The following is a 72089-nucleotide window of genomic DNA, read 5'->3' as shown; positions in this document are numbered from 1 at the left end:
CTCTTCAAGGCTTCAGGATGCTTCTTGTTGGCACAAAGGGTCGTCGGGCCAAGGCAAAAATGTTCATTCTGAAGGACCACAATAGAAGGCACGACGAAAAACTTTTATCTTGTGCAGTCTTGACACATTGAATAGTGCAAACAATCTCTCCTCAAAGACATTCATACAAGGGACGTAATGATACGCAGAATCAGAATCAGTCATGGTTTATGGTGAGTTTGGCACAGCAGAAAGAAAAGCAACCCAAATGCATACGGATCTGTTTCTATTCATTTATTTTGAACAGAGTAGTGTGACTGTCAAAGACAGACACAATCCTCCTGCTGTGGACTGAAGGAGCATTTTGCTCGCTGGCAACTTTGGTAAACTTTTTTCCTGTTAAAAATAATGTTAACATGTGTGTATTACCCAGTGTGACACTGAAAAAACACCTTCCCAAAAGGCAACAGGTCACAACAAGCTAAAAAACTGAAAAGCACCTCTTATGATGCCGCTGTGTTTCCATTCACGTTTCCCGACAACGGTGGATCAACACCGACACGCCGTCCTCGTCTCGTACATAACGCTCTCTCCGTTGCTGTTGTAGCTGACCGGGAACTTCCAGTTCCGGCCATTTCATTTGTGCTCATCATAGTGTGACTCAGCTTGTGCTAACCTCAACGCATATCGCTAACAGTGTACCGCTAAAAGTTTTCTGGGGGGAACTCCTGCTTGGTTCCACATTACGTGCATCAAATACACAAACTGTTGCCACATTGTTGTGTGAAGACTGAAAAAAGTTAACATCTTCCATACTTTCAAAACTCTCAAACTGTTGCATGAGGGATTTCAGACAGCGCTAGACGATCTTAAAACTTTGATGATGGCATTAGATGGAATGTGTCTCTAAGTGGTTGAAGTTCATCCTGAGGGGAACATGAATGTGTGCACTAAACGTTGTGCCTCTCCATCAAGCAGTTGAGATATATATCAGGGAAAGTTAAATTGATGAATTTTTACCTGCTGGTGGCTCTAGAAAAAAGGCCAGGGGGTCATCAAACTCATTAATAGTCTTCCTCTGGGAACCATGAATGTTTGTACAGAATTTCATGGCAACACATTCAGTTGTTGTTGAGGTATTTCAGTCCGGGCCTAAGTAGTGGACCGACCGCCACACACACCACAACATGTCATTTGTCATTTCGGACATCAGGTCGAAACAAAGGAAAAGCCCGCTGAGGTTCAGGTGAAGCAGTCGAGAAATTCAAGGGAGGGAGAAAGGTGGGTGGAAGGAAGGAATGAGAAGTGACAGTGTGTGTGTGTGTGTGTGTGTGTGTGTGTGTGTGTGTGTGTGTGTGTGTGTGTGTGTGTGTGTGTGTGTTTAGGGGTTGCTGAGGTGGGGAGGTCACCTCTCACCAGGATGTAGGGGTCAAGTTTATTTTTCCTGCCAGGGCAGATGACGACAGAGCAGGAGGAGAGAGATGGAGGGATGAATGGAGGGGAAGAAGCAGAAAGGTTGAGCAAATGAGCAGCACACAAAATGAGGAAACAATTCTTAAAAGTTGTTAATTTTCCACCACTTTTTAATCATTCTATTATTCTTTTGGAAAATGCAAATAATGGAAAGAGAAATATGTTATTTTACTGCCAGGATTACATGAAGAAGAGTATAAACTCCAAACCAAAACGATTGGTTGAAACAATCAGTGACGTCTTTTTTGATTCCTTTCAACTAGCATGGTGTCCTGTACACACACACACACACACACACACACACACACACGCTCATGCTATCAGTCTGCTGAAGTACTTCCTTCCACTCGAGCACGAAGAATCACTTGTCCAGAGTTTCAACTGGATGTTCTTTATCAGGATACTTCAATGGTGCATGCAAAATCAGACAGACACACACACACACACACACACACACACATACCTACACACGCACACTCACACACAAGACAAACGGAGGCATCTTATTAGTATCAGGATGCACTGAAAAGCCTCCACACTCACCCCAGGTTCATCCTCCTCAGAGGTCACAGCATAACATCCTACAGGAAGCACACACACACACACACACACACACACACACACACACACACACACACACACACACACACACACACACACACACACACACCTTATCCCCCATGTCTTCCTCCTCTTCTTTCTCATATCATACTCAAATTTCACAGCATAACATCCTGTAGGAAGGAGTGTGTGTGTGTGCGTGTGTGTGTGTGGTTACTGGAGTTACTCATTCATCAGCTGGCTTATAGAAACGTATGGGGATGAAGTATCTCACAGTTTTAATGTGGTTTCTAGAATCAGAGGAATGATGGTCTCATCTCAAGAAATGTAAAATTGACTTGCAGGTGACTTCCTCCCCCCCCAAAATAATCATAAATGGTAATTTTGGGACAGTTCTGTATGTCGACCTCAGTCAACGTAGGATGAAAATCAATGGCAAGGACCTGAACTCTGTTGTTTACATGTGACATATTTCATCCTTCAAGGTGGAAGTAGAAAAACAGATAAGAATCAAGCAGCATGCTGATGATTGTAAAACATAATTGAACTATTAATACACTAAAACCGGGTATATGATAGTCAGATTTGAATATATTCCTTTTTTTAATGCACAATAGTTATTCAGCTGATAGAGCATCACGGTGTCAGGCACCGGTTGTAAATATTGGTCCACCACTGCACCCCCATGATGTTAACACATTTTATTTGAAGATAAATATCTCAACAACTTTTGGATTGATTGCCATGAAATCTGCTACATTTATTAAAGATCCCTTGAAGATAAACTAGACCGTCATCCTTTCATCAAGGGAGGAAAGGATCGTGCTGTCACATGAGGAGAGGAACAGGAACATGTCGAGCAGGTATACAAGAAGATATACAAGAGTCCATCATTTTGGCAGCAGTGTAAATTCCCTTTTTGATGACAATACATATGAATGTGCTTTTATTATGTTCACACTGTTCAGCACTGTTGCCATTGTTAGAAGAATTAACTTGAGTTTCAAATAATAGACATCTAATAAATACATTTATATCCAAAGAACTTCAACACAAACCATAAAGTATTAATTTCAGGACTTCGTAGAATCCATGCTGCTAATCATTTAAACTCCCTTAATATTTTATTATTATTTATTTAGTAATAATTCTGTTGTTTGCAAGTGACTGTAAGTAATAAAAAAGACAAAATAGGTGTTGACATATGACTTCCTGGATGTCTGGCACATTGCAAGTGATAAGGAGGAACTAAAAGATTCCTAAAGGGATTTAACAGATTCAGGTATTTGACTAACTTCATGTCCAGATAATCCGAATACTCTGACCTGGATAAAATGCTCACCGTTGTTTTTATTCAGTACATTATTTGGTCACATCATCTTCTCAATGAAACAAGAAATAAACTGTAGCTAAAGTGATCTAATAATTTATATAACATTAGTAATAATACTACTACTCCTTCTAATAATAAGATTATTGATATACAGCTTAAAAAGACATAAAACCAAGAAATAAGATTACAAATCTTTCATTCTATCTGACCTTAGTTTACTTACATGTGAATGCACAATATCATTTTGATACCGGGCAGCACCCCTTTTGGCCACAAAAAGTCATTAATATTAAAATATTTTCGACGCAGCAACTCGTGCAGACGCCAATTACACCTGAAAGGAAAGAAGATGAGGCTCGACTGATAAGGAATAAATTGTGAATTGTGTGTGTGTGTGTGTGTGTGTGTGAGGCTGAGTGGTCTGTAACACAAAACAAAACAACATCCCTGAAGCTGTTCCTGTAATCTTTCGCTCAGTTTCCCTCCCTCTCAATCACTCTTTTCTTTCTCAATCACTCTTTTTTCCCTCCAGGAGTCACATGAAAGACCAAAATGTTATCAGCGCTGTGAGCTGTGTGTGTGTGTGTGTGTGTGTGTTGGACATACCACATCTTATCTGTGTGAGTAACAGACCTCCTGGTTTATCTCTCACAAAGCTGGCAGAGGTTTATCAATAGGAACCAACAGTGGAACCAGCAATGGTGGAATGTAACTCAGTACATTTACTCAAGTACTGTATTTAAGTACAAATTTAAGGTACTTGTACTTTACCTGAACATTTCCGTTTTATGCAACTACGAAGTTCTACCCCACTACATTTGTCTGCAGCAATAGTTTGTTTACTGAGTACAGTTGTTCATCCCTTTCCTGTCCAGTGAGAACCACGTATCTCCAGATGTGCTGACGTTGAATGTTTATGATGAACTGAAGGATGAAGTGTCCTTTGTTCTTCTACTTCTGAAGCTAATAAACTATTTAAGAAGTCTCTTGGATAAGCTAAAAAACGCATTGTCACAAAGCTGAAAACAAGGTTGTTTTTCTGTTACAGCAGTAAAATGCACATTTATACAAATATCAATCCAGAAACATTAGACTTAATAATAAAACACTTGACAGGGAACATTCTCCTGCACAATTAACACGTTTACGTTGCAGTGTGATATTAGTACTTTCACTTCAGTGATGGATCTGAATACTTCTTCCACTACTGCAGAAAAGGTACAGAAATAAATATCTATACCCGCATTTGCAGGAAAATGACCACAATGCAAAGCAGCAATAGGCTTCGATGTATTTTAAACCAGTGGACTTGATATTTAACAATAAGCCGTTGTTCATATTGAGAATCATAAACTGAACTCTACAGCACTTCCTCATGACAAGTGTGTTTTAAAAGAACAAACCTCTTCTTATCCAGCTTGTTAACTGTTTGGTGTGTGAGGGAATAGAAGGGAAGTAATAAGTGTTTGTTCTTTCTTATGGGATGTTAGCCCTCAACATTTTCCCGTTACTGTATTACACAGAGGCTAAGGCTACATCAACAATACTACGTTTCCATTTTAAATTGCATATCTTTTGCGACGTTTACACTAATTGTCCACACTACTCCAGAGTTTTAGAGCACCGAAAACGCATTTTATAATTCTATTACTGCCGACATGCGGAGGAAGCCGCTGTTATTGGAGCAATAAGCCAGCGACGTGTCTGGCAGTGTTTGAAGTCACGGTTTGCAGCTTTAAGGAGGGTGATGGACACACAACGGAGGACTTTCAATTTTTTTAAATGAATGCTTATTTTATTCTGCACAACTGTTGTGAAGTCCACACAGAAACTGTAAACGAACAAAAGCATAAATGCTCTCCAGTACGACATGAACTTCAGCCACCCGGCAGAGCTACGAGTCTTTAAAACGTATTAGTGTGGATGGAGTGAGAGTAAAATCACAGTTTTACCATCTGGTTTTCTTGAACGACTGCTTCAGTCCGTGGCTTGTCATTTTCCATGTATCCAGATCTCGTAGGTGTTTGTCTGAGGGGATGAGTGTCCTCTTTCTTCAAACGGAGTGACTCTGATTCTGTTGTCACATCGTAACTCACAGCTGAGAGTACATTCTTCGGGCTCAGCATAAACATGTCTGCATTCCTACACGTGAAAGTGCTTTCCCTCCATGAAAGCTTCGTTAATGCTTTGGTGTATTGAAGTTTTGGCATGATTCAACAAAACTCCTGCTATAATCTTGTTTTATTGAGGAAACTAATTTCAGCACAAAGGCTCCTTGAAAAGCAACTCCAAACCCGACTTCCTCCCCTCCATCCACGCCTCCACACTCCCTGATAAAGCTGCCCACCTAAAGGGCGTCTTGGCTGGAGGCTGCATGGGGGTCGGCTCTCCTCCCCTGATAGCAGCCTGGAGGGCCACATCACAGGAACACATGCGCCCTTTTTGATAAGCCTGTTCCAGCCACTGCAGACCATCGCTGACCGCAGGCAGCGCTGATAGCAGCAAAATACTACACTGTTAAAATAACAGGACGGACAGAAGAGAGCACCTGAAACACAGACATGTCAACAGCGGACATCACTGACATCATAACGGAGGGCAAGAGTTAGGATTTGTCAACATGTAGCAACAAGTGAGAAAATATCTGAGGGGACATTTGAAGCATCAATGAATGTAGAAACTGTGGATTGTTTTCATATATAATGTAGGTGTTTCCACTGAGACACAACAGCTGAAATACGTAAATTGAATCAATAAATTACAGTTTTTTGTAATTGCTATTTTTTTCCTGAATTGTTTTATGGAAACTCCACACAAATAACACAAAACTATAAACAAAAAACAAAACATCGTACATCTCTCACAATAGCAAAGACTTGATTAAAAAACGTTATAGACTGTACTGTAAACACATTACAGTATATTGCATGTACAGTCCTCTCACTGTGTCTCCAAAATTGGCCAACATTGTTGTTCACACAAACGAGCAAAGAATCCTATTTATAGTGTTCAAGCACTGACTAATTGTCTACAGGTGTTTTCACAGGTGCATTCTGGGTACAGGTGATTGATAGTTTATAGTGGTATTTCAATGGCAGTGTTAAGAAAACAACACACTGGCTTAAAGTTTTGATTGCCTCATGTAAATAACCATGTGTAGGTTGTTTTTTGTTGGAAAAAATGTCAGACTAAGTGTAAAGCAGACCATGTGGTTTAGCATACCATGAAAAGATCAACTATATCTTTACATTGTCTTTTACCTTCTTATACCTTTTACTTACAGTTGTACTCCCTCTTTACATCTCTGTTTACATATTTATTACTTTTCATCATGCACATACATGCACATACATTGACTACATTCATGTTTACATTACGGTTCATTCACTTTGCAATTACTGTCTAGTATTTTGTATTTCATCCTTATATTTTAGCATGCACTGCTTTATGTGTTAGATTCTCATTTTTACTTGCATGTTTCTTTTCCTGTTATACACATTGAATGAGCATTGTTAGAGGAAGCTTTGACTGCTTCTCTGTCATTTTTGCGCTTATGACAATAAATAACTTTAAAGCTTGAAAACAATACCCACAACGGCTACCTGACTTCCCTGATTTACATGTTATTTCCTACTAAAGACTTAAATCTTTAATAAACTGTCTTATTTGTAAAATGGTTGAATCATTTCCTAAAACTGCTGGCCACAGTAGCTTTTAGTAAGACAAGCACTGACAATACTTGTTCGGAGAATCACGTCCTAGTTGGCTTCTCATAGATTTTTTTGACAATTAGAAAAATACAAAACATCAGAGGAATCCTCAAAGACGATTTATTTTGTTTACCTTGCAGTTCACTGATTTGCTTCCAGGGTGGAAGTGCTGTTCCAGGCTGTTGGAGACTGAGTACACCTGTGAGGCTTCATGCTCTGTTAGCTGTGTATAGAGTGAAGAGAGAGAGAGAGAGAGAGAGAGAGAGAGACGGGTGGAAGAGACAGACAGAAGGAGAAAGGCAGAGAAAGCTTGTGATAGTTACGTTTACAAAAGATTAGGGGTCGGCCTCATACTTTAAGCCAAAACCTCATGAAAGACAAACATGTTACTGCTCTTATTTTCTCAGCTCGTCTTTACAAACTCAAACCCACTACGGTGCCCGGAGCGTCACAATACAACGACATTTCACAAAACACAACATATCATTGTCTTAGACAGAGCCATGCTAGATGTTTCCAACCCGTTTTCAGGTTGGCAGTCGCTGTTGGCAGTCGCTTCATATTTAACGTAGGATCAAGAGAGTGGTATTGATCCTCGAATCTAACTCTTGGCAAGAAAGTGAACATTTCACAAAATGTCAAACTTTTCCTCTAAACTGTAATCTGCTGCCTCCAAAAACATTAACAAAAGCATTTTACCATTTGCATCATTATAAAGAAAGAAGTTGGAGCAAAGATTTATTGTCATCCTGAGACACCGTACTTTATAATCCCAGGGTTCAACTCTTGCCACTGTACAGATCCAGATGTTCGGGCCATAGGAAGCCAGGAGGAATCATGAAAGCAGATCTGGAACCCACAAGAATCCACAAAGCTGACATGTTTTATGGACCATGCAAGAAAAGCAACACATGTTTGTTTTGGAACTTCGGCTGCACACAGTTTGTTTTGGAACCCTGAAAATCATCTGAGCCTGCTGTCAGTTCATTACGCAGCAGATTTACTTTGGCAGAGACGGTGAGTGATGACATCACCTGTAACCTGTAGTGTTGTTCATCATGGCTGTTTATCATCCTCTATTTCAGGACCTCAGAGACTAAGACACACAGATAAACGTAATGAGGGTCCAGCGTTCTGGCTCCCTTAGAACGATGACAGAGAGCCAACTGAGCGGCCTGCAGGGAGACATAAAGAACCCAAACGTTTCCACCATGTTTTTGGGAGATTGACCTCTCGGTCGACTTCCTCATTAAGTCATCCGCTTGTTCGGTGCAAAACTGACTCCTCTAAACCCAGAAAACGTACGAGAAAACAAACCGATTTTACATGAACACATTTTCTCAGACATGTTAATCTCGATAGTTCTTGGGATGACGATATCTATTGGTCCACTACTTTGATGCGGACTGAAATATCCCAACCCATTTCTTCACCTTTATGTATTTAACACCTTTCTGTCCAGCCTGGTGACCTAAAAATTACGTTCCCACACTGGGAAACCGCTTTATCGATTAAGATTCAAGGGAAACACATTTTCTCCTGGATTACCTTTGTTTTTGACATATCACAGCTCACTTATCATAATTTAAATAACTTAACAAACATTTATTTTAAGCCAAACCACGATGTTTTGTTTCAAATCACAACTTTAATCACGTGTTTAAAATTGCAACCGTAATTTGGTCGAAAAAACATTTTGCCTCAAAACGTAATTGTGAATGCAGTTCACAGTTGTATATCAATGTGATTTTTTAGGAGACAGGGTTGTTCTGGCACACGGTTCAAACTGCTGTGAACGTACGACAAGTGTTGTTGTTTGCATGCTCATTACACAAAGCAACAATGGGCATCTGGGTTTTGAAAAGTCATTTACGACACGTTCCTTAACACGTTCCTTTTTTTTAAACGATTGCCAATTATCAGGAAAATCATTGAACAACAAAAAATGAGGTTATCATCTTTTTTTAAACTCCCATCAGTATTAAGTTTCTTTGCTTTTGAACATATAACAGTAGCTGTGACGTCCCATCGAAGACTAAGAAGTGAGAGAAGAAATCAGTCGCGTGCAACAGACGTCTTTATTCAGGAAACAGAGGGAAACATGGAGAGAGAGACAGAGAGACAGAGAGAGAGAGGACGCAGACGAGAATCAGCAGAGCGTGACAAATATCTTCATCCTGTCGAGAAGAGAGAAACTATGAGAGGGAGAGAAACGCTGAGATAAACAAGATGGACAGAGAAGCAAGTGAAACAGAGAGGCACAAACTTCTCAAGCTGAGAACAAAAAGCACATTGATGGGAGGTGTCAGTCAGAGGAGGTGAATGAAAGATGGAGGAGGGGGGAGAAAGTCCTGCCGTCTGGGCGACAGGGAGGGAAGCAGCAAGAGGAAACAGGATTCAATCAAACTCTGTCAAGGTCAGTTTGCAGTGAATGGGCCTCTCCACCTGGCTGCTCTTTCACTGAGAGCATGCATGCTGCCAGGGGGCCTCGCTGCACTGCATGCTGGGAGGGGCCCGTCCACTCCAAAGACAAAAGTATACTCCAGTATTATTATGTAAATTCAGGAGAGTGGATCATATCAAGAGAATTATGATGCCTTATCTACACAGGACTCACTTGATGGAAGGGATGTGATGTTATAGGCGGTGGTATCATATTACTTTACACAAACATATAGTTGAATAAATGAAAATAGTAATATTAAAATTCTTAAACCTGCCTAACTATGAAAAAATCCAGGGACTTTTGTGGTTAGTGGATCATTTTGAATGATACCATCTGTGTGTGTGTGTGTGTGTGTGTGTGTGTGGGTGTGTGTGTGTGTGTGTGTGTGTGTGTGTGTGTGTGTGTGTGTGTGTGTGTGTGTGTGTGTGTGCGCGCAACACAAGTAGCTCCGGCCTCAGTGTTGCTCCGTGTGTGGTCAGAGTATCACAGACATATTTGCTGTTGGCTACTGTGTATAAATACTGTAATTGCTTGCGGTCATCTTCAAGTGTGTTTGTGTGTGTGTGTGTGTGTTTGTTTGTTTGTTCATGACTGAGTCAATTAAAGTGGTTTCGTGGGTTTGTGTGTGGTACAACATATTTTAGTCCAGTATGCCTTGCATGTCGCCGAATGTTTTAAAAAGTATTGAAAAGATTACTTTAAATCGAAAAAAATGTTGCCCCCAATGGAGAGACGGTGGAAACGATTTGTCCAGCTCTGACTCGACTCTGCTCTCCTTTCATCGGAACAATGTTCAGAGAGACGCAAGTAAAACAGTCAACCTGAAACTGTACAAATAGGGAGTGGAGAAAAAGGAATTTGAAAAGTAGAAATCACGTCCTTTCCTCCAGAAAAAGAGGCGAGCGGTGAACTGTAAATGCTACGTGTAGTGTCACTACTGTTTGTTACTACATTTCCCAGTAGCAGTTGGGCAGCGTAGCTTCGATTTCATTTTCTCTTGAAGAAGAAAAGAAAAGCTCAAAACAGGTAGTTTGATGCACCTTCCAGCTTTCTGATTCAAAATGAGCAAGCAGGCTGGTTTGACACTATGGAGAACACTGAAACTTAAAGACAAAGTGGATAAAAAAAACATCGTACATTTTCCATCTTGTGATTCTGTGTCCCTGAATTAATTGTTCTGTTCTTGTATTTCTCAAATAGCTGTCGATTCCTCAAACTTTACCTCCAAATAAATAATTAATTTGGATAAACTGACTGAAAACTTATTGAGAATGACACTTAAATTATAATAAACCATAATTATTTTTTAAATGAGGTTTTGAGGTATAATCAGCAGCTCATCTCTTCTTTCTCTTCACTTTATATTACACAATGAAAATATGAGCTGAGCTGTCCTCTTGCAGCCACAATAAGTAAATGTGGGATGTGTGTTAATGGGCTGAAATATAAAATCTTAACGCGTATGCGAGCGTTGCCCTGGATATTTGGCCCGGTGGCTCGATGCCAACCCAAATCGCCTGCTGGCAGCCTGAAAGCAGCAGGCCTGCCTCTGCCTGAGAGCCATTTCACAGGTAATTAATAGACATAATGACTGCAATTCAAAGGGGAAAAGGGGAGCGTGGGTTTACTCTTATAAACGCACGGACATAGTGATCCACACACAAAGGCGATTAAGCAGTTAAAGGCTGCATACGTTTTAAATAATTCCTCCTCCTCACAGTGCAGAGTGTAGATGTGTTTACAGGTCTTAAAATGGGAAGAAATTAAGAAAACAACATTTTCATCTTTAAAAACATGCACACAAACAACTTAAAAATCTTAAAGATCCTCACTTGTACCCTCTGAAACACCTTCAGCTACAGTGCCTACAGATAGAGGTTTAATAACACACGTCTGTCTGAAGGGTTTTCTTTGCGTCACGTCGCTACCACACGGGTCTGGAATCACTTATGTCGCCACACATCCATAAACCAACACAGGAAAGACGTGTGGCACCACGAAACTACACGGTTCACCACTCAGGCCAAGAGCTCAAAGTGCTTCCATACCGAACTCTGAGTTTTTTTTACATGTCTGATTACGCTGCCTGTGGTTTGGAGTTACCCGAGTTTCATGTACAGTATGCGTGTGTAATGTGAGGTATTAATGTCACAGTTTTGTCCTTTTGTTTGATGTCAGCGTGGCTTCGCTGAGCACAGCAGTGCTCCTTTTTATTCTTTCATATATGAGGTGTGTTTGTTTGTGGTAAATGATAGATGACAACCCATCAAGCCAGCATTGTTAGAGATTTTATATGAAAAGAGTTTAATCAAGCAGTTTGCAAAGGCAGTCTGGGCTTTAAGCAACCCCATCTCCTAAAAATCACTTTCCTATACAACTAAACTGCATTCGCAGTTACATTTCAAAGAAAACCAATTTTCTCACATATTACGATAGTAGTTTTAAACACATGGTTAACGTTGTAAATTGACACAAGACAGAAACACAACAAAACTACTTAGTATCGTATGTTGAGTTATTTAAGTCATGGACTAACTTAAAATAAGTCAACGTTGACCTTCGGTTTCAAACAGGACACAAACAACAGTCTCCTGGATAAAAGTCTGAGAGTATTTGAGAGACGTCAATAACAACTGTAATCCGGGAGAAATTATATTTCCCTAGAAAACATAATTGACATTGAAGTTTTGTTGTATGGGAACCTAATTTTTAGGAGACAGGGCTCCTTTAAGTGCTATTTTCTGACATTTTCAATATCAAATGTTTAGTCCCATCATACCACACTGTATACATGCTTGTTTAAAGGGCTGTTAGTACTTATCAAAAACTAGAAGGACACTCTAGAACTCTGCCAAGGCCATTTTCATGAGCGAAAATTGATATTCGATCCGTGGTTCACTCCATTCAAAGGTTTCTTCATTGGCCCATGCTACACCCTCCCACCACAAGTTTCATGAACATATGTATTTTTTTCTGAGTTGACAAACCGACCAACGAACCAAACCAAACACAAACCTCCTTGGCAGATGTAATAATGTTAACCACTTATCATTGAGCATAATGATAGCAAGTTAGCTTTTAGTAGCCAAATTAAGAAATCCCTTTCTATTGCGAAGGCGTAAATGGTTTCTTTGATGACAGTTGAATTTTTCCAAGCCATAAAACCTGTTGCCTCCCGTCCCTGAAGGATGCCACTACTCATCTCCCAACTCTGCAAAGTTTTTTTTAAACCAAAAAATGAAGAGAGCAGTGAGTGAGTGAGCGCTATGTGTGACCGGACAAAAAGCCCCTCAGTTGTTCTCCCAAAGGACCAATCAGCCGCACTGCAGCTGTGGGTCCGTACACACTGATGACAGCATGTCAGTTACACAGACACACACACTCACATCTACCTACGCCTACCTACGGTCTACAATATGTGCACACACACATGTGCAAACACATGCACACTGACACACTTTCACCCCTCTGACCTGAGATCTCTCCCAGGAGGGCTCAGCTGGACGGCTCTGACCACCTGCCCCGCGTTAGTGGACCTGACTACACGCAAAACATGCACTTTCACACGAGAATGTGAGCAGAACCAGTTGAATTTGGAGAGAAATCCAGTAAACTCCAACTTGATCGATTTGTTTCACTGGCTCCTCATCGAGCACATTCACACATCAGTCGGTTAACAGGACCTGGGTAGTACTCCTGTATATGTGAACGAAGCCTTTTGTGGCTCAAAACTAATTATTTCACTGTAGGAAAATGATTTATCTCATTTGGTTTTACAGCTCTCCTGCAGAGGAAACCACAAAAACACAATCGACAGGTATTAACCTTACATCATGAACTTTAAAAGACCTGATATCTGTCTTTGCAGCAGTCAAGCAAGAAGGATCGTTTTCCTCTGAGGTGTTTTTTAACTCAGAGCACCTTTGGGTGACAGGTGTGTGAGCAGTGTCACCTGAGGGTGACAGGTCAGTTGAGGCAGGGTGAGGTGAGTTTAGATAAGCAGAGGTCAGGGGAGACAACCTTTGCTCTGGAAGCTGCATTTTCAACATACCCAAAGACCACAATTTTAGAAATGATGACGAACCCAAGCTAACTCTGTTTTTAGTTTGCTAACATGCTAACATAGCGTTCCGTGTCTGCAATAAGTTCTTAAATGTCTGGAAGTAAAATATTTCACAGGTTATGTTTTTAAACAGTTTGCAAACACAAACAAATCTTCAAATCTTCAAAACCAAACGAGAAAATTAAAAGATTCTCAGTCCATTTTTCTCAACAACCTTCCATCCGAACGTCTTCACACTTAGCAGATATATTGCTGTGTCGAGTGTGATGTTGTTTGGATGAACAGTTCTCCAGAATAACGGAGGACAAGCAATCGTCCCGTTCCGAGCGAGTGCTGCCCAAATGGTTTTACACACTGGATGCTACGTCTGATTGACAATACTGAGGGCGTTGACACTTGAAAAGAAACTCATGATGGTTTGGGGCCTTCTCGATTAGACTATTAATAGATTCAGTCGTTATATAAATAAATAAAACAGCATTGTGATAATTGGTTAATTGTTAGTTTTTTAAACATTAGCTTGCTCTACCTTTTGCAGTGTGAAGATTTAAACTTACCTGAGTCAGGCGAGGTGAAGCGAGGAAGCCGGCGGTCTGATGCAGCCAGTTGAAGTAGATGAGCTGCTGCGTGTAATCCTCACAATGACACGCGTCTAATTACTCAACAGACCCGCCTCCGGGGCCTCAGTGCACCCAGCTAAGCCCACCTGTAATTTAAGTGTTAAGGTGTTGGCCATACCGTTCATTGACACCGCGCTTTGTGTGTGTGTGGGGGAGAGTTAAGTGAGGAATACGTTCATGTTCATACATTAACAATGCCTCATAAATGGAAAGCTTCCTCATTCATTTCAATGGGACCATGCTGTCTGCACGGCAGGGTTCTGACCAAAAACTTTAACCAGCTGACGCTGAAACGTCATCCACCAGTGCACTGTGGTGGCCAATCAAACACATCACTCACCTTGAATTGTAACAACGCACCCACACCAAGTCCTGTGTCAAATGTCCTTGTTAGTTGTTATCATATTTAGTGCACGTCATCCTTTTATTTATTAAGGGTAGAACCAGGGTAATGAGAGGCAGCGCAGGGTCATGCCTTCACCATGGTAGGGAAAATGTGCTTCGGTTTGTTGTCCAAAGAGTCCATTTTACTCTCGTAGATGGCCGAAGTGACTTCTTGAATTCGGAGTGAAACCATCCCGTCTTGATGAACCGTACTGCCACTATGCAGATCACAATATGAGACTGGAGGTAAAGGGAGGCAGACCAGAAACAATATGAGTAAATAGGCTAAAACTCAGCACCACAAACCTCATAATGTCAAATCCTTGTGTTTTCTGCAGCTCAGACCATCCTCCCTCTGAGCAGCCAGCTAGCCTCTTACCATAAACCAGCGACAAAATAGCAGCTCCTAATTGTTGAGTTTAACACCTGGTGATTACAGGGCCTCATAAAACTCCCCTCTGACTGAGAATCCCCCCCCCCTCCAAGGCCACACAGGGCGCCTGTGCCAATCAGCAAGTCTCTTTTTCTGACACCATTCTTTCATTTTACAGCCCAAACAGGGGGGAGAAGTCTACTCTCATTTAGCTAACGGAGACCAATAAACGCTGCGAGATTTAGATTAATTGACCATTTACAACCAGGGGAGGAGGCAGGCTGGGTAAACTTTGGGCTGTCTGCTGTTTACATCCAAAATAACGTACATGTTGAAATACTTTATGTACGCCAAGACAGAAAGAAGTCAGAGGAATCGTGTCAAAAATTGTGTTTCTGTCTGAAACCACAAATATACACCAACCTCGATGGCTTTGACGCTGAATTTATTGAGACAAGATAAAACTGAAATTCACGAAAACCATGAAACATGAAGAGTCAGTGAGTGCTGTGTCCTTTCTCAAGAAGATTTCCACTAAATGTTTAAAATCAGTGATTATACCAGCTAATGTATCCTCTTTCTTGAAAGAAGAGCGGAGCAGCTCTAGAGAAACACAATCTGCTCCACATATGATCATGATGGAGAACTTTCAAGGGATAATACTTTAATAATCTGATGCTTGCCTCTTTTTTTAGTCTTTATGGTTTTCCTGCACACGTTCAGCACAGTTGCAGATTTCAGAGCTCATCTTCCTCCTCAGGAAGGTAATTCAAGTTCATCTTCAAAAACAACTTCAGAAACAGATGCTCTATCAAAGTGAAATTGTATCTTGTGAGCCACCATATACAAACGTGTCTGTCTATTCATTTAGGGCCATTTTAGTTTCAAGTTCAGGTTAATTTTAAGCTCCATGTGAAGTTTGTTTTGTGTTGAGTCACATTTTAAATAATCAAACTACAAAGAGCACACATTACAAAATGAAGGGGGTGAACTGTTAGAGCAGCTCAGAGTTTTAGTCTCTGCAGTATTTCATTTGCACTATGGAGTTACAAATTAAGTCATTTTCCAAATTTCTGTCAGTAGATTGTTGAAGATATTAAGGTAGCTGTAAAAGGAATTATATTAAGTAGATATTTTCTTGTGACTTTACTACACCTACACACACACACACACACACACACACACACACACACACACACACACACACACACACACACACACACACACACACACACACACACGTCAGTCACATTGTCAGGACTAGCCTTCCTTTTGGGGACAAAATGCAAGTCCCCATAACATAAACCATTGCATTTTAGGATGAAGACTTGTTTAAGGTTAAGATAAAGGTTTAAGTTAAGATTAAGGTTAGGGTAAGGTTTAGAATTAGTTAAGTAGGGGTTATGGTTAAGGTACGTCTCCATTAAATGAATGTAAGTCAATGTAATGTCCTGTAAAGTGATACACATTCGATTCTTGTGAAGCAGTTATTGACATTGACATTCCCTAGCTCCTAACCCTGACCTTAAGCACTGGGTTATGCTATAAAATAAGTAATTCCGTGTCTGGTTGTTCTCATTAAGTGACAGAAGTAATTAAATTTAGTAGAAGTAGGAAAAATGTGAGTCAATGTCAGATTTGTTAATTGAGGATTTTTTTGTAGTTCCGAGGCAATTCGCAGTTCTGGCGGAGTATACTGGCGCTTTAACATCACGACTAACTGCCTAACTTCCTCCGGCTGAAACTTAGCTCAGCCTAAAAACTAAGTCTCAAGCCTGAAACAGCCAAAAGTGTGGTCTGGCCAAAACGTCCTCACTTTTCAAAAAAGTCCTCACTCCCAAGTTCATTGGTCCTCTCAAAGATAGACGTACACACACGCACACGCACACACACACACACACACACACACACACACACACACACACACACACACACACACACACACACACACACACACACACACACAAAGGCTGTGGTGTAATGACAGAGCCATTGTCGTGCAGCTCTGACAGACAGCGTCAGTGAAACACAAGGAATTTAAACATACAGTATGCGTCTGTATATTTGTGCGCCTGAGTGCATCTCCTGTGTAATTTTCTGTTACATTTACACAAAAGGTTTCTCAGACTCCCGGGGAGGTGACCCGTAACAACAGGCTGCACACATGGGAAAGTTTTTTGCTAATTTGACTTTAGAAAAACAGAAAGCACCACAAGCTGCCGTTTAAAAGACAACATCGATGGTAGCCCATTGTTGAGCCAGGTTTCCCCTCTTATTTTGGCGGCGGGTGATGTGTTCATTTTGTTTTGTCCAGCCTCATTTCATTTTCCAGTTTGCATACTCGTGCAGGTTGGAGCTCAAAGAACCATTTTCTGGATATGAGAATCACTACTTGCCTTAAAGTTTGAGGATTTTTCTTTCTGATCAACTCTGTTGTGCAGGGGTGGCAGGATTCTGCCTAATGGATTTGGAGGAAAACACTTGTGTAGTGGTTGTATAGCGTCTTTGTCAGTGGGGTCCTCGAGCCCGGGCTAAAGATGCCTTCTCATTAAGTCGGGGGGGGGGGGGGGGGCTGGGCCTTATTGTTGTGCTAATCAGCCACAGATGTGGACACCCCGACTCCAGAAAATCATCCAAGCAGTCTTGACAGCAGACGCCTCACAGGAGGGAGAGGGGGGTTGAAATCCTGAGGGGACCGTTATAATTGTTTTTGACAGGGATCCAATACAAATATGTACATGCGTGAAAATGAATCAAGCTTGAGCTGTCAACCTCTGAACTGAGATATTTATGATGGTGGTGTGGAGGGAAGAGACGGGTTTCTTTTGTCAGCGAAGGAGAGAAGCATAAATGGGGGGGAGAGACGGATTGGACCCCCCCCCCCTCTTTAATACCGACCACTGAACTGCCCTTGAACAATGCCCTTTCACACAATTTCTGATAATTTGTATCTAATAAACACAATGCTGTCTATTCCTACAGTGGCCATCCATGTATGGGGGCGCACTCAGCCCCCTTGTGGTTTTCAAATTGTCTTTGGATGCAGTCTGGCTGTGCTCTGTTTAATTGTTGTGTCTTTATTGTCCCAGGCTGAATATTTTGTATATTATATAAATCCTTCCCCATTGGACAAAAAACCCCACTAACATTACAACCATAACTTTTGCCTTCAGTGGGAAAGGTTACAATCGGCATTCATTCCCTTTGACAAATGACTCTGCAGTAGTCACGACCGCTCCGATCGGCAGTGATGGAAAAATGAACACATTTTTGCCCTTTTTCCAGTGCGATGTTACGGCCTCCCTGTCTGCAACTTCTGTGACTCATTGTCGTCTCAGCCACGAATACTGTCCGTCTCTGTCCGGTTAGCGCTCGAACGTCATTCGCCACCAAGTTTGAAAAAGAGACTGAACAGATATAAATAAAAGAAGAAACCACCACGTAACATTTTCACTGGCCTTCACGCTGCTTTCTACTGTTTACTAACCCTGTTTTCCTGCACGTTCGTGGCGTCAAACGTGGCACTACAGTAATAGAACGGCACACAGTAGTCAATAGTATGTTTTAGCATGAAGGCGGCTGCATTTATGTGAGCACATGCATGTGTACAGTACTCTCCCACCCCCTACCCCTCAAAAACAGGGTTCCCTTAAATCTACGGTGTAATTCGAGCAGCGCTTATAAGATAGAGGTGAGCCTGATGGAGGCGCTGATACTCTCCCAGGTGTTTCCTCACTCTTGTGTTGTTGTTTTTTACCCTCGACTGAGCAGCAGAACCCAAACATCCACAGAAACCTCCTCTCCAGGTTCTACCACCACCGCTGTTTGTCCTCTTCATTCACACATTTAGAGAAAGGTGTATTTCCTCCTCTGTCACCAACTCTCTGTGTCCGTCTGTCACCGAGTGGGTGTCTTTAAAGAATTACATGGTAGTGATAGTGAGGTATGGACACACGGACACACACACACACACACACACACACACACACACACACACACACACACACACACACACACACACACACACACACACACACACACACACACACACACTCACAGGCTTTTAGTGTGAGATATAATGCTGAACCATTGTGTCTCTGTGTGTGTGTGTAAGCAGGCTTTTTGTGCGAGACACACCTGCTGACAATGCAGACACACACACTCAGAGTATAGAATGATATAGTCATTAAAATGCAGTTGAAGATAGTTTTAGATTGAACAGTTTTAATTGCAGCAGTGGCATGACGGGGAAACACTGATTGGACACCCATTAAAGGTGGAGAATTTTCCCTCTGAGAAAACATTTGACTTGTTTGTCTAAACGTAAGTGTTTCCGTTTTATGCTACTTTATACTTCTAGTCTACATCTCAGAGTAATAGACACCATAACCTTTGTTGATAGCTTTAGTTACAGTTTAGTTATTGCTCCTTTTACTTTGAGAGATCTGAATACTTCTTTTATCACATCACTTAAGTGATAGTTACATTCACCTCTGCAGGCTGTCATCTGATATTAAATAAAAGACCACTATGGACTGTCCTGATATTTATTCTTCAAACTCCACTGCTAAACTAAATCAACCCACAGGCTCTCATTAACATGCATGTACACACATTGTATGACTTTCCAGCCAAATCAAGTTGATTGACAACAACTCCTGAATTTCAGTGATCCCTTCATGCATTTATCTGAAGCACATGGGCCTTCCTACACATATTCTTGACGCCTGACCAATCAACAACCACGATACACCACACTCACATTCCAGCTTGACCAGCTTTAATTAACCCTTTGTGTGTCCGGTGATGGTGAAGAGGGCCTGCTTCATGTCAGGGAATGAATGGGCTGATGCCGAAGAGACTCTGGGATTAAGAATATCCCCCCGGAGGATGGTGGGACATGAAGGGAGCTGAGTCTGTCTGTTGAGATTAACACCTTGGTTTGCTTTTCCCACGTGGCATCTCAATCCCTCTGGAATGCTGCATCACTGTCCCTTCAAACTAACGTCTTTCTTTACATTCAAGGCTAATTAGAATATGAGTCGAGACCCAGGGTCACGGGTTTTGCTTCTGTTTTCATATGAAAACGAGGTGTTTTTTGACAAGCAAAGACCTGCTGCACTGGCAAATAAACACAAAATTATAATATTAACTGTATAGCTTTACACGGGGACTGTCAGGTTGTTAATTTAATAACTGTTGAGATTCCTGGCCTGCTCTTATTTCAAACAGCTAAAAAGAAAAGAAAAGGCACCCTTTTGTTTTTTATACCACGTAAAAATATTATGGTAGACGTAGAAATGCTCAAAGAGTTTAATAACAATGACAATAAATTAATACTATTAATATTGACTGCACCAAAGAAAAGTATATAAACCGACTGGAAATCCAAGCACTCACCTTCATTAAAACATTGGTGGAAGGAACTGCTGTCATGTTGCACCCTAGAAAAAAGTATGTACAATGTGAAACCAATGAAAGTTGACAGGATATGGGTCAAACTTTGTAACAATATTAAAAAATAGAGAAATTATATATATATATAAATAAAGTAATGCACTAGAATATGTATAAATCTCATCCAACCTATTCACATGAAATCCAGGACAGGTAACGTAGTATAAAGAGCATCAAAATCCATGAACGGATGAGGTCGGAGGGATGGATCTAAAATCACCAGACTTTTACCAAGGAGTGTTTGTGTTCCATTTTAAACCAGAAGCCATTGTTTACTTATTTGAAACCAAACCACAATCTTTTCCTCAACCTTACCATCTAATTCTGCCTAAAAACGTGCAGGGGCTTGCGCAGGCCAACCCGATCTCACAGAAATATGTGAAATGACAACGACCTCTTAGCAGCACATTACGTGGTGGAGGTATCGCCACTGAAACAATGACAACAGAAAGCCAACTAGGATTCTTTGTCGTGGTGAACACATCCATGTGAATATGCAACGTTCAGGGTTGTGGCTCAGGTATATCTGTGAGATCACGTTGGCGCAGGCACTGATTGCTCATGTTGATGTGCATTCGCAGCAGAATGCATAAAAAAAAAAAAAATAACTTTTCGTAAAATATCATATGAACCGTTTTGTATGGTATGATTGCATGGTGTACTTACTACGAGTGAATAATGTAGGGAAAGTAGTTTCAGCATGAACAGTTTGCGATTTTGCAGATATTGTATGTTTCCTCATTGTGTAGATCAAACAATGTGTTTGCTGTTTTAAATCTGTAGTATATCACCTAAATGTATATTTCAGGAGACAGAGTTGCTCCAATGGTTGTTTAGTGTTGTTACTGTTGTGCCTGCTGAAAAGAAGATCAATAAAATCAATAGATAATTTATCACATAGAAAATAAAGTGAAAAATCTTTCCTCTGATCCTTAACAGTCTGCCAATACTTTCAACAAACTTACTTATTCTTTTTTCTAAAATGAAAAGTGTTGGGCCCATTACAAAACCTTGTGGAACTCCCTATTAAGTAGAATCAAAGCTGTTTGATTCTTCGGGGAAGTTAGGGGAATAGTTGTGTTTTTCTGCTGCACTTTATTTATCCAAACATGACTAACATTTATTGGAAAGATACCAAGAGTGATTAAAAGAAAGAGAGGTAAGAATGATGAAAACGAGGGAGCATTAACTGGCCATATTTCCTGACAACAGTCCTGTCTGCAATTTTATCGTTTTGATTTGATCAATCCCTTCATATTGAGATGTTGCCTTCAATGTCACTTCCCATCAAACGATAGACTGGGACAACACCAAGTAGTGGACAAACGGACGGCCACAGGCCCTAAAAGTATGAGCTTAAGGTTTAAATCCCTCATCGTCTAACATTCCATTGTTCTCCAAAATCCAGCCTACCTTTAAAAGAAGCCTTCTCTGAGCCCTGCAACAATGTGGCCCATAAGACCCCCCCAGACAAAAAGAAAGAAAAGATCCTCTCCTCCTTACCCTCGGCTCCCTTCTCCTTCACTCCCTGATCCTCCGGTGTGAGAAGCTCTTAATCAGGGGCCAAACAATGAGACCCCAGATCCCTGCTTTTTGACAGAGGGCCTGATCTAATAAGCAGAGGAGGACTGGGATGAAGGGGGGGCGGGTGGCCTGATCCAAGGGATTACTGGGAGAGATCTACACTGGAGAGGAGGCCTCTTTAAGGGGGAGGAGGGGGAGGAGGAGGAGGGGAAGGAGGAGTAAAAAGCATAGGTACATGGGGATGGAAGGCAATGACGAGTTGAGTTGCAATATTACGAGTATCTAAGAATGTTGTAATCAGGTACAATTTTACTATTAACTTTAAAACTAAACACTAAAAATAATTGTGTGGAGACCATGGGTAGAATCATAACCAAACAAACCTAAGATAACTGTTTAACAGGTTTAAGGTAAAAGTTGAGTTTGTTGGGTCAAACAATATTTTAGTTTGGGTAAATACTTCATTAGTAATATAAAAAATAACACTGAAGGCCTTTACTCACTTACTTTTTGTGTGCAATTAATACACAGATCAAAATATTTTTTCGAAATGTTTTTGTCACGAGTACTGACACACGGAGCGCGAATAATAGGCAGCATAATTAATTTTCGTAGCATAATCTTCTGATATATAAAATTTCAGCTCATTGTTTAGCTCCAAAAAGCAGTAACAAGCCACTGTTAAGCCTGTTAAGCTGCACTCAGCAGACAGACACAGTTGGAGACTAGCTGGTGAACATTTAGTGGATCATTTAACTGCCAAAGAGTCAGATATTTCCCTCTGGAGTCATGGAGACCAAAAAACACGGCAATCACTTTTGAGATAGGGTTAATGTCATTCAACAATGTCCATACTGATTATCTTAATGTCCATGTTCTATGGATTGGGATATTAGATATAGAGACCAAAACCGTTTTCTTTACCAGGCTGTACAATGTTTATTTGTGCTGTAGATTTGGGCATTTTAACATTGGAGGTCTATGGAGATCGACTCGCTTTTGGAGCTGCAGTGATACCGGGAGAAGAAGAAACAAGTGGTGTTCATGGGAGATGGGCTCTTCATTTTGAGAAATGAAAAAAAACAGCAAACTGAGTGAGAGGTAAAGAAGGAGTAATGGATGGTGGTTGATGTTGCATTGGGTGAGGGGGTGGGAAGGCCTCCAGCTCCCCTTTTTTCTCCCCCTCAGCCTCTCCATCCAAAACCCTTCCTTCCTCCCCTGCTTAGCCACCTCTTAACCCAGCCGTCACCCTCAGGCCCCTTTACCTCTATCCACCACCACAATCCCCCCTTCTACATTCTACCATCCCCCTTTCCTCCCTGAAAGCCTCAATCACATGATTATCTATTCATAACACTGACCAACCAGGTGGGAAAAACGCACATAACAAAGCAGCTATGCTCGCGTAGAGAGAAAAACATGAAAGCAGCCTCAAACATTCAAGTTTGCCATTTTGTTACTGTGGGACATGGGCCATGTACACATTAAATACTTTTTTTCCAAAGATGGTTTATTTAATTTTAGGTAGTTACTATCACACTGATGTATGTTTACGGGTTCTTTTTAAGGGGTTTTAATCAGTGTTAGAAAAAGAAGGTGAAATGTGCTCGACTCGCGATCGGTTAGGGCGGATGTACGGCCAAACATCTTGATACTGCAGCTCCACCGATTGCTGCTGCGCATACTCTGGGACCAAATGACGTCAACAGCTCAAGGTGGCAGCATCCATATCCGGGATATTTTGGTTTCAATGTTTCAGACACTGATAGGATGTCTAAGGCTCATTATTTGTGTTACATTTTCAACAAGTTGGCTACCAACTTTTTTTTTAATTTAAAGTGGTTGGAAACTGATTTGAAAAAAATATTAAGTGTTTATTTTGCAAATGCTATTTTTAGAATTCAGTATACTTGTGTATCACATATTTAGACACTTTGTAGATAATATTAGAGATAAACTACTAACAAAAACCCCCACTGAATATCAAGAGCTTATATGTTCAGGCTTTAAGTCAATGCAGACCGACGAGAGACTACATGGTGTGCGAGGTTCATTCATTTGAGAGCTGGAGTGTGTGGCTCTTAATGTGAAGGGAGGAGGTGTCTTGCATCCTGCCCCAATGGAGAGGGCGGATCCATTAGCAAAAGCTACTGTGACACCGGGCGCTCGAGACCTTTGATGTGTTCACAGCAGCAGCAGGCTGCAGGGCGGAGGAGCGAAGACCTGAGGGCTTTCAGAGAGTGGAGACCTGGTGGGTCCAGATGGAGGCTCCAGCCAATCACAGGAATGAGAGGAGTTTGTTCTTGTTGGGCGATAACAATAAATCGAATGTCAACTTGTCAAATATACAGGTTTGTCTATGTTTATTTGATGCACATTTTCCAACTGTGTTCTAAGGCTGCAGATGTGGTGATGCAGGTTCAACTGAATAAATTATCATTGTTTCCACACAGTCGCCACACTGAAATCACCTTCTGCAAAACATTTATTCCGGAACAGAAGAGAAATCTGTTTCTCGGCTTATTTTACTGTGTGAAAATGTACAGAGGTGCCAAACTTTTGACTCCATGAGCAGTAAGGGGGCACATGTAAGGGGGCACACCTGGTTGGTCACCTATAGTGTTTGCTGAGAAGAACAGAGGCAGAGAGAGTAGGAATACAGCTGTGATCAGTGCTTGTCTGAGGGGCAGGGGCAAAAATAAAATAAAAAGGTCACCAGCTGCAATACTAGCCTGCAGAGGGTTTTCTAGGGCAGCCTATATGATACTCTTTCATGAAAAGCATCACGGAGGACACTTGCAAATTGGGCCACTTTATAGGGCACTTTATCATGTTATATTCTCCATAGGGGAATCCAAGAGGGCATTTTTGCTGGGTTGTTTTTTTCGATTATGGGAGCACCAGGTGGGGGGCGGTCTTTTTTTTCCTCCAAATACTATCACAACAAACAAGATTGTCACATAAAATGTGCAAGTTATCTAAGGCTTTTGGTAAGAGAAAACAGCCTTGTCTCCTAATAATTACGATCACATATAAAGAACCTGCGTAAACAATTACATTTTAAGGGAACTGTATTTTCCCGCAGATTACATTTGTTTTTGACGTATCCAGATACTTTTCTAATCATAGTCCACTAAAGTCGATGTACGGACGACGATGGACGGGACAAACACACAGAACCGAGCATTAAAAAGTCAACGTCGACTCATTTTAATTTCTTACTGTAAGCAAAACACATTTCAGGAGACGTTCTACAAAAGACAAGAAAAACATGTTACTGTCAACAGTTTTTAGCTGATATCAGAAAGATCTCTAAGAAGACATATCCGAAGAGGAGGGAAGAAAAAAGGAAGAAAAGACAGGAAGCAAGTGGAGAGAAGACAAGAGAGTCAGACCACAGATCACTTTCCATCCTCTCTTTCTGTTTATTGAACTGTAATCATGAATAATACTCCCCCCATATGAAACAGGTTACCGGATTTCCTCCAGAATACTGCAGCCGGGAGTCTGCGTTCGCTCAATCCCCTGCTGCATTGAGGTTAACCAAACACGTGTCGGCATGAACATCCTGGGTATATCACACAGTGTGTTTGGACAGCAGCGATCCCTCTGTTGCCAGCCAGCTGTGAATAAACTGCATAAAAATATGCTTTTACTTACATGAACACATATTTCACTTACACTTCTTTCTGTCCTCTGTTCCCTCAAATGAAAACACAGAAAAGCACTCAGCAAGTGGAACCTCTCAGGCTGGTCTCATCCAGCATTCGTAGCTACACCTACGAAAAATAATGCAAAGTGTAATGACCGCAAAAGCACACACAGGGCGGGACAGAGGGGTCCAACAAACAGAGATCTTTACTCCGAGAGACCGCTGTTCGTTTCCCACGTGAAACAAAAAATCATCAATCTAATTTATTTGTCAAGTAACTTGCATAATTCACTGACGGCACTTAATTTTAAAATGACTACAACGATGTTTTCATAATCGGCGTAAGTAAGTCATTTTGTTGTCAAAACCTAACTGAGTATTTCCCAATGTTTTCCTAAACATATCCAAGGAGTTGAGTTGTTTCCTGCGGCAACGGAAGTTTATTTTGAAGAGACTGTATGCATGAGGTGTAACTTTTCATAAGACATCAAGCTAACCGTTGTATGAGGATATGTTTATCATAGAGGTGGTTGTGCTATGTCCCAACCAAAAAATCAAAAAATGCTTAGGCTTTGACTTGATGGTGGCGCTAGAGGAAAAATCAAAGAATCCCCAAAGTCAGCAGGCTTCATCCTCTGGAAACCATGAAAGTAAGTAAAAGATTTCGAAACAACAAATTGTTCTTGAGATATTTTACTACAAACCAAAAATGTTAATCTCATGGTGGCGTTAACTGCAATCCTGTGAGCCTTGGCACCAGTGTGGCTGAAAACTGGATGTTCTTGTCTCATCACAAATGTAATATATGAGGACAAGTCTTGGGTTTTCTTGCCAGCAAATAGATGATCTCTGAAGAAAAATCAACAAAATATTAAAAGAGAGGGTCCTGATGCCCAAACAAGATCCATGCATGACTCCTCTAAAAGCACAACATCTCCTTTCTTCTGTTAATTATATGTTGGCGATCCAAGAAGCATCCTGAAACATCACTTCACATTTCTCTCTCTCCACAGATAAAACAATAAACAAGCGACGTCACAGAGAAGAAAAAGAGGGAATCCTCGTCGTCTTCTGCTCGAGGTTATCAAGAGTGCCGGGGTTGTTTCAGCCGTGGCATACGTCCCAAATACTTCAAAGAGGGACATGTTTCCCACACACACACACACACTCACACACACACACACACACACAGGCAGTCAGCCAGCCAAACAAATAATTAACAAAGTCAGTGAGATTAATTAAAGCAGCAGGGTTCAGGGAGGGTTCAGCCTTCTGTGTGTGTGAGGGCGGAACAGGGACTCCCCTGCTGGATGTGATTAGGGAACCAAAAAAGAAAGGGAGAAGAGGCGAGGGAAAACAGAGGCTGTCATTGATATCCATCTTCATGTAAACAGCTGGGTGTGTGTAGGTGACCGTGTGCATGTGTGTGTGTGTGGGCGTAACTTCATGTCCTACTGATCTTCGAATAAGAGTTTGGTGACAAATATTTACATCAATACAGTTAGTGGTGAAATAAGTATTCTGATCATTTACTTCAGATAATATATATAAATATTATTTTACAAGTTAAAGTCCTGCATTCAAAACTTTACTTAAGTAAAAGTATGTATCCGCCAAATGGACTTAAAGTAAAAGTAGTCATGATGCACAATGGCACATTTCAGAATTATATTATATTTCTGAATTATAATTAGTGATGCATCACTTTAATGTTGCAGCTGGTAAAGGTGCAACTCATTTTAATTACTTTATATACTGCTCTGTAGCTTAATTATTAACAGTTTGACCTAATTTACTAGTGGATTCATATTTTGTAATAATCTTAATCAACAAAGTGACTGAAGCTGTCAGATAAATGTAGTTGAGTAGAAGTATAAAGTAGCATAACATGGAAACAGTCAAGTAAAGTACATGTACCTGTTCAATTTAAGTAGAGTACTTGAGTACTTGGTTACTTTCTACCACTTTTTATTGGAATTATATTCATATTGAATCGATTTACATCCAGTGCTAATACGGGAAGTCAACAGGAGAGTTTGCTGTTGATTGATGTTTTTATTACTATTTTTCACATTGTACTTAATTACATACATTATCCATTTATACTAATCTACATGTAAATATGTATTCCAAATACACTGTCTATTATTTATCAGAAAACATACCTATAGGTGTTGCACTTCCGGTACACTATGGACGTTGCTGTAGTGTATACCATTCAATATAAAGCTTTGATTCATTTATCAGTATCTACTTTATCTATTCTGTTTCTCTCTGGGCTGAGATTTCCCTCCTGAGGAATCAATTAGGTTTGATCTTATCTGGTGTGAGTTATAAAGTTTGTTTTTTCTAAATGAAAAGGTTTGTTTTGTAGGTGTTAAGTCTGAGAAAACATTGGATTTCTGCACAAAACCAAACAGAGGATCTGATACAAATGAAGTTTATATTTAAATCATGATTCTAAATACTGAAAAACATGTGCGTTAACATCTGAAGAACTTATTGAGACCTTTGATGATTTTAACCCTTTTTGTTTCGCCTTAAGTAGCTTTAAGTTTGTTACAATCCTCTTATTCTGACAGTATCATATGTATTGAACCTTTTTGAAGCTCTTCATTGAAGCTTTATGATGTTCAATCTGAGTGAAATATCCAAACCCAAGTCTCTGTGTCGTTTATGACTGCATCACTTCATCAGATGGAAGCAAAATTAAATAAAAGCCGGATGTCTTTTTGCGCAATTTCATACAAATTTCCACAAACTTCATCCTGACATATTTGGTATTTTTAGAAAGTTTGGGATCTCTGCTACAACTCAAAGAAAAGTTATCTGGGTTTGAACAAAGTTTGGCTTCACAGCATGCGTTTGTACTGACAGGACCACCTGTCAGCTGGTCTCCTGCTTCGGGACCCTTCCTCCCTAACCTCTCTGTTCCTTTCTGTCTCCCTCCCTCCACCCCTCTCTTGGCTCTGTCCCTCTTTCAGCTCAGTGTTTTGGCAGCAGCGCTCCCCTGCATCACAAAGCCCGTACTCCCAGCTTGTCCCATTGTGTTGTGAACATCGCAGGTAATGATTAACACAAACACACAACAATGGGAGCTTTAGCAATCCAGCCAGCGTGGGAGTCGATGGCCTTTAAGGTTCAGGATGAGCAGACAATGTTACCGACCTGAAGTCACAGGATGCCACGAATACTGTATGATTTTAGCTTCATAGTTGACCTTTTTCCTTCACCGTGTTGTTCACCAGCACGTGTTTCAATGTAATTTTTGTTGTGGAAGCATCAGGGGTGGAACGACACCTTTTAAAGAGACTTAATAGTCAGCATATCTTTGAAATGCTTATTGATGATTGGTCTGATTTGCAATTGCCAAAGCCACCACACTCAAAAAAGTCAAGAGGCTGCCAGAGACTAAATAATTGTGTGAATGAAAAAGAAAACAAAGCATTTGCACATTTATCTCCATTGTAAACACCCGTTTTATTGTCTGAGCTTTTGGTCTAACATACCTGATGCTCTGATAGAAATCAGTTTGACCAAAAGCTCAGACAATAAATTGGTTGTTTGCAATAAATGTGCTTTGATTCCTTTTAATTTAACTCCACAGAATCCACAACACAGCCACGCACAAGCTTTGCAGTGATTGGCCTGATAATGGAGAGATGGGGAAATGGCCAGAGGCTAAAACACGCCTCAAATTCTGACCTCCATATTTTTTCCTGAAGTGATTTCTTGTAAAAACAGTATAAACATATATGCCTTCAAATTAAGATGCACTATTGTTGACATCTTGGAGAGGAGCATTCGTTAAACAGTCTGAAATTGTAATTTAAATGGGCCCTGATGTTTTCCATAATGTGTCCCTGCTGTGAAGTGGACTAATGAGCGACCGGCCACACCTCACACATTCCTCCTGACCTTTATTCCACCTCACTTTCCCTCCACTCACGCACCCTCCTAACCTCACATCACCCCAATGATTATCATTCAACCCCAACATCACCCCCTCCTCCTCCCCAATCTGTTATCAGCTGTCAGGCACCAACCAGCCCTGGTATTCACCATTAGCATTAACATCAGTATGCAGCAGGCTATCAATGCTATCTGGACCTGGAGGCACCGGGAGGGGCCCGCCATATCACTGATGTCATCAGATAAAGATGTGAGAGGGATGGAGGGTCTGGTCCAGGGGGGATCTCAAGTTGAGGTATTTGATTCTTTAGTAGTAGTAGTATTTGGCTTTTTTATACAGGTTGGATAAGACTCAGTCATATAACAAATGATGTGACGTTGCATTTGTTGTAATCTACCATCTTTGTCTTAACTTTACCTTTGCTTCAGTTGGTGAATCTCAAAGGAATAGTTCAATATTTTTGGAAACAACTTCTGTTTACGCTTAAGTAGTTAAAACGACGTGTTTTCCGGAATTCATGTTTTTAGTTCTTCTGAATGGCCAAACTGGAAGACATAAAGCCAGCAGTCATAGTGAGTTTATAAACGAAGGACAACACAGCTAGCTGGCTCAATAATGGCTTTGGAACTCACTACCTCCTCATATAACTTCTATAGGTTACAAACTGTTATTTAAAAAATGATTAAAGGCTCACCTAAGGCCCCTGGCCATATGACTAGAACGTAATCGCCTTTGAAGACTCCTAATCCTTCTTTGAAGAAGTTATTAATGCAATTTCCAACGTGTAATGTATATGGTCTGTATTGATACTATACATCCTAGTTTCTGACTGTACTTTGTACCTGACTGTACTATTTGAACTGTTCTGACTGTACTGTTTTAACTGTATGTTTTACATCATGTATTGTATGTATTATGTTTTGTCTTTTTTCTGTGGACAACAGGAAGATTAGTGGTCGCCAAGGCGTTAGCTAACGGAAATCCATTTAATAAACAATAAACGCAACACATTTTTAGACAGCCTCTCCTAGAAGGCATTCGGAACTTGCACTTGGTTGTTCACATGAAAACTGACAAATAGTTTTGTAAAGAAGGCTAAAAGAGAGCTAAAGATATGAGTTCAAACCCTCCATGAGCTACCACTCTAGTCTGTGTGCGAGCGTGACGCTAAAAGCTAAGTGATTATCTTGGAAGCTGAGATAATAATATTTATTTAATGAGCTTTTTTTGGAGTAAGCCTGCGGGCCAAGAATGTCATATGCCAATGACTGCTTGAATCAGAACACACTCGTCCACTAATACCCATTTCCCACCAAAATTAGCGCGTAACTGCAGTTTTTTTTAAATACGGGTAAGTAAGTAAGTCCTTTAGTAAGTAATAAGTCCTTTCCCATTGTGACTATATCATGCCATTACACTGGCCTTTCTGGTTTTTTTCTCAGGTGTTTCTCGTTCGACGTCAGTGACGCGCCGGCTGGCACCAGAAGCATGGTTAGTAAACAGTGAAAATGTTACTGTGTTTACTTCTTTTGAAATGTTTGTTCCATATTCAGTCTCTCTTTCAAACTCTTAAACCAGAGTTGGTGACTGTTGGAATGGTGGAAATACATAAAGACTTGCTTGTGTATCATTTGACATTGCTTAATAAGTTTTAGCTTCAGAGTTGTTTCTTTCTTTTATGAGAGATAATGAGCATTGCGTATGGGATAGCATTGTGCTAAAGTGTTAGCATGAAGCATCTAAGTGATCTCTTTGTTGTCTGTAATTTGTTATATGAGCCTATGGTACGATGGCTCCCAAAAACGTGTAGAATTTTTTGTAAATGCTTTATTGTTGGTGTGTCAATAGGTTTTGAGTGTGTGTGTATGTGTGTGTGTGAAGCAATTGAGGTGGCTGCAATCCCACCTGTGTCTCATTAGCACAACAACAAGATGCAATAACATTAACACTGCTGTCCCCTCCCCAAACACAGGTATGTTAATATATTTATCAGGCTAAAAACACACACACAGTTGTGATTTCATGACTTTTAGAGACATTACATCGGTTTACATTCATTTCCTGGAGACTTACCCAAACCCTAACCATAACTGCTACCAGCCTAATCCTAACCGTACCCTAAATTTAGACCAAAAGTTAATGATGTTATGGGGATATGCATTTGTCCCCACTTTGTCCCCAAAAGAAGGTGAGTCCCCACAATGTGACTCTGTCATCAGTCCCCACAAGATGGGTAAAACACACTCTAACCCCACATCTAAACCTATTTTAACCTCAACTAGGTCTGAACCCTCAAAAAGGCCTGTGAAGAAGTGAGCACCAGCCAAAATGTCCTCACTCTGAAGGTCTACAATTCTACAAGTCCTCACAAAGATAGATGTACAAGTTTACACACACACACACAGACTCAGGTATGACACACATGTATAGCGGCTGGCCCAGCAGTCCACCACATAGCGCCGGCTGGCAATAGCACAGCTCTTATCTACTTTATGCCTCCTTTATTTGTGTACTTTGACTTTCGCTGTAAAGCTCCGTCTGACCCGCAGTAGCACCACAAAGTGTCAAAGGTCAAATCTGGAATTTATTTCAACACATAAATTTCATGTAAACACACTCAAGCTGCGGTCGCTGGAGGAGTCTGACCCAACAGATAAAAGTCAATAGAGTGTGCAGCTTCTCTTTGTGATGATGCAGCGTCCCAGTGGCTGATTATAGGCTAAAGCAGGTATCACGTAACCATGTTTGAATCCAGGCCAGGACCTTTGTAGCTTGTGATTGCTCTCTCTCCCATCAGCACTTCATGTCTCTCTTCATAATAAAAAAAACTATCCTGCAGAAGCTAAAACAGTAATCTTGTAGGATTTCTCAGAGGCTTAAATAAATGTACCACCACTCTGGACACAATTGTTTATGCAAAACTAAATAGCTTCGAACCAAAAGATTATATAATTCGACTGAATCTATAAATCAACCAAAACCAATACTGAGAACATGTTGTTGTCAAAGAGACTTCTACTTATTGCAAATCTTTCCTGTAACATCAATTTCTCTTTGATAATTTTTGATAAGCTACATGGCCAGAATTGTATGAACAGCCACCATATGTGATAGATGCACATGTATTTCCAAAAACCACGAGGCATTAATCTGCTGCTTTAACAGCCTCCACTCTTCTGGTTGAAGAAACTCAGCCAGATTTTGGGAGCTTGCTGCAGGGATTTGCTCCTATTTAGCCACAACACTTGATCAGTTCATCCAAAAGGAGTCAAATGTGGTTGAGGTCAAGTCTCTGTGCAGTCCAGTCAGTATCCTTGGATCTGGTTTTGTGCATGAGGGCTTCTTCCAACTTTTGCCACAATGTTGGAAGCACATTATTGTTTAAAATATGATTGTATGCTGCAGCATTAAGATTTCCTTTCACTGGAACTAATGGTATCTACAGGGATGGTGTGTGATCATGTTGTGTATTCATCTTCTGAATATGCCCCTAAATAATGTCTTCGGTTATGTCCTCGGTTATGTAATGATGATAAATGCATACATCAAATCCTCCAAATGCCAGGATTTTAAAAAGGGAGACACTTAGATGGAAACATGAAAGAAAGGCTCCAACATGTATCTTGACATTTTCCTGAACTAAAGTCATAACTGATAGATCATCCCTTTTTTAAAATCTTATTTCCTTAACACTTATTGAATCATAGGAAGGAACACAAGACCTGATGTCTTGGACCCTTGACACAAATTACCTGTAATATTGCTGCTCTTGCATCCGAAAATCCCAGTTAAAGCTAAAACAAAATCCTGAAAATGGGAGATTTAATTTTCCTATATTTGTTTCTTGCTTCTGGATTTTAATGCAATGAGTGATGCTATACATAAAAATATATCTAGGTGACATACAGACAGATGGATTGAATCAGAATCAGGTTTAATGCCAAGTAAACTTACATGGAATTTGCCTTGGTGTTTGGTGCATACAATCAATATCACATTTTACAAGAGGAAATAAAAAAGTACTGCAAAAGTCCATCCATCCATCCATCCATTTTCCTCCGCTTATCCGGGGTCGGGTCGCGGTGGCAGCAGGCCAAGCAGGCTGACCCAGACTTCCCTCTCGCCCGCAACATTTTCCAGCTCATACTGGGGGATCCCGAGGCGTTCCCAGGCCAGCTGGGAGATATAATCCCTCCAGCGTGTTCTGGGTCTTCCCCGGGGTCTCCTCCCAGTTGGACGTGCCCGGAAAACCTCCAGTGGGAGGCGTCCAGGAGGCATCCTAATCAGATGCCCGAACCACCTCAGCTGACTCCTTTCGATGCGAAGGAGTAGCGGCTCGACTCCAAGTTCCCTCCTGATGTCCGAGCTCCTTACCCTATCTCTAAGGCTGAGCCCGGCCACCCTACGGAGGAAACTCATTTCGGCCGCTTGTACCCGCGACCTTGTCCTTTCGGTCACGACCCAGAGTTCGTGACCATAGGTGAGGGTAGGAACGTAGACCGACCAGTAAATTGAGAGCTTTGCCTTCCGGCTCAGCTCTCTCTTCACCAAGACGGTCCGGTGCAGCGCCTGTTTTACTGCTGCAGCCGCACCGATCCGCCTGTCGATCTCCCGCTCCATCTTACCCTCACTCGTGAACAAGACCCCGAGATACTTAAACTCCTTCACTTGAGGTAGGCACTCCGTCCCCACCTGGAGGGAGCAATCCACCGGTTTCCGGCAGAGCACCATGGCCTCGGATTTGGAGGTGCTGACTCTCATCCCCGCCGCTTCACACTCAGCTGCAAACCGCCCCAATGAATGCTGGAGGTCACGATCCGAGGAGGCCAACAGGACCACATCGTCTGCATATAGTAGAGAGGTGATCCCGAGACCCCCGAACCTGACGTTCTCCACCGCCCGGCTGCGCCTAGAAATCCTGTCCATGAAAGTCACGAACAGGACCGGTGACAAAGGGCAGCCCTGGCGGAGGCCAACACCCACCGGGAACGTGTCTGACTTATTGCCGAGAATGCGGACACAGCTCCTACTGCAGTCGTACAGAGACCGGATCGCCCGTTGTAACGGGTCCGGCACCCCATACTCCCGCAGCACCCCCCACAAGAACCCCCGAGGGACCCGGTCGAAAGCCTTCTCCAAGTCCACAAAACACATGTAGACTGGTTGGGCAAACTCCCAGAACCCCTCCAGTAGTCTTGCGAGGGTAAAGAGCTGGTCCACTGTTCCACGGCCGGGACGGAATCCGCACTGCTCCTCTTGAATCCGAGGTTCGACAAACGGTCGGAGCCTCCTTTCCAGCACCCTGGCATAAGCTTTCCCCGGGAGGCTGAGTAGTGTGATAGCCCGATAATTCGAGCACACTCTCCGGTCCCCCTTTTTGAAAATGGGAACCACCACCCCGGTCTGCCAGTCCATGGGCACTGATCCCGACCCCCATGCGACACTGAAGAGGCGTGTCAGCCAAGACAGCCCAACAGTGTCCAGCGCCTTCAGCATCTCAGGGCGGATCTCATCCACCCCCGGCGCCTTGCCACCAAGGAGCTTTTTGACTACCTTAGCGACCTCTGCCAGGGATATGGGTGAGCCCCCCAGGTCTTCAGGCGCTGCCTCCTCTGCAGAGGACATGTTGGTCGGGTTTAGGAGTTCCTCAAAGTGTTCTTTCCACCGCCCGACAATATCCCCCGTCCGGGTCAACAGTTCCCCCCCCCTGCTGAGAACAGCCTGGGGTAGGCCCTGCTTTCCCTTCCTGAGGCGTCGGATGGTTTGCCAGAACCTCTTTGAGGCCAACCGAAAGTCCTTCTCCATGGCCTCCCCGAACTCCTCCCATGCCCGAGTTTTAGCACCCGCGACCACCGCAGCTGCAGTCCTTCTGGCCTGCCGGTACCTCTCAGCTGCTTCAGGAGACCCCTGGGCCAAACAGGCCCTGAAGGCCTCCTTCTTCAGCTTGACGGCTTCCCTCACCTCCGGTGTCCACCACCGGGTTCTCGGGTTGCCGCCACGACAGGCACCGATGACCTTCCGGCCACAGCTCCTAGCGGCCGCGTCCACAATAGAGGCTTTGAACATGGTCCATTCGGATTCCATGTTCCCAGCCTCCCTCGGGATGTGTGAGAAGTTCTTCCGGAGGTGGGAGTTAAAGACCTCCCGGACAGGGTCCTCTGCCAGACGTTCCCAGTTCACCCTCACTATACGTTTGGGCTTGCCGGGTCTTTCCAACCGGTTCCCCTGCCATCTGATCCAACTCACCACCAGGTGGTGATCAGTTGACAGCTCTGCTCCTCTCTTCACCCGAGTGTCCAAGACATACGGCCGCAGATCAGATGATACGATTACAAAGTCGATCATTGATCTCCGGCCTAAGGTGTTCTGGTACCAGGTACACTTATGAGCCACCTTATGTTCGAACATGGTGTTCGTTATGGCCAAACCGTGGCTAGCACAGAAGTCCAATAACAAGACACCACTCGGGTTCAGATCGGGCAAGCCGTTCCTCCCAATCACCCCACGCCAGGTTTCTCCGTCATTGCCCACGTGAGCGTTGAAGTCCCCCAGGAGAACTATGGAGTCGGCAGGCGGCGCCCTTTCCAGGACCCCTCCCACCGACTCCAAGAAGGCCGGATACTCCGAACTGCTGTTTGGTGCATAAGCACAAACCACAGTCAGAGCCTTGCTCCCCGCAACCCGTAGGCGCATGGAGGCGACCCTCTCGTTCTCCGGGGAGAACTCCAACACAGCGGCGCTCAGCCGGGGGCTCGTGAGTATCCCCACTCCCGCCCGGCGCCTCTCACCTTGGGCAACTCCGGAAAAGGACAAAGTCCAACCCCTCTCCAGGAGCTTGGTTCCAGAGCCAGTGCTGTGTGTGGAGGTGAGTCCAACTATATCTAGCTGGTATCGCTCCACCTCCTGCACCAGCTCCGGCTCTTTCCCCGCTAGCGAGGTGACGTTCCACGTCCCTAGAGCTAGTCTATGCTGCCGGCGATCGGCTCGCCCAGGCCTCCGGCCTGACCTGCCGCCCGGTCTGCATTGCACCCGACCCCGATGCTTGTCCCTGCGGGTGGTGGGTCCACAGGGTGGCTGCTCCATGTTGTTTCTTCGGGCTGAGCCCGACCGGGCCCCATGGGCGAAGGCCCGGCCACTGCCCGGCCACTGCAAAAGTCAAGAACATTAATATAGAATAGAAAACAATACAATAAAAATACTTTTTAAAATGCTATAAATATACATGTTTCATATAACTATTCATTGTTTTCAACGTTTTGATTAAATACCAGCAGACCAAAGGAGAAAATGAGAAGTTAATGAGTCAGTGAAGCTATTCATGTGATCTTATGTTCACATCTTTATCACTTTATTGTTATTATCGGGTGTTGTCTTTTTATTTGTCCTGCATGCATCTCATTTACCGCAATAACTATCTTTTCACGTTTCTGTCACATTGAATTGAATAAAAAAAAAAACAGCCTTGCAACATTAACACGCAGGTCTTACTTTAACATAAAGCTGATAAAAACAGGGCTGGGCTGCAGTTTTAATGGGATTACGCGATCCTCTTCTTTCACTGATGCAATTAAAAACTCACTAAAGCAACTGAATGCGAGGTATCAATGCTCTGTTTGCATAAAGGACAATTAGCCCGCTATAAATTATGAGTAGTGATTTATGTGGTTAATTTGGCACGCGCTCGGTCACTGTAGGAGACGGCATACAAAGTGCAGTTTGCTCACAAAATATTAAAACTTCTGATTCTGGTGCGTTAGCGAGCTGTGCACCGTGGAGAAGAGGGGGGAGGCAGATGAGGGTCTTGGGTTTTATTTGCCAGCTCTCTGGAGGGATGTGGGCTTTTAGTGTGGGGGTAACAGAAGCGCACCCCTCCCTTCCCTATCGCCCCCCCCCCCCCCTTTCTTCCCCCCTTCTCCTACTCCCCTGGCCGCTCACAGACCATTGTTGTTGTGACTGCCGTCCGGAGAGCAGCGGAGTGCTGATGTGTGGAGGACGCAGTCTCTCTCTCTCTCTCTCTCTCTCTCTCTCTCTCTCTCTCTCTCTCTCTCTCTCTCTCTCTCTCTCTCTCTCTGCGGTAGAAGGAAAACGAACTGAAGAGGCTGAGCTACACATTTGAGCGGCAGAGCTCAGATCTGATCGGGATACACTCACACAGGAGAGGAGAGCTCGCAGAAGCGCTGCGTAAAGACGCACGTAAAGAGTTATCCAAGACTACGGTTTATCAGAGAGAGGACTCTAAACTACGGGGCACGTTTTATCAACCTCGATTAATCTCTTAGTTTCGCCACTTCGGATCTTTTTCAATATTTTCTAAGCGAGAAGGGACAGTTTTATTACACGCACAAAATCCACTTTCTGGCTCCGTGTTTGGTTTTCTTTCTCTCCATGGATTTAGCCTTGTGAACGGCCGGCTGCAGTGGACTTTGCCCAGGGGGATCACAGCTCCTTCCACCGGTTACCAGCAGAGCCCGGCAGCTGTCGTTCATGTTCCATGGGGCTGTTTTTAATGGATTTATAAGATCGACTTTGTTTTTAGCTGGATACACAAGAGCCGCTCACGAACTGCTTTTGGGGAAGCTACAGTGGCGACAACGGAGCTCCAAATGAGGATTTCAATATTCACTCGTATCGAACGGGACAAGGAGTGATTTCCCCCCTGGTGCCAGTCATCCCTGCGCCGACAGACCGGGAGGAAAGGTGGGTGCATAGACCGAGACAGCTGGAGATGTGTTGTTTCATTCATTTCAGCAGCAGTGTGTTGGTTAAATCACGACTAAAAGCATCATAAGCAATTACTTACAACCTCAGATACAGTTATTAGAGTGAGTTCATTCTACTTTTTCCATTTGTTTTCATTAAACAAGTGTACTGAAATAAGGCACAATAAAGTTTTTTTCTCCATCGCTCTTTTGCATTGTAAATCCACGTTTACAGTGGACTCAACGTGGAAACATGTACTTGGGGAAATAACTTGTGGCTTTTATATGAGGCGAAGAAGTTTGTTGTGTTTTGCAACGCTCACAGATCCAAACAAGTCACTTTGACTGTTAGACATTGAACCTTCCACACGGACTATTTGTTTGGAGGAAAGACGCTCAAAGCGGAGTTTGAACTCTGTCAGACCACAGAAAAAAAAAATCTTGCACATTCAATTTAATGCTATTTCACCCTCATGAAGTTAATAAATTGACACCGTGCATGGTGTAATTCATGATCAAACACGTCTGCAGGAAAATCCTCCTATTCAGGGAACATTTGAAGTCAAGATTTTATTTATAAAGCGATTATTTTTATTTTATCTCTTTGATTGATACCGGATTTGCAGACACTTGATTCAATTGATTGACTGACATCATTATAAGATTGACTCTGTTAATACTAACAGTGCATATGACTGATTTATTAAGTGTGATTTGTGTGGCAGAAAGATGCAGTACATTCAGAATAAAAACCTACAAAGTGACGTCTCTCTCTCTCTTTCTGAGTAATTCAGAATAAAAACCTACAAAGTGACGTCTCTCTCTCTCTCTCTCTCTCTCTCTCTCTCTCTCTCTCTGAGTAGAAACAGTAGAATGCAGTAGAAGTGTTTTGGCTGCAGCGGCGAGGCAGCGTGCCAGCGGAATTAGCAGCAGCAGGAGAAAAAAGCTTTTTTTCCAGTACTTAATTGAGAAAGAATACGTTTCATTCAGCAGGCTGGTTCTTTACACGGTGTGTGTGTGTTTGTGTGTGTGTGTGTGTGTGTGTGTGTGTGTGTGTGTGTGTGTGTGTGTGTGTGTGGGCGCGGCTTGCGTGCATGGGGCGCACACACCAGGGTCTGGCGCCTGTGCGCAGTTGGTCCGACTCGCAGCAGAAAAAAATCACTGCATTATTCCTTTCGTGTTCTTGTTGTAGGCTGTTAGTGTTTATAGTTTGTCTGCAGAATGACTTCATGGTGACAGCGTTGTACTTAAATTAGTTGTTTTTTTTAAAGGTTAAAGGGCTTAAATATTTGAATAGCATTGATGCATTCAGCAGTTAAGCACATTTTTGTAAAACAGGTTTAAGTATTTTGAGAAATAAATTAAGAATGCCAAATATATATTCATTCTAAACTTAGTGGCAACTTCATAATTGTGAGTATGTTGTTGCTTCTCTATCTAATGTGTGCTAATAATTAAAACGTTGGGCTTTTGCACACTGTGATTTATTCTACTGTTCTCTGACAAAGTTTGGAGCAAATGTTTACTCGATTAAATGAGAATATCATCGCCAGGAAGTGAAATTATGAGTTATTTTGTGATGTAAAATGCTCAAATTTGAGGTATCACATGAGCCCTCTGCAGTCAGATTGATGCTCCAGTGAGCAGTCACCTGTTTCCACCTGAAGTTTCATGCCAGCTGCCAGTCGAGTCTCTCTGCTGCTCCTTCAGATTCTGTAGCTTCCTGGCAAGTTTCAAGTGTTTTCCCAGTAAGGGCCCATTATCCCGGGGCAGACTGAGCCGGGCCATCCATTGACAAACAACAGGCGGTAACAGCCCTGCTCCTTATTCATGACGCAGAAGAGCCTGGACAATGTAAGGCCGACGAGCGGGACAGTTAGCAGGACGTCTGGTTAAGAATACAGCTGCTCACAGTCAAAACAGCGTCTTTTACTATTTGTCTGAACAATTGTTTGTGTTTTGTTTTTTGCCACCTGGTCTAAAACTGAACAGAGAAGTTTGTGTCTTTAGCTGCTCTCCAGACAGATCTCTGATCAGCTGATAACCGTCTCCCATTGTGGTTGTTTGCATCTGCAGGATCCGGATTAAGAGGCTTTGTGGGTTTCTGAAGTTTCCAATGCCAGGGACCGGAGTGTGAGGCCAACTCCAGGCTTCCAACATATATATTTCTGCCTTTTTAACCAGAAGACAAGCATGAAGAAGATGGAGAAGATCTGCACATTCTGCATTCTCCTGCTCTGCTTGATGGACAGAGTCTCGGCCAGGGCCATCAACGAAGGAAGGACTAAAGGTAAGACCTGAACTGCTTTTTTTTCCCTTGCAGGTGATAATGCCTGAAACTAACAAATGTTGTCAAATCTGAAACCACATCAGTTTTAGAGGCTTCACAGATGGTGTCTTTCCTCACTTTTGGGGCTTTGTGTTGCATAAAAGTATAAGATAGGTGTGTGACTGAAAGGTCTGATTGTATTACGTCTTTATTCGCAATTTACTGGGCAGAAAAAAATTGTCTGCCTCAACATAACTGTGTATACCTGCAATGGTTTCTTTGCAGCCATGACCACAGAGGAAGTCAAGGTGACAGGAAAAATGACAGAGAGGCTGCAGTCCAGTCTTGGAAGGAGAAAGGTGGGGAGGGGGGAAAGAAGCTCTGTGTTTTTGCTGCCGTAAACTGAGCTACCTGATCCGTCCGAGGTCCTGGGGCTCGGAAGTGTAAATCTGCCTGGCTGTGTGCCAGCTATAGAGGATGGGGGGTTCATTGATGCTTTACAAACAGAAGCCAATGCAAAATGTCAGCAATTGTCAGATTGTTTCCACTGGGTTAAGGTGCAATCAGTAAACTTGTCCAATACAATCAGTCAAATCAGTTGCTTCTCCTTTGCCGTGAAGTAGATGATGTTTTTAAGTCAAATTAAAGGACTAGGGGACATTTTTGTGTGTAGATTGATGAAAGACAAGGTGGTTTGTTGCCCCGGAGGCATCGAGCACAGAAGCTGTCTCTTCTGCATCTTTGTACTTCTGGGCCCCCGCGAGGCCAGCCAAGGCTTGCAGGCTCAGAGGACAACATGCAAAAGAAAAAACTCTGTGGTTTATTTAAGAAGGATGAGTTGAGAGTTGAACCAGGATCATACAAAGATCTTCAGGTCGTAAAACATGCAGGTTGCAGCTTTGAAGGCAGCGTTGCAACTTTTATCTTGGTCCTTTGGAATTTCTGTGATTTTAGAATAGACTCAAATCAAAGTGGAAGATTGCTTCCTAATTTTCTGCACAGAAACAAGCCACTGGGCGCTTTCTGTCATGTTGCTAAATATAATTACACATCTAATGTTACGAACCACACGCTGCTAAATGCAGGGATCTGACTTGTCCAATGCTGTGTTTTCTGCCACATCATTACAGATTACAGAAAAGTCTGAGTATAGCTTTTGTCTGTACATATCTGGCAAGCTTAAATAGATTTTGGCTGCTCTTTATTTATAGCGCCAACATAACAACAGGAAATATACAGATATGATGTCAAAGTTTGGCTGGCAATTTAAAGCCTTGCTTGGTTTAATCCTGTTTTTTTTAAGAGATAGAAAAAAAGCTTTTCCTCAAATGGATGTGTAGCATATTTTAATTGCATGACAACACGCTGTTAATTGTTTAACTACACAACATTAAGGAGAACAGAGTGTCCCAAAGAATGTCCTCTTTTGCTTTGTTCTCTGCATAAGTTGGTTGGCATTTATTTTTTTAGGAGGGCATCTGCTGAACAGGCCAGAGCTGCCTGTGGAAGTGTTTATTATAACTTCTCATATATCAGGCACCTGTAACTACTGCAAAAACAGGTAATGAACGATTGTTAGCAAAGTATGTAATCATATCTAATGCTATACGATGACGCAAAGGAGCAGATGCTTTCATTAGCTTTTCATACAAATCTGTGATGTTGAAGTCGCAGGTTCATTTATGACCTCAGAAACAATAGTGGGACTCAAGGTCCTAGAATTCTTCAGGAGCTGTCTGTTGCATCTGTTGGCCTCCGACAGCAGATGGAGTTTGTTCGGAGAGTGGAGAAGAACTGTTCTCAGGAAGATCATATTTATGAGTATAAGTAGATTGATCAATATTAAAGCAGCTGTGTTATATGATATTGTCAACCATTCAATATCTGTTTATATATACATCAATAAACACTTTAAAAAGTGCTCATATTCACAATGTGTTATAAATCATTTATTAATTGTTTACTTCCTATATAGTATTTATGACGTTAAAATAAAGAGTTAACTCCTTAGAATTAAAGCTGATTGGATCAAACAGAAGGGTTTTGAGGTGTTCTGTAGCTTTGCAGTGATGAAACTCGTAGCTCGGCTGCTCTGTTCCCGGGTCAGGGCATGAGACTCCTCATTGTCCCAACTGGTTTCCACAGAGAGCTCTGCTCCGCCAGCCCAGCCGCCCGGCCGGCTGGCTGATAGCTTGCTCGCACCGGCCGAGCGGTTTGTTTGTGTTGTGTTGTGTTTTGTTTGCCCCCTCGCCTCTGGGTGACAATTCACACTCTGCTGCGAGTTCAACTCCAGGGCACCGTCCCCTTCTCTGCAAGTTCATTAGCACGGCTGTAAGTGTGTGTGTGTGTGTGTGTTCATCTCTGTGTTTTACTGTGTTTGCTCCATTAGATGAAGATGCTTGTTGGGATCTCTTATTCTTAATATTTTGACCCAGTTAGTGTGTGTGTAATGTGTTCACATTAAAACTATCCATCACCATGGTTCTTTTAATTTGTTTTCCTTATGGCTGCTTTGACCAATCAGCGTGTCTGATTTTCCACTCACAAAGTTGTAGCCGTGTGTGTGTGCTCCTGAAAGCACTTCACTCCGACAAGGGAACAGATTGCCTTTTCACTAAGCGCTCGCAGGAAGCAATCAGACAGAAAATTGCCCTGGAAAATTGCTCGTTCTGAGTGACTGAGCAGGGAGCGAGGTCCCCAGCCAGGGCGCACATATGCTCCAACAAGTGAGTGGGCGAGCGCACGAATGGGCGAGTGACCCGGTGAATGGAGGGCACTGTGGCTGATGGTTACACGATGGTAGCCGGGTTATCAGGGCACTCTATCACCGGTTCCCGGTAGCATTAAATGACAGCGGCTGTTAAGGTACATGGTGTACTTCTGTTGCCGGACCTTTCAGAGGTAAACTGAAACCTCTAGGGTGTGTTTTGACCATTTATTTTGTCTTGTTCACTCGAGAGCTTGTTCAGACCAAGGAGGTTTGTAGCAGTTTGTTCAAAACGCTGGACTCTTTTATCCTGTGACTTCACCATAACATGACACCTGGAATCTGGTATTTTAGGAGTAAATAAAATTGTTCAGAGGAAGAAAGGTTCCTAAAGCTTGAAATGCAAGTGGAGGTGAAATGCTTCCCCAATATCTAAAATTAAGACTCATTTTCTATATGTATCTCCCTTTTTGTTATCCAGATCTTCGGGTCTCCAGGCCTCTGATAGTGCCAGGTTACCCAGAAAACACCACGGGGTTGGTGGGTGGTCAGGCAAAGCTGGTGTGTAAAGTCCACCGGTCGGCGTCCACCAAGGTGCAGTGGCTGAAGACGGAGGTCAGCCAGGGAGGACCGCCTCGCCTCAGGGCTCTGACGGTGAGAACAGATCCGCCGACAGATACAAACAAACAATTTCATGTTTTGATTCAGTCCTCATCATATTAGATGATTATTAGATTATACACAAGAGGTTTAAATGATCACTCCTCCACGCAGGCCCTGCAGAGCAACGCGTCCAAGGTGAACACTTTGCATCTGTCCAACATTAGTCTGGAGGATGCGGGAGAGTACATCTGCATGGCCGAGAGCACCCACGAAGGACAGGCAGTTCAGGCCATGCAGTCGGCGTGGCTGGAGGTCCTGCCTGGTAAGACACTCTTATGATCACACCAACATTTTGGGCAAATCTTGCTAGTTTTGGTGCCAACTTTATACAATGAGTCCAGACTTTTAGCCAAATTATACTTCAATGTAGCATCGGTCAAGACGAAGTATTACGTTATATTCTAATCTCAACTTTTTACTCCCAACAGGTACCATCATTTCTCGAAATGTGGACCTGACTGCTGCAGACATCCCATCAGGTAACCTAATTATCATGCTGGAAAATGTTCAATCCAAAATAAACTGTCAAATCACAAAGTGTTTTAGTTTGAATCCTTTTATGATGATGCAGTCCCTTTAAATATTGATGATGCAGGAGTTTAAGCTGTTTAGAATAAGTTTTTAAAACCCCAAAAAGACTGCTCAGTAAGTGCTACATTGGTCTTGACAATTTATCATCTGTGAAGACCAAGTATTACGTTATATTCTAACCTAAACTTTTTACTCCCAATAGGTCCCATCGTTTCTCGAAATGTGGACCTGACTGCTGCAATAATCACATCAGGTAACCTAGTTCTCATGCTGGAAAATGTTAAATCCAAAATAAACATTATCAAGTCTTTTAGTTTGAATGCTTTTCTGACATTGCAATCCCTTTAAATATTGACAATACGGGAGTTTAAGCTGTTTAGAATGAGTTTGTAAAACCCAGAAAAGACGGCACAGACTCTTGAAGATAGTATGGCAGCCATCTGTGTGGGCTCGTCCTCCCCAGGCTGGAATGAACTTCTCTCCTCCCGTCGCTCACTTAGATCTCCAGTGAACCTTCACCGCCCCTCAGATTTACTCTCTGTCCACTGTCACGCTGCAACATGTTCATTAGCTTCAGCTTCTCTTCTTCCTTCTCTTTTCTTCTTTTTCTTTCTGTTTTTGGGGGGGAGTTTGCAGTGTTAGCTAGATTGCTCTCAGTCCCACAATAATCCACAGGAGAACAAAAAGATGAAGAGGAGGAGAAGGGGGTGGGAGTCGTGGAGGAGGGTTGGCCTCCTGGTCTCCATGGCAATTTCATTGTGTGTTTGTTGGTAGAGGAGATAATGGAGTTGAAGTGTTGAAGGTCATAGTTGAGGGGACGGCCACTTACTTCAGAGAGGAGGAGAAGAAATAACCTGCTGACATGTGCGAAAAAGAGTAGAATATATAGAAAATGAGGGAAAGAAACGAAACGAGGGGCACAGACTCAATTCTGTGCCGATTTTAATTTCTTTCAACAGATGTTATTGATGACCTGAGTGAGGACACCACAGAGCATCTTCTGCTGGAGCCGGGCAACGTCCTAAAACTGCGCTGCGACCCGAGCACCCGGCCCGGCATGGCGGTGAACTGGTACAAGGAGGGGCACCGGGTTCTGCCCACGCCCCGCATCCAGATCCGCGGAGCCATCATGGAGATCACAGACGTGACATACGAGGACTCTGGCGTTTATGTGTGTGTTCTGCGGGGAACCAAAGAGCCTGTGAGGAACTTCACCATCACTGTGGCAGGTAAGGACACCAACACTGTTAACGAACAGTTGTTTTGGGGATTTAAAATTGGTGGTGCATTTCACGGTTGTACCTAATGTTGCCAAGTCAACATTATTTACTTGTACAAAACAACCACCTGTTGCTGTTGCTGGGCAGATGACAAAATTTGCAATGAGCATTTTGACCTCTGACATTTTATAGACCAAACAAAGATCGAGAAAGTCTTATTTCATGTTACCTGTATTTGTTTTCAGACACATTGGGGTCGGGGGACGATGATGAGGACAACGGCTTGGAGGACTCATCGGCTGAGATCGAAAACGACCAGGTTTACTTCTCCAGAGGTACGTTGTTGCTGTTGTTCCTTTGGGAACTAGTACAACTCAACCTCCAGGCTTCATCAGAGCCCTCTCTGACTAACATCTCATTGGTTGGTCTCTGTCCATACAGGTCCTTACTGGACCCACACTCAGCGTATGGAGAAGAAGCTGTATGCTGTTCCTGCTGGCAACACGGTGAAGTTCCGTTGCCCGGCCATGGGCAGCCCCATGCCGAGCATCCGCTGGCTAAAAAATGGACGTGAATTCAGAGGAGAGCATCGCATCGGGGGCATCAAGGTGAGGATGGGTTCCATCTCCTGAATTCTAAATAAAGCTGAATGTCAGCTGGTTTCATTCGGATGATCCGGCAGAGCTTACAGTGATATATGAGTTTTATAAAGCTCAGTGAGTGTCGATCCATGCTGATGTATTTTTTGTTGTTTGTTTCTTTGTCTAGCTGAGACACCAGCACTGGAGCCTGGTGATGGAGAGCGTCGTGCCTTCAGACAGAGGAAACTACACCTGCCTGGTGGAGAACAAATATGGCTCAATCGCTCACAGCTACGTCCTCGATGTCCTGGGTAAGAAACGGATGATCCAGCGCTGTCTGGACACATTTTCAAGAGTGTGTAAAAATAAAAAGGTTTTGGTTTAATTTTCAGAATTCAGGTAAACAGACATGAGAGATTATTCTTTAAATCTCACTTTCAACACTTTGTGATCTGGCTGACAGTATTTACGGCAGCGATAGCAACAGTCATTGGTCAGCACTTGTGGAAAAGGCATGCTTCCAAATAAAAGCCTCCAGTCTGAGGGAGGGGATAAGCGGGTGGGGTGAGCAGAAGGGGAAAGGGGCGCCTGGGCAGGATGTGGACGATCAGGCGTCCACACCAGTTTTCTACCTGACCTGTGACAGGAGATCGAGGAGGGCTGCGGTTTGTTTGTTCATTTGTTCGCTGTCCGTCCACCGCGGGGTCAGTTTCCGTCCTCGCCGACGGGGGGAGAAGACTAACGAGACAACTAACGAGATCAGAGAGCGAGAGTAACCACAGATCAAAGAGAGCCCGGCGACCAGCTGAAAAAGAGCCATGCTAGTGGAACCAATTTCCATCCCAAAATTACATTTCCTGCTCTGGTATGCCAGCATGGAAACACATTATATGTGACTGTGAAAACTGCTTGGCAATTGCAGACATTTGTTTACAAAGCAGACATGTTTGGCGGCTGTGAAACTGCTAAATATCGGGATTTCTTTAGCCCCAGCTCCCTATGATTCCAGTTTCCTGTATGTGTTTTCCCTGCCTTCTGAGACCAAGCTCGGCAGATCAGTTACATTTCCTTCTCTGTGTCCCCAAATTATCTTTGAACTGTTACCCCGAATAGACAGATATCCTTTAAGCTTTGACTGTTTTTTCTTTCATCTTCGCCCACTTTGCTGATCTCTTCTTTGATTTCTTCCCAACACAGAGCGTTCCCCACACAGGCCCATCCTGCAAGCCGGTCTACCAGCCAACATCACAGCAGTGGTGGGCAGCGACGTCCAGTTCCACTGTAAGGTCTACAGCGACGCCCAGCCTCACATTCAGTGGCTCAAACACATAGAAAGGAACGGCAGCCGCTACGGTTCTGATGGGACGCCCTACGTTCGGGTCCTCAAGGTTAGTCAAACTTTAGCTAAAGTATGCTCAAGTTCTTATCGCTGTTATGATATCCAAAAGACTGGCTTTTTCTTTTACCTTTATCTCCTCCAATTTGCTTTAATATGGTTATGATTTCCTGACATACAAGTGCCAAAAAAAAGTTGCATTCGTTTGCTAAACAATAGTTAAAGCCTCTCATGGAACTTTTAAAAGAAGTTGTATCGTGATGATTGTTGAATGTCTGTTAATGTCAATTAACAAAATAAATCGTGTTGCGCAGACCGGCAGTCTAAACATGTCAGAGGTGGAGGTGCTGTACTTGTCCAAAGTGACCATGGAGGACGCAGGAGAGTACACCTGTCTAGCTGGAAATTCAATTGGATTTGCGCACCAGTCCGCCTGGCTCACCGTCCTCTCAGGTAAAGAACGAACTGAAGGCGACATGAATCAGAGCTGAAAAGAATTTACTTAATTGCTAGAATTATTTAAACTTTGAATTCTTCAAAAAATGCTTGCATTGCTGCCAAATACTGCACCAAGCTGACAAACTTAAATATAAAGCTGCACCGCACAAAAAACAATGTGTGACAGCAAAAGATTCAGCGAGTGATATCTTCTTTTTTTATTGTCCCTTTCTTCCTATAGAGGAGGAAGCAGCAGATGCTATTGAGACCTTGGAGACAAAGTACACTGACATCATCATCTACGCCTGTGGTTTCCTGGCTCTGATCATGGCCATCGTCATCGTGGTGTTGTGTCGAATGCAGGTCCACCCCAGAAGGGAGCCGTTTGACGCCCTGCCAGTCCAGAAGCTCTCCAAGTTTCCTCTTCGCAGACAGGTACAGGGCACTAGGAATTATGGGAACTTCCAAGTCTGTCTTCTTTAAAAAAAAGTAGTCGACAATGACTAAAGCCCCAGGGTATGCTTGAGTTTGCAGGAAGCATGTTTATAGTGGTTTCGAGCCGCCCACACTTGAGATCTTCCTTCATGTTAACATCATTTTCTGTACCTCTTCCTTCAGTACTCGGTGGAGTCCAACTCGTCAGGGAAGTCCAGTGCGTCGCTTATGAGGGTGGCTCGCCTCTCGTCTAGCTGCTCTCCCATGCTGGCTGGAGTCATGGAGTTTGAATTGCCCTACGACCCGGACTGGGAGTTCCCCAGAGAGAAGTAAGTTATCCGCAAGTTAAAATCGCTTCCGCCATCATCTGCAAAGAAATTACACTCTGCTGTCACGTTTGAAATTGTTATGAAAGAAATGTGTTTTCAGAGTTAAGTTCTTGCAAAGAGAATATTTCTTCACTAAGTTTAGTTTGGCTTCTGGGACTCATTTGTGGGACCAAAAAAGAAACGAGCCCGCAGCCAGATTTTGGCCCTACTCAGCCTTTGCTTTAGGAAGCCAGAGCCCCAAATTATGGATTTGTACAGTTGTCATTTGTGCATACTTATTTTTGCTCTTTCTCTCTCTAGTTTAACGTTGGGCAAACCTCTAGGAGAAGGCTGCTTCGGTCAGGTGGTCAGAGCCGATGCCTACAGCATCAACAAGGACTCTTCAGATCCGGCCTCCACTGTGGCGGTTAAGATGCTCAAAGGTAGGAAAGAAATAATACAAACACATAAATGCCTCTTGATATCAGCCTAAGTCTGTTGTCTCTTCTAAACTAAATGTATTGTTCCCTAAAGATGACGCCACAGACAAAGATCTGGCAGACCTCATCTCGGAGATGGAGCTGATGAAGGTCATGGACAAACACAAGAACATCATAAACCTGCTTGGGGTTTGCACACAGGATGGTGAGAATCTAACTAAACTGGTACATTTCTGCTTCAACTGAGGGTCCTAAATGATGTAAATCTCAACAAACAACTAATTTAGTTAGTTTTTCAACGATGGTGATCCCGAGCCTCAAGGCTAAAACAACAATAGAAACAACTCCGTCCTTCATCCTGTTTGTCTTCCCCCTCAGGGCCTCTGTATGTGCTGGTGGAGTACGCCTCCAAAGGCAGTCTGAGGGAGTACCTGCGGGCCCGGAGACCCCCAGGCATGGACTACACCTTTGATGTGACCAAGGTGCCTGAAGAGCAACTCACCTTCAAAGACCTGCTGTCCTGTGCCTACCAGGTGGCCCGAGGGATGGAGTACCTGGCCTCCAAAAGGGTACGCTCACTGTAAAGTGTCTTGTAGTAGAAGAAAAAGAGTCTGTGGTGGCTGTAAATATTTTCTTCTAGTGTTTCATGGAAGCAAGAGGCGATTTTTCCAACACTTATATATAATTATACCATTTGATGTACATTTCTTTTTTTGGGCACTTTGTGTCTAAAGAGTTTCTGTAATTTTCACCGGCAGTTAAGAAGCTTGTCAGGAAAAGATTCTATTATTCGACTGGTAATTAATTGACTATATTGATATTTGTTTAATCATATAAGCAGCTTGACAAATAAAAAAAAAAGCCAGAGATATTTAAAGACATCATCGTAGATTCTTCGTTTTCTTACCCATTAATGGACGAAACTTTATTGAAAAAAGAACTCCGAGACTACTGAGCTTGTTATACTTGGCTGTTGCTTTAATGCAAACTAAAACCATGTAGTTTTCTTTGCTAATTTTAGGAGACACTATCCATATGCTTACGTAGCCCCAACAGATATATTCAGCACTCAAATGTAACTTGAGATTTCTAATACGTAGTTATAATACTTTTGGTGTGAGCCAGACGATTGATTTATGGTTTTAGGTGATCTCAAGGGACTTGAGAGGGATTTTTAGGAATCAGACAACAATTCAGTAAAGTGTATCCACGTCCCTGCGCAGGAAATAGAGCCACAAAAGGAAAGCAGGATAGTAAAACACTTTGTAATATCAGAAGTTTGGAATTAGGATTAGGATTGAGTTCTCGTGTAATTCTGTGTTTTTGGATTGGGGCACTTGGCCTTCAGATAGATCTGTCTTTGCATCCGTCTGCCCCTTTCTTTCTTTCTTTCTTCCCATCCCAACCCCCTCATGTTTCTATTCCTTTCATTTTCCCAGCATGCACTCTGTCTGTGTGCTTCTTATCAACACGTCTCTTTGTCTGCCAGCCGGTGTCTCAAACAGGCATTCCTAAGCAGAAAGCTGCCGCAGCTTCAGTCCTGTTTACTCTTCTCCATCCATCTGTCCGTCCCCTCCATCGCAGGGCTTTGTCCCTTTTAGCACTGCCATAAATCTGTTAGCAAACAGCCAGCAGAGCCGTCGTCTGGGTGCAGGCATCAGGTTTCTGGCTCTACGGCCTCCTAAGAATGCAGGAGCCTGAAACTAACCCTCCATTATGGAGAGACCCACAAACCAACCCTGGTTCATTTCGCACGTCTCCACACATCCCACATCTATTTAGAATGAAAACCAAAATAAACTTAATGATATCCATTCAATGTGGGCAAACAGTGCCTTTCTTTTTTTCCCTCCCGAGGGGTTTGTTTTTTCTTCAAACTCCCAGGTTTCTATATAAAGACATTTTAAATTTGATGCGTTCACTAAAATGAGCCGCTGTGTGTTGACTTTAGACTCCTGAGTCTGTTAATTTTTGGAGAAAATGTGCAGTGAATCATTTCTACCTCCCGTAACTCCATGTTTTTACATGTATACTCCTAACCGCGACCTGGAACAGAAGAGAAAGTGTCGCGTCTCAAGTCTCGCCTCAAAAAGTGCATTTCATGAATGTAAAAGCTTGACAATAAAGTTTTGTTCGACCCTCTTGTTGGGCCAGGACTGTAAATTTATACTTTTGCCAAAGGGGGAACGGTATAAAAATACTGGCAACATACTCGTAGAAATCCCTGATGCATTCAGCCCACTCTCCAAATTCAACATTCAACTCTTAGCATATCAATCAGGGCCATTTAAACTTTATGCTAATCTTCTAATCTAGAGACCCAGCTGTTGGCCTTAAGCTCACTTTAGAGTTTTGTGTCAGTCTTTAATTCTCTCTCTTCTCTCTCTGCAGTGCATCCACAGAGATCTGGCAGCCAGAAACGTTCTGGTGACGGAGGACAACGTGATGAAGATCGCTGACTTCGGCCTGGCCAGAGGAGTCCACCAGATCGACTACTACAAGAAAACCACAAACGTGAGTGACAGTTTGCAGTGGAATGTATTTAGGAATCACTCCTGTAGCTTCTAGAGCTGCTCTCCTTTTAATGTTACACAGCTGAGAAGCTAAAATGTGCTTATATTTGACCTCTGACCCTGTAAAATAACAGGAATATTTCCCCTAACAAGTACCATGTTGAGATCATCCAATAAAACAAATTAAATATCTTCAGGTCAAGATATTTAAATTGTTAAGAGGTGAAAGTGGAAGCTGGTTGTTTGTAAAAAAGAAAAAGAAAAGAAAAGGCTGCTTGTAAACATGTCTGCTCCTCAGCCAGGTTCCTTTCACAGCTTTAATACTCCTCAAGACAGATGTCTGATGTTTCCCACTGATTGGCAGCAGGCTTAATGGGACTTAATTAGAAAAGAGGGTAGACGAGGAGGGAGGAGAGGGAGGATTGTGAACGAAGAAAAAAGAAAAACATTGTAGAAACAGAAGAACGTGTGAGTTGTTGTGATAAATGAATGTGAGTCTCTAACTTGTCCGTGTTTGCGCTGCAGGGACGGCTGCCGGTGAAGTGGATGGCACCAGAGGCTTTGTTTGACAGAGTCTACACACACCAGAGCGACGTGTAAGTCCAACTTCTCGTATATAAAATACCTGCAGGGAAACACCTAGTTCTTTATAAAGACAATTATTTTTCCATTACCTGTCTTGTCAAAGCATCACGTAACTTTACTTAACATCTCTGAACGACCAAAAAACTTAATTGACCTTTCGCATTGGTCAGCACCGACCAGGGTCAGGAGCGTAGCGAAGCACTCTGTCTTTGTCTAACATCGTTGTACACCACTGTAAACAAAATGTCCTGATCCTCTCGTCTCTGCTCAGGTGGTCGTTTGGTGTACTGATGTGGGAGATCTTCACGCTGGGCGGCTCCCCGTACCCTGGTATCCCCGTCGAGGAGCTCTTTAAGCTGCTGAAGGAAGGACACCGCATGGACAAACCCTCCAACTGCACACATGAACTGTAAGCCAGAGTGTCTTACTCATGATGCTTTTAGTATGTTTTTGGCTCACATATATATATATATGATTTTAACATACAGGGTTTGTACAGCCTGGAGAAGTTTTGGAAAAATAAATATACAACATATTATAAATATATAAATTTAGGAAGAGTCATGAAATAGGCTTCCCAAATCCCAATTAAGATCAACTGGCAAAATCTGTATTGTTTAAACAACACTTTAATGTTCTGCAGATCAGTTTTGTCACGTTACATTGTTCTCTGTGTGGGATAACATCAGACTCTGATCAGTTTGTATGATCATGAAAATGTGCTTCAGACTTATTGAAAAGTCTTTATTGATCAAAATGTGTATGAACCCTGTATGTAGTATATATAACATAAGCATTGCATCCATCAACTAAACTTAAACTTTGCAAAGCTGACAATGTTGTTCTCATAGATTTTCTAGATGGTCAAAATAACTTTTGCTGTGGTTTTTTTTCTCCACTGTAGCTACATGATGATGCGTGAGTGCTGGCATGCTGTTCCCACCCAGAGGCCGACCTTCAAGCAGCTGGTGGAGGAGCTGGACAAAGTGCTGCTGTCCATCTCTGACGAGGTGGGTTTCAAACACACATCCATGCACCTACTCGCTCCCCCCCATCTCAATGAAACTACACATACACATGCACACAGCCTCACGTATGCACTCGTGGAAATGAACACACACATCCTCTCTTTCACAATCTGCAGTCCAGATGTATTTAGTTCCCGAGAGTTAATGCACAGCGAGCAGAATCCGGGGCTTAGAGGCTCCAAACAACAAACAGGATTTCTTGGTTCTTACATGCATCAAAACACAGCCTTTAATTTGTCTCTGTAATGGATTCGGTGGTCCTAAAACAACTAAAATCGGATTCACTCGCAGTCCGAAAGCCTTTGATATTTTTTTTTTAACAAACATTTTAATGTTTCTTGAGACGCCAACATTTCTCTAATGTCTGAACTCCCTCTCTCCCCTCAGTACTTGGACCTGTCGACGCCCTTCGAGCAGTACTCCCCGTCGTGCGAGGACACGTCCAGCTCCTGCTCCTCCGACAACGACTCTGTTTTTACCCACGATGCCTTGTCCACCGACCCCTGCCTCCTGGGCTACCAGGACGTGCGCTCCAGGATAGACATGAAGACGGCGCTCCGATAGACTCGCAACGGACGGCACCCACACGTTTACAGACATGAACACATGTAACACATCCACTGGCGGCCATATTGGAGGTCCGCAGAAGCATTTCGTCAAGTTAAAGTTGGACCTCCATTAGGGCACCAGACGAAGCCCTTAGATATAGGTGGGCATTCACAGTATACACACACATATAAACACATGTATGCACATGGAGCACTGAGGCCGGTGGGCTTCATCATATGGTGAAGGTTTGAGGAAAAACATTTCATCGTGGGCATCAGAAAAGAGGACAAACAAAAACGCGGTACTTTGGACTATCAGCTCTGGTACTGGGTCCAAGAACAGTTGGAAACGTTGGAAAACTGCGGCACGAAACACAACAGGAGAAGATCCTGGTACACATAAAGGCCTCCAAATGCTTTCTTTGAAGGACAATGATCTCCTCACACAACCTAAAACCAGGGCGAGAAACCTCGGTGATAAAGACAATTTTAACAAAAACAAAAAGATTTATTTTGCTATGATAAAAAAAGAAGAAACTGATAGTTAAATATAAATCTCTCTATATAAGATTATTTTACTTTTGTGTTGCTTATTTAAAAAAGAAAAAACGGTCTTAAATCTCAGGATCTCGTGTGCTAAGAAGTGGCTGTAGTGGCAGCAAAGTGCCTGAATTTACGATTTCCTGTGAATATATTAGAATATTAAAATATTGTATGTACATATCAACAGCAGAAAGACGATTGCCTTTATAAATTATTCTGAATGACACAAAAATGAAGGTTATTGGAGGCGAAAGAAGAGAGGAATTTAATCAAGTGTTTCAAGTGCCAAACCTGTCGCAGCTGTCACACTGTATTCATGTTCGGGTTTTATTCCAAAATATTAAGTTTCGAGGGAACATTTGAACCCAATGATCCCCCAAATTGAAACACAAAACATTGAAATCACCCCCAGATCATAAACGAACAGTTGATGCTGTTAAAAATTGGTTTACATCAGCAGCTTTTGTAAACATTTAAAAAAAAAAAAAACGGTATTTTGACACAAAATCCGACGTCTCAAACCTCAAACGTATGTGGTACAAAAATAATGGATTTGGCCTTTAATGATGGCTTACATTTTTGGAATGAAACCCTCCTTTGTCATTTTGTAGTGAGCTGCTTTGACCTCCAGCCCAATCACACAATTCGTGGTTGAATACCAGACGGAGTTCCAGTTCTTGTTGCTGTTGTTGGATGAAAACCACCAATGTTTTCACTCGGATGCATTTCTTAAGTTATACGTTTTGAAACGTTCTCAGTGGTCATGAGACTCATTTACATGTTCAAACAAGCACGTAGAGTTTGAGACAACGGTACGTGGTCTTCCTCCAACAACAGCTTCAGTATTTCAGTCTACATTGTCAGAGACAGTGTGTGTCCAGGGTGGGACTCGACTCTGAAAGGAGTACTGAGGATTCAGCACTGGGGACTATGTTGGGGAGCTGGCCCAAGCCCACTGTCACTGTTGACAAGGGAGGGGGGCACTGCATGTGAAAGCCAGTGTGATTGATTTCAAATAGAGGAGAGGGGGGGAGGGAGCCTCCTTTGTCTGGCTGTAACCCTTCACCCAGCCCAATCTGTTGGCGAGGGGTCCTCAGGTCCGCAGCCCGGCCGGACAATGAAGGCTTTGCAGGCTTAATGGGTGTGACTATGGACCAGAGGGAGTTCTGCGGGGGTGGGGTTGGTGGTGTGGGGATAGCTTGGCCTTGTGTGCAAATGAAGAGGCTCTTATTATGTTAATGTCTCCTCTTCTCTCCCATACGCCCCTATCTTTATCCCCACAGCCGCCATCTTTTAAATTTACAAATCTTAATTCAGATTGGCCACCGGGACCAGCTGCAGAGAACTCCCCCGTGTCCTCGGTCCACCTCCTGAATCAGACCGCAGACGCAAACAAAGCAACCATTTTGACAGTTGTATGGAAATACGCTTGTCAAAATTCACCAAAGTTCACCAAACTGACTCCATGGAACTTAATTGATTTTGGTCAAAAATATATGCTTCTGTCTTGATATGGCTGATACCTGCATCACCAGCTGTGTCGCTTACATTGCTCTCTGGTCCTTTTTGTTTCAAGTGAAAAATGATGGGTTTGATTTCAAAATGTAGTGTAACCAGTCAACCGTTTAGTCAATGAAGGATTCACGTGTCTTCTCTCCCTCATTTGTTTGCTTTCCATGCTGTCAATCATCTGATGACAGCTGGTGTCTCATTTTAGAATGAAGCGCTTTACCTTTAAATGCAAATGTAGGCAAAGTGTCCGGATACATATGCATCTTTACATTCCAGTTATCTGCTCTTCTCCCAGATACAAACTGTAAACAATCACCGCGTTCTTAAACATTTCCTCCAGATAATTATTTTAGAAATATCTAATTTATTTGTTTATTGTTTTGTTTTTATATGAAATAAAGTATAATTTAAAATAAAGCAGCTCTGTGTGTCTTTTTCTCTGTCTTTGCATTAAAACAATGGTAATATTGGCTAAACGGATGCTTTCACTGGAAACCTACAAACCCAGACGTGACTTTAACGCCTCGCCCCTCCAGCGTAATGAGCTCAGGAGGCTCATCTAGTTCACCTGGCTGCAGATGCAGATGCAATGCATTGACCCTCCAATTTTATTTGTTGGTTTTTCTTTATTGTGATTTTTGAGTGGTACGATACTGAAGGATGGATTCAGTGAATAATTATAGATAGTTATTATTAATATGATTAAGAAGGGGATTCCTTTGTTAATAGTCTTTAAATATTAGTCTTAATGAATATGAATATAAATATTTTCTCTAATTCAAAGGGACACTTACCCAAACATTTTAAAAAACATATTCCTTCTCTTACCTCAAGAGCCATTTATCAATCTAGATTGTTTGGGTTTGTCTTGTTTTAGAGGTATCGGCCGTAGTGATGTCGGCCTTCTCGCCAATATAATGGGACTAGATGGCACTCGGCTTAGATTATTTTGAGTAACCGGGTCATGATTTCTGGAAAGAGACGTTTCTGTTGAACTGTGTTCATTGTCAGGCAACTAGGTTCATTTTCTTGGGTGTGATGCAGGTGGATACTGGATACAGTATCTGGTTGCATTTTTAGGTGATTCAGTATATGAGAATCCTCAACTAGAATCCGGGTAAAGTCGCCTTCCTGAGCCAATTTGTTCCCAATGGAAAGGAAACTTACAGGTTATTACAACCTGAGCCTTATTTTTGTAGTTTTATCGATCATGTCCAGAGGGGGAGTTCAGATAATCAGACAGGTTGTAAACGAGCCTCCAGCTTATCTAGATGATATAAACCACTTTATTTAGAGGTTTGTCTTTGTTTTGTCCTCCACAGAAGATTAGTTCATCTGATGGCTAGTTTCCAAACTTACATTTTCTATATCTTCTCTACCTGTGGCCATCAAACTATATAACTCCTCCTTCTTCTGCAGGAACACAACAATAATAACCACATCAGGTGCAAGAGCACTTTTTTTAACATCGTACATTATTACGTTTCAATTTTATGTGCAATATTATTTTCATGTGCAATATAACTTTCGACAACTTTTTCCATATCATTGACAATATATCTCTCAATATCAAGCTCAATATTAGTTTAGTTAAATGTTTTACTTTATTTATTTACCTTACTCTTAATCAGATTTAGTCCGTAGCTCAGCATTTAACTTAATCAAATGCTTTTATGACCAAAATTAGGAAACTAGAATTTCCCACAAAATCTGCACTTACATTTGTACAATTTCAGTTAAAAAAAAGTCAAACTTTTTACAATTCAGCCATTTATAAGAAAAGCATAGAAAAGATAGAGAGCCAGCGACAGACAGAGAGAAACATGTGAGTAAGATGAAAGACAGAGACAGCGAGACGAGAGAATCAAGAGATGGAGGTCAGGGGTCAAGAGGATGGAGGAGAGGGCAGCAGTGATCCCAGCCAGCTCAGGCTTTTGAAGTGTGTGTGTGTGTGCATGAAGATGTGTCAGTGTGTGTGTGTGTGTTATCTCCTGTGTACATGGTGTGTGGTCTGTACATATGTGTGTGTGTCTCTTATCTCCCATGTACAATAAATCTTTCTCACCCAGAGCGTCTCTCTCACTCTCTGAGCTCCCCTCCTGCATGAGCTGATACAAGTCTCAGTCTGGGTGTCTGGAGGTGTGTGTGTGTGTGTGTGTAACATTAATTACAACCAGTATTATTAATTATTTTAAAGTGCTATTCTAGATGTGCATGTTGAGGTCAAGGCATGTCCGATGGAAAGAAGAGATTTGAAGTAACTCAGCACTAATCTACTGAGATAACAAACCCCTTCTCCTCCAATTCCTTGTGAAATACTTTTTAAACGTCACTATTTTTGTGGAGTTGATTTAACATATTCTGTGTGTTCTTCTCGGCCTAGACGTCAAACAAACATTGAACATCTACAGAAGTCCAAGTCAGGTCCGAGATGTCTCGAAAGCGGAATTGGACTGATTGTTAGTCCGCACCAGTGTGATTACTCATTATACTTACTGCGATCAGCTGCCCAGATGAACTGCACCAGGGTTTTATTTAAATGGACTTTATGATAGCTTGTGAAAGCAAACTTAGAACATCAGAAATCTTCTGTTCAAGGCATCCTGTTGCCGTTATTTGGTGTCATGTGAGTTCACGTGCACATTTTCTTCCACCTGCAAAGAAATATGCCAAACAAAGAGGGAAAAGTCCAGAGTTTGAGTGAACTGCAGGTCATGGTATCTGACTAGAAGGTTTAAACCCACATCCTCAGCCACACAGACTGACAGCTTTGATCAGAGAGAGCGAGACATGTTCCAGATCCATGCTCAGTAAATTCCGGCCTGTATTTGTTGAATCAACTGCAGTTATCATCACTTTCAACAATCAAAGGATCATATTTGTTTTGAAGGCACTGAGACGAGACACTTTTATCCTTAAAAAGGCAAGAAAAATGTCTCTCAGAGGCAAATTAAACTGCACTGCTGACAATATCTGTGGCTTCTTTCTTGACTCATCATCCTTCTAACAGCATAGAAATTCCAGCATCTCCAGCAGCCTAAATATTTAAGGTTTGCTGTGCCAAATATTGTATCGTACCAACTCCAAACAGCCTCCCAGTTCTCAAAGTCCCTGTTACCTGGAGGCTAGACACTCACAATGGGATAAAGAGTTTTGTTTGGGAGATAGAATGAAAGAAAGCAGACTCATGAGACAAAGACAGAAATAAATAAAATAAAAACTAGAAAAAGATCTTCATGCATTCGAAACTGATTATTTTATGTGTACTGAAAAGTCTGTGTTTTGGTTTGTGTCTGTATTTTTGGGCCTTTCCAAAATAATAAACATAAGACCAAAAGTGTAAAGAATGGATAACACTTTGCGGGTCAATATGATTAACTAACTGAATTCGTATGTGGGGTTAGAGGCGGCTTCAGATAAATAGCTGTTCAGGACTGGAATGTCCTCTTTTTTTCTTTTAATAGAGGATTTTATTGTTACTTGCAGAGTCCACTTTTGGATAAAAATTGCACGAGGGATTTTACATTAACTATGCATATATGTTTCCCAGCGGAACTGTAGATTTCAAGTCTTGAATAAATGTAACGTTTTTATTAATAAGAGCATTCACACTTCTATGCCGCAATCTAGATGTTGGTCAGCTTGATTTGAGATATTTCTGTAGTTAGTTTTGAATAAGGGATCCGGAATGAGTCTGGGCCAAATGAGCAGCTTAATGAACGGGTCCAAATCGGCGGATTCGGAGCGGAGTCAGTTTGCTATCTGGGATATCAGCATACACTTCTTGTTACAATATAGTGGGTACAGTGACATTTTCCGACCGCATGGGTTAGTCCTCATATTCAAATCTTTTTCTCTTGTAACAGTGAATGAAATTATCATCATTGTTGGCACCATGTATGGCTTAAATGTCACATTTAAGGCTGTGGGTTCATAATTGTCATAGGATGCAGCCTCGGTCTGGTCTGTTTAACAAAGAAACACAAACCATTGCCTTGAAATTGAATATTTTTGTTTCTTTGTGGTCCCAGGCTGAATATTCTCTGTAAGATTGGAAAAATAGGGCTCCCCCAAAAGCCACAGTGTAATTCGACCGCTGGGCTGTTCAGTCAACAGGGTTAGAGGCGACAGCTATTGCATAATGCTAGTTTTTGTAGTTCTGTGTATAGTTTGTAGTACTTTGTGGTCCTTTGTAGTCTTCTCTCTCTAATGTCGTCAGACTCCTGAAGACTCAGCTCTATGTGGGACAAAACGTGGACTGCTTTATGGGACATTTTGTCTTTTTACAATCTAATCAGCCAGTAAACAGAATGAGGAGATGGACTCGGACATGTAGCAACTCTGTTTATCCCTGTTTAAAGTTTAACCACTTTGCTGCAGCACACTGAACCCTGGACCATAAGCACAAACACTGTTTACAGCCCTGTACTCTGTATGTGTGTGTGTGCGTGTGTCAGGTTTAGTGTAATGTTTGTTGGTCTACTTTATCTACTGACCTACGGAAGTATTTGTGATTCTGTCTGCACACACAGTGCGTGATAAGACCAGGAAGAGAGTGTGGACACAGGATGTTGAGTTAACACTGGGACAACATGAGAGCAGCTTATCACACAGAGGAGCAGCCATAACACAACTGGCAGCCACGTGGATCCATACGGGTGTCTGCTGACACGGCCTGCTGCTGGAGAGAGGAAACCAGTAACATCAGAGAGTCCTAAAATATTATAATTACCTGCCTGTACATGGAGATCCGGTCTGAGTAAATGTTTCCAACAGCGCTAACAGTGGCAACAGTGCTGACAAAGCAAACAGGAAATCAGATGTTGCGCTTCCGCGATGCAATGTAAATAAGGATACAAATATGAATTTGACTGCATTGATTCAGTATCCCACCTGAATGTAGGTAGGTTACATAAGCTCATACGATGTTACAGAAATGTCACTGACCAACGATCATTTGCGCTGCATTCATGGGGTGTCAGAATAATCAGAAAGAAAGAGTCCCAATCATGTTTCAATGCTCACATGATTCTTTTCCTTTGCTCTTTGTTGTCATGCTAATACTGGAAACGGCTATCAACACGTTGTTTAAACACTGAGCAATAAAATACAACACACCTTCTTTGTAGCGTCCATGTTGTATTTTCGCAGTATGACTTCGCTCACGAACCCACCGAAGTAAGAAGAACGACTTCTCAACTCTGGAAAGAAGACCATCTGAGGAGCATGTTCGTGCAACTTTAACCTGTCGTGCCGTCTGTCTCAACTCTAGTCTTGGCCCTCCATGTTCATTCAATTTTGACTACAGTTACTTTACTGATTACAGTTTTTCATTGCCTTCCCTTGTGGCGTAGTCGAGGACCAATTCTAAGCTACCGTTAGCTAATGTTGCACACTGTTGGCGCTGTATGGGAGCTGAAGAGAGTCCATCGGGACACACATAACGTCCCATTCTTTGAAGTTGGTCTCATTTTTTAAGTTATGTCACAATTCGTTCACCAGTTGGCAATAAAAAATACATGTAAAAGAAATGACACACAGAACCCTTAAAATGTGTCAGACCTGTAACAGTATTATATAAAGGTTCAAGTCATTCACACGTCACATAGAGAAATATTGGTTCTGCTTTTGTAAATGAACACATCATAATTGAAAACGTATCTCAGTGTCTGTGTGTGTAATAGAGACAGCACGATGCTTTGACTGGGACAGTCTGCAACAGGACGGATCAGGTAACATCAGAAGACAACCCAAGGTCACAGGTGATGCAGCAACACCCCCCCGCCTGGCGTCTACGGTTACCCACAGTTACCCACAGGGCCAGAACACAGAAAGGAGCTCATGGTAATATCTATCAATTTACTGAGGAAATCTGTTTCTTCTTCTCTTACTGTAAATCATCATTCCATCACAGAAAGCAGTGCACAAGTTAGATGGTCATTAGTCGCTCTTCTTTCTCTCCTTACACCAAATACTTCATTCTGTAAACATCATGCAGTGAAGCACGTAAAAAGGAGATATCGTGGTATTGTTGGAGGTCGGAGGCCCCGGCATCCTGCGCTGCACATGCAGACAGGAGGGGCCCCATAACTCTGGCTTCCCCTTCGCCCGTCTCCGCTGCTGCCGACTGGCCCTCGTTATTTATTGCTCTGTAATTTCTGCAGACTAATTGATTTGGCTCGGCTTTCAGGCAGCAGGGAGACAGGAAGTCAGGCAACCGAGTGGTTAAGAGGGAGGAAAGTGTGTAGGTGTGTGTGTGTGTGTGTGTGTGTGTGTGTTTCACATGCTGGTTTGTGTTCGTCTACTGGCAAATAAAGCTAAAAATGTATTTAAATCTCACACATCACAGTGTGCTACTGTGAATATAAACTTTTTGTGAATAGTTTTGGGAGCTAAAAAGTAGGGATGGGGGTATTTAGTATTCTATAGAATAAGGTATTGATACCACTCCTGCTTATCAGCGGTGGAAAGTCATACACTGTACTGAAGTAAAAGTATCATCAGTAAAATGTACTGTATGAAAAGTAAAAGTATTCATTGTGCAATAAATGTTCCCCGTCAGTGTCTTTACTTTTATATATGATGTTTCGGAATGAATTTTACTGCTGCATTAATGTGTCAGTTGCATTTTACTGCTGTAGATGTTTAAGGTCGTGCTATATTAAACTCCTTTATTTACTGTTGGCTAGTTTTATCTAGATCATCATATGTTTTTAGTGTTTGTCAAAAACACGTATCTATAAAAAGTCCTCTTTTCACAAGTTCAGAAAAACAGGCTTGTTACAATAAATGACACACTCAAGCAAAGTACAAGTACCTTGAATTTGTACTTAAGTATAGTTATGTTCCACCACTACAGCGCATAACATGGCTGTCCTCGGAAAATTAGCAAAATTCATTTGACAAATTGTTAAAAACATTTTCATATGTAGAAACGTAGATTATTAGAGAATTCCTAGTGAAAACCATTTCATGAACCCTTTAAAATGAGTTTCTGATGGACAAAACTATAACAACATGCACGATCCCAGATGTAATTAACTGCAGTTCTGTAACCAAGTGGTAGTATTACCTGAACTTGAGCACGATTCAGTCTGCAAACTGATCTTTATCATGTCATGAAATGAAATGAAAACAACAGCAATCTGGATTGTAGGAAAACACATTCAAAACAACCCCAAAGCACCACAGTCTGCTTTTGAAAATGGTGAGCAGGAATTCAAATTAAACACTAAGTATATGTAATTAGTAGTAAATGGGGTGAAACATACAAAGAAACAAGTATGGCCCTTTAAGCCAAACCAAGCAGCATTGTAACTGTGGCAATCAGTCAGCATTAGATTTCAACAATTTATGGCCCCATGCTAAGAGGTTTCAGGTCCCCAAATTAGGGTTCAATTAGATTATCCCCCAAGACAACACTTAGTGAAGGTCAGCAGCTCGCTGAGATCAGCCTGCTCAATGTAAAGAGCACCAATGAACTGCTGTCCAGCTGTTCCCTCAACAGAAGGCTTTCACGGGACACTCGCACCCTGCAGCCCTAAATGTCCCCCCAGGCCTCATTTTAGACACTCGATGGACGGCAGGTGGAAGAGGAAAGGAGTGGTCAATACTGGTGTCCTAACCTTCCTATAAAACTGCAATCTGTTGTTTTTACACTTGGATGTATGTATTAAATAAACAAGACAGATAGAAGATTTTAGGTTGATTCTTTGGTACGTTTGGACAGAGCCAGGCGGGCCTTTGCCCGTTTCTAGTACTAAGCTAGGCTAACCATCTCTGCTACATATTTAATGGACAGATATGAGCTTCATTTTTTAATCTAACACCCACCAAGAAAGCAAATCGGCATATTTCCCAACAGTTTTTTAAATGTTTCTTTTAATGTGTCCAGAACAAATCACTCTGCAAAACATCCCACGGGAGTGAAACTGTTCACCTTTGAGCTGCTGCGGAGCTGGATTTGATTTAAAAAGCAAAGCTTCTCAGCTTTATGTCTCCCAGGAGCTTTGATATGTATTTCCTAATGAGAGAAGTCGCTGATGCTACGTTGTCAAGTGTCGACGAAGAGGTCACGCAAAACCTTTATAAAACTGTCAAGAGTCTCAGCAACTGTTGCGTGTGTGTGTCGCGTTGCAGATGTCGGGACGACATGCATGAAGAGAAAGTGAGGGAGGCCGTTTATAACAGAGGGGAGAGAGGAGAGAAAAAAAGTCTCTGAGAAGGAGGCAGAAAAATGTGTGAATAATCCAATCCAACCCAAAAACTACACGGCTGCCTCTTTTTAATGGGGAAAGATTTCTGGCTCTGAACCCGGACACGCTGGTGCTGGCCAGACTTCTCCAACAGTCGAGCCAACGTCTCTTTAGAAAGAAAAAAAGAAAAGGATTTAACAGCATAAGTGAGAACCGCTTGGCTAAGTAGTGTATTTTATGAATGAAAGCTCTGACTCTGGAACCGTGAAACTACTACATGGCTATGATTTAAAGAGCTGTGTGGAAATCAAAATCATTCTTTTTCATGGGAAATAACATAATGTGTTTTTTTTTTTTTTTTTTAACATAAACTACTTTGCTTCCAGATGAAACAATAGGAGTTACTGGTGCAGTAGCAAGGGCATGATCCCCCACTGGCTTCCCAACCAATAATACAGCCAATGGTATTCATTGGATTGCACAACCATGCCTGAGTTATTAAGGGGCCTTATTCTCTAACTTTCTGAAACAGACAATCTGTCATTCAAGTCGTAATCGTCTTAGAAGGTGAGGGACTAGCCAGGGTTTCAACTTCTCTCTTAAGCTTTCTTTTTTTCTGTCTTTACACAAATATTTCTGCTTCTTTTCTTGTAAATAACCAAGTGCAACGCTCTGAATGCCTTGCAAGAGAGCTGCTCTGAGGCTGTGCATCAATACCCACATATTTAAAACGATATCGCGATCGGTTCAGGCATAAATACTTTAGATTTTTTTTTTAATCGAACAACTCGTCACATGAAACACTTTTTCTAGTACAAGGCATCGGTATGTGACAATTCCTCTAACATTCTGAAACAACAAAACAACAATCACACCTACTTCATGCAGTGGCTGGCCAGCTCTGCTGAGGTATGAAAGAAGGCCCAGTTTTAGCTTTCTTCACATGGGGACTGTCCAAACGTGTGTAACTTTAATGATTTCAATAATTGCTGCATCTCGCCCCTCACTAGCACTTATTTCACCCGCCTTCAACAGGAGCCATATAAAACAACTATAAAAGCGTTTAGTGTTACAAAGCGTCGTCCAACCAAGTCGAAAGGCAAAACACTTTTGCCTTTCGACTTGGTTGGACGACGCTTTGTAACACAGGACTATGTGGTGGGGGCCGAAGTGTGTAAAACACGCAGTGCACAACCAAATAAAGGCAAACATCTTTATCAAGAAATGATCATGTTATGTTTATTGTTCTGTGAAAACGCTGTAACCCCAGATCTGCTCAGCATTTTTTTTTCTGCAACATGAGTTGCATGATCAGCTCGTCTTGTGTTGTTTGAGAAACTTCCACCTCCCCTTTTGGTTACGTAACCTTTTAACTGAGTGAACCAAAATCCTGTTCAGGAGGTTTTTCAGCTGACAGCCATGTGCAATGTAGTGGCAGAGACGGAGTAGACGGAGAGGAAGACGGCAGCGATGCCCTTTCTCAAAGGTGTGAAAGAAAAACAGACAGCAGATGTCATCCAGGCAGGGGGTCCGTTGCATCCCTCCCCATCCAGATGACTCATTGCCTCTCACTGTGTCGTCTCTTTACTCATGCTGACTGTGTCCGCTAAACGTTGTGGAAGCTTTTGGTGTTTTTATTTCGTTTTCACCTGTTTCTGCAGGTTTTCGGTCTGTTTGTCTAAGGGCCTATTCACACCTGAAAGTCCGAACCAACGTTCTTGTTTTTTGTTATATCGTGTATATATTTGATTCATTTGTTTTTTAGTTTCACTTTGCAATTATGCAAGCACACTAAATAATTCTACATGACTTACCTACGTCCCTTAGTCCTCACCTACATCCCATCTTCATCTCCTACGTCCTGTCTTTGTCGCCAACATCCTGTCGTCATCGACAAGGTCCCGTTGACGTTAACTATGTCCAATAGTCATCGCCTCGTCACGAGTCGTTGCCTAAGTCTGTCGTCATCACCAACGTCCTGTCGCCATGGCCTCTGTCTCGTCCTCGTCAACGCCTATGTCACGTAGTCATCAGCTAGGTCCCGTCGTCGTCACGTAGTTCCTGTTGCATCGTCACTCAAGTCCTGTCGTCGTCATCGTTGTCCCGTGCATGTCCCAGTGCTTCATAATCATCACAGGAGAAATATGTGGCTCATTAAGCAGGTGGAGAATTTGAACTGGAAACATGACACGTATCATGCTGCTTGTGTTGTCTCTTTATTCGGGTCTGTTTGGGCCATCCTACATCCTCTGGTATTATTATGGGTCAAAGGTTTTCTTTTAATACATTGTATCAACCATACCTGTGTGGTGCAGCCGACACTGATTCACAGTTTTGTAAGTGAAAAAAGCACCAGGGTTTTCATATGAATGCACTAGACTGCCTTTTATTATCACTGCAAATAATAAGAGGAAAAGACATTTTTCCGTTGTTACCTCAAAGTTGCTGTGACAGGTTTCCATTTAAATTTTCAACTTGTTTTCTACTTGCTAAAGCAACACGTTGTCTGTTAATTCCAGCTTGTTAGAGGTTGCGTTGCTGTAACCTGTTCCTATTTAAATCTGCACACATTTTGATGCTACACTTCCAGTTTCTTTTACCAATGACTGCTGGTTTCCTCTATTATTATTGAACTGTTGCTCAGAGGGATCTTTGTCTCTTTCTGCCCTTTCAATAGCCAGTCGGGTTGAACTATTGTACAGCGTTTTGTTCTCAATGTATGAAGAGACTAAAGAGGAGACTTGCAGTAATAAATTGGTTGATTCACACATGGCCCTTTGGTCTGCTGCACCATCGCGACGCCTTCGCTCTGTGTTAGTGCTTCAGCGACCACATCACAGGTCGATCCACACATGGCGGAGAGGTTTCAGAGCAGTGGCCATGTGTGAGCTGCAATAATTGGTGGTGGGTGGTAATTGGCCAGGCGTCACCAAGCGGGCGTGTTTGTATGTATATAAGATTTGTGCGTGTGTGTGTGTGTGTACTGTGTCTCCACAGAGTCTCGAGCTCTCTGGTCTGTCTAAGCTGCTGACAGTTCACCATTAGACACTTCATTACTGTCAAGCAGAAACAAACCATCCAGCACTCGCCCTTTATCTTCCTCCCCTCTCTCTCTCTCCCTCCCTCCCTCACAAGTGGACATCTTTAGTGTGATTGTAGTTTCATGAAGGCATCACTGGGAGGAAGGCAGCCTGTGTGGTCACTGTCTACGCAAACGCGATCACAGTTTGTATGAGAACATTCACTGCAGCACTATAGTCATGTTATCGTGATTTGTGCACACATTTCTTAAATTGTACTTAACTACAGTATTTGACCAAATGTACTATCACAGAGGACATGTAATGTAATGTTGAAATTAAGTAGAGAAACATTTTCATTTGCGTCTTTATAACAACGTCCAACCTCAGCGACTTTACAAAATCTCTCAATAATAAATCAAAGACTGAGATCTGTCATGAACTGATCAGTTTAGTTCCAGTTATTGTTTTTCTGTATTGCTGTGTGTGTTGACCACATGTCCTACTTTCTGCCAAAAGTGAAAACAGACACGATCTTGCCAATATCTTAATGCATCAACTCAGTCACACAACCGCAAGAGGGTCCGTCTTCATGGGAAGCACAGCGGGTGAGGAGGTTGCGGTGGACGGATATTTTAGCATTCGGGAAATCCAAAACCACAAGTGAATTGCTCGTCAGTCGGATCACGCAAGGTCGAAGTCATTTATACAATAAATATGTTTCTGTGACTTATTTCATACATACTTCAATCCCTCAGAAGCGTTTTTAGTTATTGAGGAAACCGATCTGATTGCTGGTATTTCCTCAATAGACAGATAGATCAATAGCATTTAGAGTTGCAGCTGCATTGTGCCAAAATACTTTCTGGATTTCAAGGGAGGAAATAAGACAATGCTCTTAGGATACCTCGAGGTTTCGCTGCATGTAAAAGTCATTTTTTTCCAATTTTTCTTCTGAATATTATTAAACAATAATATAGATTTTTGTTTTCTTTGTTAGGTTTCTACTAAGAATAATCATTAGCTTCAGTGTGCCATTACTATACTCACGTACAATTTTGAGGTATTTCCATTTTTTTATTCTACTCCACGACATCTCAGAGGGAAATGTTGTACTTTAAACATTAATACACTTATCTATCAGATTTAGATACATGTTACTTTGCAGAATGAAATGATTAATACAAAATATAAATCAACTAAATTATGATGTATTAATTTAGATTATATATAAAGTAACTAAAATGAATACTTTTACTTTGGATATTTTTAGTATATTTTGATAATTTTGTAAGATGACTTTTAGTATTTCTACACTGTGTTATTACTGAGTCTATCTGAGTACTTCCACCACCTCGGTCCAGTAATTAGCAACCCTAATGCCAGACAAGAGCATCATTATGAGACGTCTCATAGGACGTTTTAAAGTAAAGCTCCTCACCGGACGGATTGGTCCGGTCACTGTCTGGCTGGATGCAAATGCATTACTTGAAGCCTGACAAGATGGATTTCCGTGTGATGTTGTGATGTTGTGATGTTGTGATATTGCGAGAATCCAGCTGCCATGCCATGAGCATTGCCTGGTTCCAGACATTTTAATCCACCCACTCCACCGAGTACGAGTTAAACAAGTTAACAATTCTGTCTGATTTTCAGGCATGGGTGGATTATAAGACGAGGGCACAGACATGCAATTCCTTCAGAGGAGCAAGACACACAGACTTTATAGTCTTTAGCCTCTTTTTGTAGTTGTTGTTTTGTGTCTCTTTGTAATTGTTTTGGTCTTTTTTTGTATGTGGTTGTTTTGCCACTTTTTGTAGTCATTTAGCGACTCTTTGTCGTTTTTTTGCGTTCCTTTATATTTCCCTCTGGATGAATAAATCTTATCTTAAATTGGAAGTGTTCCACGTGTCAAAATGAACAGCACACTACTCTGTGAATAGGGTTAATACAAAATGAAAAGGTTTCCCGGTGCGACTTGTTCTTTTACTTTTTCCTCGCTCTCTTGCAGGTAAACTGAGAGCGACTGTTATCGGGCTAATTATCAGATGGGCTCTTCCTCTCCGCCTCACTTCTTCTCCTGCAGGAAAACAGGAAGGCAGGATTAGAGCGACGCGCTGCGCTGAGATCCGGAGAGGCCGGGTGAGTCGCAGTGTGGAATGCACACACACACACACACACACAAACACACAAAAACACATTCTCTGAATATCTACCACACATCCCCATTAAATCCATTAAGTGATCATGAGCAAACAAATAGCACAAACAGCTCGGGGAAAACTTCTCGGATTGAGTATCTAGTAAAAAGTCACGGGGCGAGGACGGCGAGGGGAGAGCCAAGAAACAATGAGGGCCTCAGACTGCAGCCACAGCAACGTTTACGACCTGCATTATGAGGAAGAGGTGCTCATTATAGCCTTTTATGGGAGGAAACAAATAGTCTCCTGTGACTCGCATTTTAGTGGAAATGCAAAGATGCAAAACAAAGTGTTAAAAAAAAAATACATATATATATATATACATTTATGTAGGAAATCATGGCTGCAGTTGGCCGAGAAAACCTGCAAAAAGTATCTTGGACAGATATCTGTGACCTTGAGAGGCAGTAATTGAGCGGAAAGGGGATGTAAAACATCCGCTGGTGGGGTTTACTGTGACTGTGTACACACTCACACACACACACACACACACACACTCACACACACACACACACACATACACACAGCAGCAGTGGCAGCAGTGTTAGTCCCAGGCTGGCCTCTCTCTGGCATTATCTCATAGCCTGAGCACTCCCGCTGCCTCTGAGGCCGGCCAGCTCCTCACACAGAAGCATTACGTGCATCTGCCTCGCATTAATCGGCAAATTATGGAAAAACTGCGCGTCAAAAGACATTACTGAGGGTGGTGGGATCCACTCACACAATAACACAACCCCACACAATAATAGCTGTAGCTTACTTCCTCCTTATTATGTGCATTCATTACAGCGAAAGCTGTATTTTTTTGTTGTGTTTTATTATTTTTGTTCTTTTTTATTATTTGTTTTGTCATTTTTTCATTTCTCAGCAGGCAGAAAATTGAACATAATGTCCTAAGTTTGCTTATTTCTGTACTCAGATTTATTCTACGACAACACATCTGATAAATAAGCAGCCTATAAATAGGTCACAAGGGCCCCACTTAAGCCTACTACCTACTTTGCTGGGGGGCCCCCTCCATGACGCTTGTTGCCATTGTTACCATTCAAAGCTACAACCACCACCATCCACAGGGCCAATAATAAATTCACATGACCTCATCCCAGTGCAGGTGGTTTCTGTGCCATTTTTTTTTTCTTCTTACAGCAACTGCAGAGTGAAGCTTCAGATTGGTGCAAGCTAAAGATAACAGAACAACTCATTCCTGCACGATGAACCAAGTGATTCCAAATTCACAAACAACGCACACTGTACTCTGCAAAAACACAAACAAATCAAACCTAACTACAGCCAATTTATGGTGGAAATGTCTTTAGTTATGGATGGGAAAACATACAAGTCAGGCAGCAGGTGAGAATAAAAAAATAAATTAAAAAAAATAAGATAATTCAGTAAGGCTCTAAAGCTTCTAAATATTGAAGGGGACAAAACCTTTGACTATGAGTGAACAACATTTTTGTATTTTTGTAAATTTCAAGTAGTATCAACACAATTATCACAATAAGTAAACTGCTGCATGATTTCATAAATTAACATCTTAATTAGCCTTCAACTAAATAATATGTTGGAAGATAATACATCATAGACCAGCCCTGTGCCCTCTTTGATGTATTAAATATTGAACAGTGAAGAAAGATTGATTTATTTACAGGTCCAGACCCGGTAGTTCAACACAACATAATATTTAAGGTTTCCAGTGCTATGCCTCTCATTGGGATGTGCCCCCAACCTGAGTTTCACTTTCTGGGTTCCTCACTACTACGCCCCCCCCTGGCCCATCCTTGACCCCCATTTCAGCCCATTCTTCCTTTATATTTGCATACATAAATCTTAGTTTAAGTGGAATTTCACCACCAAATCTAAGCTTAACTCCACCCACTGTATAATGTTGTAGTCTCTGAGTGGCAACACAACGTTTCCTGACCTGGATAAGTCCCAACCGGTCAACTCTGAGTCAGCAGTGACCTTGCAGCTTCAGAGCTGATTTAAAACTGTAGAAGGATTGTTGAGCCATTTTCAACCTGCAAAGAGACAAGTTTTATTCATTAAAAAATGTCAATATGAACATCAGCATTGATGTGTTTCATCACAGTGTCATTTAGTTTACAGCTCAGAAACCTTTTTCAGTGTACACTCTTTAATGAATTTTTGAGAAGCTGTAGGAGACTTGTGCTTTCTGACCTGAGCAACGTTGATCTTGCCATATCTCTAAAAGTTTTTATTCTCTGCAGTTTTTGTCTGAGGTCTGTATTTTTCAGCCTTTCATTGTAGCTTGTGATTTGACATTCTGGCAGCAGGACTCGTATCAGCTCTGCACAAACCAGCAACAGGACAAACATCCAGTGTCTCTGACTAACCGCTGAATGTTCTCCGTGGTCAGATCCCCTCCCCTCCCATCCATCAGATATTTCAGTAATGAATAAACTTCCTCGCCTCTGACATTGACTGTGTTTGTCAGCACTTATGGTTTACCCAGCGTCCCCCGGGGGCCGTGACTCATCCTCTGACTCCCGTTTAGGTCTGAAAGTGTCACATTGTTGCAAAATATTTCAGATGACACCGATTGACCCGAGAGAGACGCCACATAGCTCGTTTGTGTGCAGCTTCATCAGTGTGTCACATTCTATCAATCAGTAATCAGAGTTGTAATCGCCAGGGGTAAAAAGTTAATGTATATAGGCTATAATCAAACAACATGGTCACGTGACTTCACGTCACCACCACAAAGCTGAAGGTGGCTGACGTATTTTTTATCTCTTAAGCTTCTGTTAACTACAGTCCCTTATTTCAGGCATCTAACAAAAACCCATTTAAAAAAAACATTGACTT

General features: G+C 42.2%; 1 protein-coding gene across 1 annotated transcript; it reads left to right on the top strand.

Moving 5' to 3' along the window:
• Positions 1 to 38053: 38053 nt before the first annotated feature.
• Positions 38054 to 56251, top strand: fgfr4 (fibroblast growth factor receptor 4). The gene is made up of 22 exons (XM_079171818.1): positions 38054 to 38185; positions 40264 to 40477; positions 43645 to 43817; positions 43938 to 44088; positions 44255 to 44305; positions 44560 to 44610; positions 45317 to 45586; positions 45823 to 45912; positions 46019 to 46185; positions 46346 to 46469; positions 47356 to 47546; positions 47809 to 47947; positions 48174 to 48367; positions 48551 to 48696; positions 48997 to 49118; positions 49210 to 49320; positions 49494 to 49684; positions 51507 to 51629; positions 52154 to 52224; positions 52485 to 52622; positions 53118 to 53223; positions 53629 to 56251. Exons 2-22 carry the CDS (start codon positions 40381 to 40383, stop codon positions 53803 to 53805), a joined length of 2883 nt encoding a protein of 960 aa, XP_079027944.1. The 5' UTR covers positions 38054 to 38185; positions 40264 to 40380; the 3' UTR covers positions 53806 to 56251.
• The last annotated feature ends 15838 nt before the right edge of the window (positions 56252 to 72089 follow it).

The sequence above is a fragment of the Pholis gunnellus genome, assembly GCF_910591455.1.
Source record: "Pholis gunnellus genome assembly, chromosome: 13".
In the NCBI taxonomy this organism is placed as follows: domain Eukaryota; kingdom Metazoa; phylum Chordata; class Actinopteri; order Perciformes; family Pholidae; genus Pholis; species Pholis gunnellus.
Note: the sequence above shows the minus strand (reverse complement) of the source record. Positions and strands in the feature narration are given on the sequence as shown.

Excerpts from the sequence above, each read along its gene's own strand:
- fgfr4 (XM_079171818.1), top strand. The coding sequence starts at position 40,381 with ATGAAGAAGATGGAGAAGATCTGCACATTCTGCATTCTCCTGCTCTGC. Across the intron at positions 46,470-47,355 it reads CTACGTCCTCGATGTCCTGG|AGCGTTCCCCACACAGGCCC; the intron begins GTAAGAAACGGA and ends TTCCCAACACAG. Across the intron at positions 48,697-48,996 it reads TGGGAGTTCCCCAGAGAGAA|TTTAACGTTGGGCAAACCTC; the intron begins GTAAGTTATCCG and ends TTCTCTCTCTAG.